This window comes from Equus asinus, chromosome 3, assembly GCF_041296235.1.
Source record: "Equus asinus isolate D_3611 breed Donkey chromosome 3, EquAss-T2T_v2, whole genome shotgun sequence".
Classification (NCBI taxonomy): Eukaryota; Metazoa; Chordata; class Mammalia; order Perissodactyla; family Equidae; genus Equus; species Equus asinus.
The window spans coordinates 107,415,319-107,487,407 of record NC_091792.1 but is presented as its reverse complement, the minus strand read 5'-3'; the positions used below and the strand labels follow the sequence as shown (position 1 = coordinate 107,487,407).

Below are 72,089 nucleotides of genomic sequence, written 5' to 3'. Positions count from 1 at the left end.
AAATAGGACAATTTTGGGTCTTTTTATGGCTGAGTAGTATTCCATTGTATATATATATATACCACAAATTCTTCTGTGTGTGTGTGTGTGTGAGGAAGATTGGTCCTGAGCTAACATCTGTTGCCAATCTTCCTCTTTTTGCTTGAGGAAGATTGTCACCAAGCTAACATCTATGCCAATCCTCCTCCATTGTGTGTGGGATGCCACCATAGTGTGGCCTGACAAGCCGTGACAAGTCCGTACCCAGGATCCAAACCCGCAAACCCCAGGCTACCAAAGCAGAGCACGTGAACCTAACCACTACAACACCAGGCCAGCCCATACCAGATCTTCTTTATCCATTCATCAGTCAGCGGGCTCTTGGGTTGCTTCCATGTCTTGGCTATTGTGATTAATGTTACAATGAACATAGGAGTACACAAATCTTTTTGAATTATTGATTTCAAGTTCCCTGGATAAATATCCAGTAGTGAAATAGCTGGGTCGTATGGTATTTTGATTTTTAATTTTTTGAGAAATCTCCATACTGTTTTCCATAGTGAATGCACCAGTTTGCATTCCCACCAGCAATGTATGAGGATTTCCCTTTCTCCACATCCTTCCAACATTTGTTGTTTTTTGTCTTGGTAATTATAGTCATTCTAACAGGTTTAATGTGGTATTCCATTGATGTTTTGATTTTCGTTTCCTTCATGATTAGTGATGTTGCAGATCCTTGTCCCTGTTGGACATGGTATATCTTCTTTGAAAAAATGTCTGTTCATATCCTCTGCCCATTTTTTGATTGGATTTTTTGATTTTTGGTGTTCAGTTGTATGAGTTCTTTATATATTTTGGAGATTAACCCCTCATCAGATATATGATTTGCAAATATTTTCTCCAAGTCAGTGGGTTGTCTTTTCATTTTGTTCCTGGTTTCCTTTGACTTGCAGAAGCTCTTTAGTCTGATAAAGTCCCATTTGTTTATTTTTTCTTTTTTTCCCCTTGCCCAAGTAGATATGGTATTTGAAAAGATCATTCTATGACCAATGTCAAAGAGTGTACTGTGTATATTTTCTTCTAGGAGTTTTATGGTTTCACGTGTTAAATTTAAGTCTTTAACCCATTTTGAGTTAATTTTTGTGTATAGTGAAAGATAATGGTCTATCTTCATTATTTTGCATGTGCTTGTGCAGTTTTCCCAAAACCATTTATTGAAGAGACCTTCCCTTCTCCATTGTATGTTCTTAGCTCCTTTGTTGAAGATGGGATAACATCCATGCCCATCTTCCTCTACTTTACATGTGGGACGCCTGCCACAGCATGGCTTGACAAGCAGTGCTATGTCTGCGCCCGGGATCCAAACTGGCGAACCCCAGGCCTCCGAAGCAGAATGTGTGAACTTAACCACTGTGCCACTGGGCTGGCCCCATAAGTACTGTTAATTTTATTATATGTGTGCATATAATGGAATTATTTTTAGAAATGTTAATAGCTGATAATAAATAATAATTGACATATTTTACTGTTTTAAATTAAACAACATGTCAATGGGTCCTATATGTTGCTAATTAAATCTGGTCAAACTTGTAATATATTTATATTACTATTTTGATTTATAAATAGCAGTGGCCCTAACCTGAAAACTGCTTTCTTGCTAGATATCAAGGAAACTAATGACTGAAGAATAGTCATGAAATTTCCTGTTAAATATGTTGTGTGTGTTCATATTGGTTTTGTATATCTGTGTGTACATGTACACACATATAATTTGTTTTACATCATATATTTGCCTTATATTATATATAATCTATGCTTATGTTACATATTTATATAAATCAACAAGATATCTAGTATACACAAGTGCAGGTGGGTGAACTTTATTTTTACTCCATCACCAAAATTATGAAAATTCTAATAATTTGGACTCATCATACCTAGTCAGCATGATCAGCTACCTTCACGTGGGTGCAGAACATCCTAAAGCGAGACAAACTCCTTGAAGGAAAAGTAGTCATGAGTAAGTTCTGGGTTTAACCTAAGGCCTAATATTTACAGCCGTCCAATGATACACATTTGTGTATTAGAGTTTCAAAAACTCTTTACAAATAGTTTCTTGTTGAACCTTCACAAATTTCTGTGATCTTTATTTTATAGATGAAGAAATCAAAGTCAGAGAAGTTGAGAATTTCCTAACAAATGGGAGCTTTGGAATTATATTTCATTTACATCAATTACATATTTCTCATTTTATTTCATTTTGGCTACAAAACGTTAGTGACAAAATCATGGGCGGAAACTTCTTTAGATTTTTCTCTATGTCACTAATTAGAGACGCCAGTTATACAGAAAGCAGTTTCCAGGGGAAAACGAAATTTAGAAACCACTATTAAAAAAAAAATCCTTGGTGGAGAAATCCCAAGGAGTCATTAGCTTTTGAATTTTGTTTTAACTGACATCTACAATCTCAGCTAAATGGAGGAATTTGTAGCTTGCACTAATCCATTCTTTATCCCTCTTAATAAACTGTTTCATGTCCCAGTTAATGGATAAAAAGGTAAGTTTTCTGGCTTCATTTCTCTCCTATTTTCATTGGCATGGACACATCAGTGGTTTTCCAGGAAATGTTAAGCTGAAGTATCAAACTCTTGAGTCCCTTCCGGTCCTGAGAATTTTCATCAACTATTGGCTAAAAATAATACCATTTAAGTAAATGGTCTTTCTATTCAAGGTTTCCATTGTACTGAAGTATGTATTTTGAGGTTATGTAAAAATCAAGATAATGGTTATTGTCATCAGTTCTAATGAAAGAAGACAAAATATTCAAATTAATTTTTCTCTTTAGGAATCACCTCTATAGGAATAATTTTCTTAGGGAACTCCAGATTTGGAATGGAATTTGCAGGTCATTTAAGAGAAAATAAGAAACTTCTTTCCATAACTTATATACATATTAGGTCTTATTTCCTGTGTAACAATGAAATAAATCTTACTTCATATTTCCTATGCATATAATCATAGCTATATACTCACCAACTCTTGAACCTGGTTTCTTGTATGATCCAGAAAAAAAATATTCTACCTGGGCATAAGATCTGGGGGTGATATTTATGAAAGAGAATGACATTTTAAAGCTAATACTTTGAGATTTGCTCATCTTAAAAGGAGTCATTTATTTGTTAAATTTCAAGGTGACAGGGATTTTGTTTTCACTTTTAATAATAAATTTCTAGTGTTGCACTTGATCATAAAATAGACTCAGTATCATTTCTTAATTTGGCTTATATTTACATCTTATTTATTTTGGGGTCATTGGGTAATCAACTTGGTAAATCCTCTATGGATGAATGAAAGGACTGTGCATTCTCTATAAGAAAGTTTAATATCAGTCAATCATGTCAAACACATTAATGATATTATTAATATCCTCAATATCCTTGTTTTCATCTGGTTGTATATTTCACATTATAATTTTAGACTCAAAATTTCCTGTCTATTCCTGACGTGTATCATCTGTTATTAAAAATGCATATTTTATCTGTTTTTATTAATCTCTTTCCTTTTCTTTCTTCCTTTTCATTCTTTCTTTCTCACTTTTCTTATTTTTTAGATTGTTCAAGATTTTTAATATTTTTATTTAGTTTTTAAAACTACTATTTACTGTTTTAATTTGTTTTGCTTCCCCAGGTTATTTGTACGTTCTAATATCTTTTCTATTTCTAGATTTATATAATGAAAAAGTTTTTCAAATTTATCAAAGGTATATAATTTCACCCATCAAATGAAATATTATCCTCTAGAATAGAAAATATTTGGTAGAATTTTACTTCTTCATCCATAGCTTTCTCTTTAACACAGCATGTATAATGAGAACTTTAAGATGATTTTTCCTTCCCATCCTCCTCCTATTCCAACTCCTGGGTTTTACTATAAAACTTGGGGATTCCTGGTCCTAGGTTATAATTAAATTGTTCCTTAGGCCCATAATTTTGTTTTCTTTTGTCTTGAGATTTTGTTATGAGATTTACAGCTATTACACATATACGATCGTGGCAACCAGCAGAGGACTTCATAGTTATTTAATAAAACTTTGATAATGTTTCCTTCTCCTCTTTTCGAACTTATCCTACTCCCTTTTACCCCTGGCTAATGTTAATCATTTGTCGTGTATTTTTCCTGATTATTTCCACACTCCTACACATATATACCCATATACACTCTAATACGTATGTGCGTATGGGCATGTGTATGTGCCTATATACACACAGATATATAGAATATATTTATGATTTTCTGATGTTGTCTATGATATGCTATCACAATTTGCACATTAATCTTGAGAAATAAAAAAAGTAGCCTTGATGGTAGCCAGCTGTCTGCTAGTAGCTGGCCTGGCATTATCATGTTGGCCATGTTTCCTATTCAACATAAAAGATTTCACAGAACATCAATATCAGATGAGGTCACTCTGTGACCGGATAAGTGAGGGAAAAACAAGATAATTCTGTCTAAGCCCAAATAGAAACAAGAAGACTGCAGAACTACAAAAATAATTAAGCACCTGCTACTTACTATTCTGCATGCTGAGCATATAGTAGTATACAAGCAGATAAGGCCTTGCCCTCATGGAGCTTACATTGTTTGGGAAAAGACAGACTGTAAGCAAATAAGGAAATTAGTATATAATACATTAGATGGTGATAAGTGATGTGAAGCAAAATAAAAGATGGTCAAGGTGGAAAGGACTGGGGAGTGGGCGAGTAGGTTTTACAGGGTGGTCAGAGAAGTCTTCCAATAAAATAAGCTTTGAAACAACAGAGAGAGTGAGTCATCTGTATCTCTAAGGAAAGAGTGTTATAAATACATGGAAGACCTCTAGCCCTGAGGCAGGATCATGTTTAAAATAGTTTAAGAATATTAAGGGATCAGGCAAGGCTGGAGATAAGAACCAAAGAGGTCAGAGAGATGAAATAAAAGAAGATTACATATATATATATTGGGCTGGCCCCGTGGCCGAGTGGTTAAGTTCTCACGCTCCGCTGCAGGCGGCCCAGTGTTTCAGTAGTTCGAATCCTGGGCGCGGACATGGCACTGCTCATCGGACCACGCTGAGGCAGCGTCCCACATGCCACAACTAGAAGAACCCACAACGAAGAATACACAACTATGTACTGGGGGGCTTTGGGGAGAAAAAGGAAAAAATAAAATCTTTAAAAAAAAAAAAAGAAGATTATATAGAGTGGTGAAGGGCATTGCAAGAATATTGGTTTAAACTTTGAGTGAAACGGTATGTTGCAGAAGGGTTTTAAGCAGAGGAGATGACGTTATCTGATTTATGCCTTTATAGGAGCTTTCTGGCTACTGGGATGAGAGTTGACTGTAGAGAGCAAGGGCTGAAGCATGGAGAGAAGTTAGGACTGTTTCAATAATCAAAGCCATTGGTACAGAGTTTGGGAAAAGGTATTAGTGGAAGATGTGGTGAGAAGAGGTTGGATTTTATATATATTTTGAAGGTGGTGCTGCAAATCTCAGAGAAAAAGGAATTGGGAATGATTCTAAGGTTCTTTTACTTCAACAACTGTAATGATAGAGTTGATATTTACTGAAGTGAAGAAAAGATGAGGTGGGGGCAGGTTTGAAGGTCAAAATTGAGAGTTCAGTTTGGGGTACCTTATATCTGAGATGCTTATTAGACATCCAGGTGGACATCGAGTACAGTTTTGGAGAGAGAAGTTTATAGTTCAGAGGAGAAGTTTAGAATGGAAACATAAACTTGGGAGTCACCAGCTTGCAGATGATTTTCAAAGCAGTGAGACTAGATGAGTTCATCCATGGAGTAAGTGTAGATGGAGAAGAAATTCTAGAACTGAGTCCTGAAAGACTCCAGTATTCAGAAGTTATCAAGATGAGGGGAAAGCAACAAAGGAAACTGGGAAGGAGCAGCCAGTGCAGTAAGGGGAGAACGAATTGGGAATAATGTTCCAAAAGTCAAATGGCAGTTTCCAAGAAGAAAATAATAATTAACTGTGTCTAATGCTGATAATAAACCAATTAAGATTTGCCATACAATTTAGCAGTGTGAGGGCTTTTGGTGAACTTGGCAAAAGCAATCTAATGAGGTAATGGACGTGAAAGCCTCACTGGAGTGAATTGAAGGAGGAGAGAATCCGGAGGTTGTGAACATAGTTTACACTTTCTAGAGTTGCTGTAAAGGGAGAAGAGATGAAGTGATGGAGGCTAATGTAGGGTAAAGAGATTTTTGTGTTTTGTTTTTGACATGGAAGAAGTAACATTTATGAGATGAGGGAATGATTGTGCAAGAAATAGGGAAATATTGGTCGAATGATATTCTTGAAGAGTCAAGAGAGTAAGTGGGCATGGAATTTAGTGCAGTTCTGGAAGGGTTGACATTGTATGACAACATGGATAGTGCATCTACAGAAAAAGATAGGAATAGCGTAAAATATCAGATGCACGTAGGCTGGTTGATAGGAGTTTCTGGAAATTCTCTTCTGATTGCCTTTGTCATGAAACAGAAGGGGTTTTGCGGGTTTGAGAGCAGCAAAGAAAGTATGAAATTGTCTTCTAGAAGAGTGAAAAAGTGAATGAAACCAGAATGCTCTATAGTCATGATTATGAATGTAAATGTTGTTATTCAGCATGATTGTGTGGATTTCTCCAGCCACCCTTCACTGCCTAGACTGGGCTTTGCCAGACCAATATGAAGATGGGGTAGAGAAACTAATAATAAGTGTATAATCAATACAACAGTGATTAATATAATGTATCATAAAATCTCTGCTGGGTAAGGAGATAAATATCGATATGAGAGGAAATGAGAGACAGTGACAAGTGGCAAAATCAATGGATTGTTTATCTCTGTGTGTTGAAAGATTGCTGGAATTGTAATACTAGAAAAGACGAGTTTAATGGCCATTTGGATATATACTTCTGTAAATTTTCTAATCATCTTCACACATTTTTAAGAAGATTGCTGTTTTGTCAAATTTTATATTTTGAGTAACAGTATCTTATCATTCATATGCATTACAAATATTTTTGTTAATACATTATATTTACCTTCCCTATCTTAAGAATCATTTTCAAGCAATTTCCAAGCACATTAACTCAAGTGTATATTTTGCTGCTCATTTTATTAGTTTCAATTCAGCACTATTTAAGGCTCATTTCATCTTCTCCTATTTTTAGATCTTTATACTGTTTGAGTTATTTTTGGTATAAATACTTCTAATAGTTTTCTCAAAAATGTAAATGAGTGAATACAGTTTGAACCATTAAATGTCCAAAAATATTTCACTTTGGTCTTACTATACAAATAATATTTTGGCAGGAGACAAGATTCTTAGGGCACAAACATTCATTTTTCTATAAAGCTGTACGTTACAGTTTCCAGTGTTACAGACTAGGAATTCAATAGTGGTCTGATTTTCCTCTCTTTGAAATAAAATCAACCAACTTATTCTACCCGATAGAACATAAACCTTTTTCTCTTCAAATTCTGAAATCTTTCCATTGTGAGACTCCGTTTCTTAAAAGTTGCCTTGAATTTATTGGGCACATTTCATTTGAAATTTCAATTCATTCCTCAGCAGAGTAAAACATTTTTTAAGAAGCCATTTTTTAATTATTGATTTTGTTTTCTCACTTCCTGTCTGTCTGAATCCCATGCTGCTCCTCTTTAAAGAGTGCTCTTGGTCTTTCCTCCATTTCTCTAATACCTAATGTTGTCACTTATGTTTTTCATTTTTTGATAATTTTATTTATAGGATAGTTCTTTCATTTAACTTTTAAGAGAACTCAGTTTTCATATCTATTTCTGCTCCACTATTGAATTTTTTAATTTGGAAAGAATGATTTTTTACTTGCTCTTTGTCACATTTCCAAGAATTATTTTTATCCATTTAAAAATTTTGTGTTATTTTTGTTTGTTTGCTTGTTTAAATAGTCTTTTCCTATTTTGTGGATTCTTTCAGTATTGCTTAAATCAGACCTTCCTGGTGGTATGTTTCCATGTGGCCTTCTTGCCTGAAGAGACTAAATCTCCAACAGTGTTCTTTCATGGCAATTTACTCATGCTGGTTTTTATGATTATGTTACACTTGATACCTAACTGAATGAGCTATGTGATTTAAAGTATTTAATTGCTCAGTCACTCCATTTATAAAATGAAGCTAGGAACAGTACCTATGTAAAAGAAAATTTTTAAGATTAAATGAAACGATACAAGGTCAGCCCAGCGCTTGGCATTTAGAAAGTAACCTATGCTGGTTATTGTCATTATGTTTATGATTTGTAATACCATATGCTAGAGACTTTGTTCAATAAATACTTTATGATAGCTCATTCTAATCACCCCCTTGCTTACTTACTCAGATTTGTTGCGTCTCTCACTCGTCATCTCACTTCTTTTGAAAAATCCCAATCCTGATTAAATTCAACATTCCACCTACTTTGTGCCCAAACAAGGCTAAAAAACTCCCACTCCCATGGTAACTGTTGTCACTTTAATTTTTTTTCTGCTTTATCTCTCCAAACTCCGCCCCCCCCCCCCCACAGTTGTATATCTTAGTTGCAGGTCCTTCTAGTTGTGGGATGTGGGACGCCCCCTCAACGTGGCCTGACGAACGGTGCCATGTCCGCGCCGAGGTTCTGAACCCTGGGCTGCCGCAGCAGAGCGCGCGAACTTAACCACTCGGCCACGGAGCCGGCCCCAGGTCTCACTTTAAATTCAAGGCCATGACCAAGCTCAGTTGTCTTTGTGTATTTCCCTATGTGTTGCTTTCCTACTCTTCTAGAAAACCAGTTTACATCTCCTTTGCTGTTTTCCTTCACTCTACCCTTTATTTTATTTTTTAGCCCCTGACTCCTGATCTTCCTTTTTGTTAAAATGTTTTAACCATGCTATTCAGAGTATGGTGGGGTAGGTGTACTAAACCGTATATTTAATCAGCTCATACATGTGGCAAAATATTTATGTGGCTTTTATGGCAAGCCTACTCAGGTTCGATTTTGTGAAGGTTTCATGATAATGTAAAATGACTGTACACATTGGGGCTGTTTCTCACCACTTTGAGTAGGACTTCTTATTCATCAAGGGACCAAAAAGAAAAATAGCTTTTAACACACCAAACACATACATTAGCTAAGGTGCTCACTCATCCTGGTAGCAGGTAAAGATGTCCAAGTTAACTCCTGATTCTCAGGGGACTGTTGAGGCTAACTTACTGTTGACACGCTCAGACATTAAGCTCTATCCTATTGAATAAGCTCCAGAGTACTACAGAGAATTAGTTAAAATGAAATCTTTATAAAAGGGAAAAGTTATATCGTATGCCCTGTAACAACAGTGGAAGTATATATTTCTCCTCACTGCTTTCAATGTAGATAAGGAGAAAGCACTTTCCTTTTCAAGTTAACATTGTCCTGAAAAGTAACTAGCCCAACAGATCAGCAAACTTCCCAAGTATAAGTATATCATCCTTCTTCCTTCATTTTTTATCAAGGGGGCTCTGTATTTTATCAATAAACTTTCTATTTCCCAAACTTAGCTCTACCGTTTTGCAGGAAGTATGTGATTTAGGATGACACAAAGATAAGTCTGTCAACAATTTCATAAAAACAAGAAGAAAGCAGTGACAATAAAAGTTTTGGAAGCCTCAAATATTCAGCCCTTAAGATTCTGACTGCTGTAGAGGACCGCTGAAGGGCTCAGAGGATTGTGGAACCAGACTTAAACTGGCTGGCTTAACCTGAATATCACGTTTTCTTTCACCATTTCTGTACGCTAGCCTTCTGATAAGTTTCTATAGATAGATGAATTCAAGTTAAATTGTACTGTTTTAATCAGGAGAATTTTAAGGGTAAACTTGTTTTGCTGTTGATTTCAGTGTAACTGACCATTTATAAATCAAGTACAGTTAAGAAATTCATTTGTAAATCACATATTTTGGAGCACATTTTCCAGTTTTACCTTTTCTGTAGTTCTCAACCAGCCTAAACAAAATACTTTTCCTAGGAACGGTTAACTTCATGAAGTATTATACATAAATTACTATATATGTTTTAATCATCGTGCAACAATAACCCTCTGGAATGTGTGCCCAGAGTTCCAGCTTGGACTGCCAGGAGTGGTAAATGCCCTATTGAGGGCTGTACACCCAGTACCTTTAATTCAAACAAATAATGACACACATAAGCTGAAATGCATTAGCAGTTCCATCTCTACTGACTTGTATGTCAGGAAAACAAACTAATATGTGAGTGAGAAGAGAGAATAGGAAGGAATAAGGATTTTATAATTTACTGTTTTTTATTTTTACCAAATAAAAAACAGCCTGGAACTGACCTTCTCCTAACATTTGTGAGGTCAGGACAAGAGTACAAATGGAAGCCCTGGCCCACAGCCCACCTCACTCCATTTACCACTGCGAAAGGCCTTATATAAATGTATCTGCACAAACTAAGCCACATGTTCAAGCTCTGTCAACACCCCACCTTCTGAGAAAAAAGTCACCACTTGAGCATCCTTCAAGTCTGGAGGTGTACATGGCTGCAACAAAGGTCTGCCCTGGGGAGGACTGACCTGGGAAGAAAGCTTCATAGAGCTGGGAGGGTGCTAGGGCTCTATGGAAGGGGGATTCCAGGATTTGGGACTCCTAATACATGGTCTAGAAGGAGGGACAGAACCCCTGGCTGCCCAGACTCCTTGCCCCATAGACAGAGGTGCAGCCAGAGAAAGGCTAGAGTATGGCCCTCTAAAGCTTATGCGCAGGTAATAACCAGGAGTGTATTTCTTCTAACTAAGTAAGACTAAAACCAACAGGAAAAAGACTCTAGAGGACTAAACATATTAGGAGATAAAAGGTAAAGAACTGTAGCAGCATGAAAGCCCAGTCTGGGAGGGGCATGGTGAGGGTGAGGCTGAGCAGTGAAGGGTAGTTTTCACTTTGTGGCATCCTCTGGCTGTTTAACTTTTTTTCTTAGTTGGGTTACAAAATATTGCCCTTTTGCTCCTATTTCTACACTGAGCATCTAATGCTTTTAACTAAAACTTTGCTCTTTCTTTACCCACAGCAAAACATTAGCAATCTTACAGCTTACCTACAAATTTCTCTAAGGAGAGCTCACAGCATAACTCTGTGTGACCTCAATACTGGATAGAAAACACAGGGGGAGTAATCGATACTCCTCCCTAGAGATCACACTTTCTTCTTTTAGTTAGAATCAATAGGAAAAAGCAATAATAGCTAAAATCTAATGGTAATTTTTCATTCCAATGAATAAAACGAAGGACAATCAAGATTTCAGCTGTAACAGGAAATTTTGTTTCAATATTTATCAATGACACTGTTGTGGAAGTTTAAAAAAAACATGACTGTAAAATTTTTAATACTCTTCTCAATGAGGGGGTCTTTGTTACTTCTCTTTGAGTATAGATAGGGTTGTGACTGCTTTAGTACATCAGAAAAGACACTGTTTAACTTTTGATGCTAGGTCATAAAATGCTATGTTAAATACCACCCTGTTTGCCAGCACATTTGCTCTTGGAGCTCTAACTTGCCATGTAAGAAGTCAAACTACACTGAGGTCACCATGCTGTGAGGAAGCTCAAGCCACAAGGAAGGACATGCAGCCCCCTGGTCTCCCTTGTTGATTGAGTGCAGTTTTCAAGTCAACACAGCCCAGACTTCCAACCTGTGATTGAAAACTCCTCTAAGATATTTCAATACTCAGTCATCTGAGATTGAATCTTCCCAGTTGAGTCTCTCAACATCATGAAGTGGAAACAAGCCATACTCTTTTCATCTTGCCTGGTTCCCTGACTCTCAGTATCTTTGAGGATAATAACATATTTTTGTTTTACACCACTACATTTTGGGGTAGTTTGTTACATAAATGTAGATAACCTGAAAGACTAACAATTGTCTGTGTGTGTGTGTGTTTATTCTGCATATGTATGAATATATGTCAAATGAGAAATACCAGATATTACAATAAGTAATAAAGCTATTTATCATTTGATTATGTAGTCAATTGTATGTTCACTCTTAATTGAATCACTGATGACTCTGCTGCAATGGGTCAGGTGTCATGAACCTTTCCTAACGTTCCCAGTCTTTAAATTCTATAGTGGTTGGGTCACTTGTTAAAATTATTTTATTGCTGTTTGAAAAAAATGTTTGTGGCACCTTTAATAGCATTTATTATATACCCTACACATTTGGGGGAAGAAGAAACTGAGATTCTTCAAACCCAAGCAGTTTGAAATGAACTGGTATAGAGAACCTTCACAACAAAACTTCCTTTTGAAATTCTAATAAAAAAATTATTATTCTGTACTGAAATTACTTAGTAACTTTAATCTTGGGAGGCTTTCCAAGACTTTAAATTTTCTACCCAGTAGTTCTGATTTAGATCTTTGCACATTGAAGTGCTCCTTATTATACTTTTTCTTAACTTCTTTTTATCTCTTTTATCTCCATTTTCTGTTTATTCCTCACTTTCTATTTGCTACTGGCCACTAACAATAAATCTTCTTAGAGGAAAAGAATCTAAGTAAAGCGCACACATTCCCACAGCTTGGTTCATTTTTTCTCTTCTTTTAGAGTTAGAATTTTTTCACCACCAAATTCTGCATGAGATTTAGTCATGCCAAGCCTCATAAACTCCTCTTTCATCACATGCAAATGATCTGCTTAAACATCTGCAATATCTCCTTCATCTGGAGATGTTTTGGCTCTTTCCCAGCAGGGATGCTTACTTATAGGAGAATCAGATTTGGCAATTTTGAACACTTCTCTTGATGAGAGAGGTAATTTGGTGATTGTGGGGAGCCACACTCAGACAAGGCGTGATCATTCCCATTCTAAGGAAGAAGAAACCAGGCTCAGAAAAATGAAGTGAGATTTCCATGATCGCATAGCTATTTAGGCAGAATTAGAAATCAGGTTCCAATTCTGAAAGCCTCTGCTCCGTTCATGCTGCTCATTTTTGTCACTTAGGTTTTCTAATTTGACTGTGTACTCAAGAATGTATTTGTTTTTTTTTTTCCATTTCCACAAAAAGGAAGCCCCAGTAATATTTTATCTCATGCTATTACATTCTGATTAAAGTTCCAAAAGTTAGCTCATTAAAAATGCATTTTTTAAATTTGAAGAAGCATTTTTTTAAGGAAAGAAGCTGTCCAGCTTATTGCCTGTATGATTTTCATACATTGATTCTAAATTCAAAATTATCTAGAAATGTGGTAAAGTTATTGGGATTATTTTTAAGTTATGTATAGTGAGATGGAAGTGATAAGAATACACTAATATATGTTGTGGGAAAAAGGAAATTTGAGAGGAAAAGAAGAAAGAAAAACTTTTTTTTCGTTTTATAACTTTTACAACAAACCCTTGTTGAGCTGTATTATGACTTTGTAAAACATTTTGCACAGTCTTTGAATATTAGGACAAAAGGAGAAAATGTGCATGAATTCAGTTTGAAAATCATTCATATCTCTTTAGTGACAATGTATTTAGCAAGATTATTTTCACTTCAGAAAAAGATTAACGAACTTGTCTTAGCCTTTGGGATCCAAGAGTTCTTTTGTCTTTAATAAACAAGCCATAAAGTGTAAAATTAGACTCTTGTTCATTTCTTTGGGTTTCTCTTACCCCTTGAGGATTAAAGCTGGCTTGTACAGCATGATTTTTTGGCAACAACATCACATAGTATTTCATTATTACTGGCGTCAGAATGTTCTCACCATCTGAGAAGTTAAACTGATAAACGTGCCGAACCTAAACACACCTGTGATAGCTGAATGGGGCAGACTCAAGACAGCTACAAAACAAGGTGTTGCGTAAGGCAGTTCAGAACTGCTTCCCAATTCTAGACGTGTCTGTGTTTGTCTTCTTTTTCTTTCTTTCTTTTTTTTTGAGTGTGTTTTTAAGTGTAGCTTTATACCAGATTAGTCGTATTTAATTTCATATTCCATACTATACATGTGACAGGATGAATTTGATAAAACAATTGAGGCAATATTCTCTGTATGTTCCTTCCAATAAGATTCATTTTTTTCACAAAGTTTTTTTCAAAATGAATCATCTGAACACAATTTTATGTTAAGGATTTTTGAATTTGCACTTATATATTGAATTAAAATGTTGAAAACACAATTCTGACTGTTAAAATCCAGTAAGAATTTATTGATGAAGACACTGTACAACAACTTCGATAACACATTGTTTTCAAATGAGGTTCTTCCTTCATAGTACAGAGTAGCAGCTTGGAGTTTAATCTGCCTAGTCTCTCTCCATGCAAATCCAATGTGTGTGAGAGTGTGTGTGTGTGTGTGTGTGTTTCCTGTTCTGCCATGCTTGTTTTTTAGACACATTGCCTCATGTTTGCTCTTAGACAAAATTATGTTGCTTTCAGAGTTAAAAGTGTTTTGATCAGGCCAGTGTCTAGAGATAACAATATATTCATTCTCTGAAATGAAATTCCCTCTGAGAATGAATTCACTAATGAGAAGAGTATTTAACATTTATTGAGCCCTACTATATGTGAATCACAGTTCTACGAGCTTGACATAAGTTTAATTATTTCACTGTCATTACAATTCCATGAGTAGGAGCTATAGCTGTGCTCATTTTTACAAAGGAGGAAACTGAGGCAGAGAGATTAAGTTACCTGACCAATATCACCCTGCCGCTAAGTGGCATGGCCATGATTTGGACACAGGCACTCTTAACTCCAAAGCTTACAATCTTAACTCTAATATACAATGTCATTGAATAGTTTCATTAATAATAGTATTAATATTAACAATTGCCATTTCTTTCATACTGTTCGTGTACTGCACACGAGATTGTATGTACTGCCTATGAGATTTTGCATATGTCATGTTTTTAACATTTTATTTTATTCTCAAAATAATGCTATGGAATGTTTTTTAGCAGGGTGAAAGAGAATCAGACATGCTAGCTAACCGGCCAAGGTCATGCAGCTAGTAATTGGAAGCATCCAGATACTAATATAAGTTTTCTATCTAAAGACTAAATGCATATTACTTTTGTACCTTGCGTTTTGCAATTTTTTACTTGTTTTACATTTGTGGCTGTGTGTGTTTTTAATGATAACAGGAAAGAGTTTGAATGGTTTAAAAAGAATGTAGATTTCAGGTTCAAATAAAAGATTGAATATGATAACAAATTGTGGAAACAGAAAATATTTCTTTGAGAGGAACCATGTATCTTAGGGAAGAATCTGGATAAGACTTTTTCAGACAAAGAAAAAACTAAAGTGCTTTTTGGGGATTAGACAAGTCATGTAAATGCGTAAACCAACAGAAGGCAGCAGTGGGAACTAGGTTGAACTGGAGCCTATGTGTCCTAATTAAAGATATTCAGGGGCTGGCCCGTGGTAGAGAGGTTAATTTTGCTCTCTAGTTTGGCAGCCTGGGGTTTGCAGGCCTGGATCACGGGCACAGAATTACATACTGCTCATCAAGCCATTCTGTGGTGGCATCCCACATACAAAGTAGACGAAGACTAGTATAGATCTTAGCTCTGAGCCAATCTTCCTCACAAAAAAAATTTTAGAAATAAAGACATTCAAATTCTTAAAAAAGTAAAGATGAAACAAACAAAAACCCCAGCACCAATAACAACACTGAAAATTCTGTTGGCCACCAAAACTGTTTCAAAATCAAAGTTCCAGTCATGAAATTCTACTTTTCCACTTCATTGCAGACAATAATCAACATTTCATTTTTGAAAGTTACTTACTGTATTAGGAATTCAAAAACAAATAGAGGAATGACTTTATACATTTTATACATAAAGTCTTCAATCTAGTAAGAGGAACACCAATTCGTTTAAAACAACTTTCATATATCCTATGAACTAGGGAGGGCATGCCACTTTGCATGGCATTGAAACCCAGTATCCATTCTTATTCAAGTGAAAAATAATACCATGAAACCTCTAAGTGTAGATTATGCCCATTTTAGGCCACAATAACATAGGGATAAAGACAGTCATACACACCTTATGAAAACACTATTGTTCTGTTTCCACTTCATCTACTCAACAATAACTTCAGTTGCCCCTAAATTCCTCAAGGATTTTTTTCTGGAAATCATCAGAAGATATCTCAGGTCTAGTCCCAAGCTCCTGTGGTACTCTCTGATGTTCTTTCTTCAATCCCAGCTCATGGAGGCCTATCTCCTCTGTTTCCAGTGCCCACTCAGTAACCATATAATATATCCATCTAAAAACCACAACTCCTGAAATTATCAATATGCCAGTCTCCATATTTAGTAAACTATAACTACATGCAATGTGGAAAAATCTCCGAATTATAATGTTGAGTGAAAAGAAAGACAAACAGTCCACCTGTATCATTCCATTAATACAAATTTCAAAAAAGGCAAACCTAATCTTTGGTGTTTGAAATCAGGACTGTGGTTTTCATTGTGGGGAATATTCACTATAAAGGAGTACAAGATAGAGGCAGGCCCTGGTACGCTGATATTGCTCTGTTTCTTGAGATATGGATCTGGTTACCCAGATATGTTTACTTGGGGAGATTTATCTGGATACTTAAGATTGTGCACTCTTCTGTTTGTATGTTATACTTCAAAAAAAAGTAAAATTGCACTGACAATGGGAAATTCAGATATTGGGATAGAATTTTGTACCACTCAAATGCTATGCCTTCACCAATAGGCTGCTTTGAAAATATTTTACTTTATATTTATTTACTTTATTATATATTCCTGCTTTTTTCCGGTTTACTTTCTCTGTGTTTTGGCTTTATTGAAGAAGCCCAGTGTGCTTCAAGCCTAAGCCCCCAAAATATGTCAATGAGAACAATTCAGGCAAAACAATGGGAGAATATAGTTTTTCTTTGTACCAATCTATTTAGAAATTTAGCTTTTATTCAATGGAGAGAATAATTTCCCAGTAAATAAGCAAAAATGTTCTCAGTGAAATTGAATCTACACCAGTTGTTTAAGCTAATGAATAGTTCACTGAACAGACTGTGCTGGAAAATCACCCATTTCTTTTATTTCAAAACACAGTTCACATTTGGCTAAAGGCCCAGAGTTGAGCTGCGTAATTCACTGAACTTCCTTTCAAATTATGTTAAACCACTAGTTTCAAGTTTTATTTGCTTTTTTTTTTCATTCTCTAACAGGAATTCAATCAGTACAAAAGGAATATCTTGGTAGCTGTTATATCTATCTATCTACCTATCTATCTATCTATCTGGCAGTGACTTAGAAAGTAAGGATAGTTCATCTTCATCACTTGGAAATAGAAGTAGATAATAGAGCCATTGAAACAACTTTGGTGTTTATACAAAATGCGTAATCTGGGGCCCCAGTCCCAGCTATCGTCAGAATCTCCAGCGAAAACAATAAGAATCTTTCTTTACAAATGCTTCCAATAAACTCAGGAATTTTGACGCTCATGCTAATAGGAAAAGAGGAAGGGAGCAGAAGTAGAGGACACAAGTTGTGAGAAAATGATTTGTGCTTTCTCCTCTTTTGTTTCTCATTTTCAAAGTTGCACTTGAAGTTTCTCCATAAGATTTATGACAGCTTGTTCTCTTCCTCCCTGACTAGAAGAGAACAGGACAGAGTACAGTCAGTCCCATCTTAATGAACAGGCTGCATTAAAAAAAATCTATCAATCATTTGTTTAGACTCTATGCATTTTCCCAGAGACATTCCTTTCTAATTAGTAAGTTTTCAGATCAACACTCAAAATGTACATTACCCTAGACGAGCTTGAACTATGCTATTGCCATCGTTATTTAAACAATAAAGTACGAATTATGACCTAGCTTATAGAAGAAAAACATCCACAAATCTAACCTTCACAGATTTTCAGACAGTGTCCCTGCAACAGGAGGCCTCTGAGAGTGGATAGCGTTTGGAATCTTTACGTTGTCAGCTTGGGCATCAAAACTAATTATGTTCATGATAGTACTTTGAAACGTAATCTAATACATAATATCTGAAGGAGATTGGATATTATTTATATACAATTCTATGTAGTGTCATATAGTGGTTAAGAATGATGTTTTAGAGTCAAGCAGGCTTAGATTTGAATCCTATTTCAAAATTTCATTTTCCTCTCTTTAAAATGTGTGTACTAAACTTCTACCAGATTGTCTGACATCCAAGAAATGATCAATAAAAGTGGTAATAAAATATACAATTGATACATATATTATTTTATTACCACATTATGTGTTATTAAGACAGTTATTTCTTCCTATAAACTAATGAGAGTAGGCTGTGGTCAACAAGAGATATGACCACCACTCTTAGGTAAGATGATAAAGAATGAGGTCCCATTTGCTTTAAGCATTTCCCAAATCCTGACGAATAAACTCATGATAACCATGGAGCCAAGAAATTTTGCAGTTGAAACTTTCAAACACATGTAGAAGTTACTTTCTATGCATTCACTAACGTTTTCTGAAAAATGCTGTCATGACATTTCCTAATTGCTACCTACATGATTAGAAAGCATTATTACCAGAATATGTGTGCAAGTATACATAACATCCTAAATGCTAAATTTAACAATACAGACTTTCTCAAGTAATAAAATTCTCACTGAGAAATTTCAATCCACCTACAAGACTGCATCTAAATTTCCATCATATTTTTTTAAAGTCTGGGATTTTTATAACTTATACTGTCATTTGCAGAGGTATTTCAATCTATATAGCCTTCCTATTCTTTTCCATGAATGGTAATCATTATCTCCTGTTGAAAATGTTGAGGACTGGACTATAATGTCTTAAATAGGAACAGTTAACACATATGGAAAATTCGACTTGGTAGCAAACAACAAAAGAGCAATGGTAACAGTAATGAAGTCAGGAACCTCTTCGCTGCTCAGTAACTTGCAAAACATATGTACATTTCCCATAAAATGTGGAAATATATATCCACAAAAAGAAGTATGAGATGTCAAAATACAAACCAGCTAAAACTCTTAATGGCGGATACAGTTACCAAATAGTCACCAATAAATTTACTATAGCAAAATAAAATAAATTATATTGTAGTTATTAAGTGGCAGCTAAAAAGGATTACCTTGCTGCTGAAAGTAGTATCTCAATAATATGGAAATTTTACTTATATGTAACATTTCCCATGATCATAAATGCACATGTAACTTGCTTTAAAAAGCCTGTATGTGAGTCCATTGATGTCCATCAGCACTTCTCTTTCTGGACATTTCCAGTTATTAAAAGATCTCTGAGCAAAATAATTGTATTCCTATAGCTCTCTAATATTAAACATTTTGAATAGACTGCATTACTTTCTTTTCTGCTTATGAAAATGTTTAAAAGATACAAAGGAGAGTGTTATGCTGATTAATAGTAAAATGAAACAGCACTCAACCCTGAAAACCTTCAAAAGATTTCATCATACAGAACAAAGGACCAGTGGGAAAGGGAGTAAAGGGCATAGATAGAGACAAATTAGGCACACAATACATCAAAATGGGGTGGAGTATAAGGGAATAAACGACATTTCCTATCATGGAATTATCTTCTGGAACTGCCTTACATAAAAGGGAGAAACACAAAATATAATTTGAAATGATTCCTATAAATTTATGAACCTAAATATGGAAAAGTTTAAATCAATACACACATCCTCTTCAAAGCTTTAAAAATTGTTTTGGACTTTGTATTTATAGTGATAAGTATTGCACAGGTTAAACTGGTAGAATGAGCCAGTGGACACAGGGATAACAAACAATGCTGGTTTTGGTTTTGGCTGACAACATGGAGAGCACTGACCGTGCCTGAGTCCTTGAGAGTTTACAAACTATGGAAACCTTTAGAATGTTTGCCTTTTTTCTTACATCCATGCTTACATTTGAGAAAATATAATAGAAGTTAACCATTGTTACCCCCCGAGACAGCAACAGATTTAGTGTATTTTCACTGGACAAAATTCCAGTCCAAAAATCTCATGCAAAGTTCTGAGTGTGTTATCTAGATTAAAAACTGAAGACTAACTCTTTTTCAATAAAAACTAGAAATTACAAGGATAAGAATTACAGCAATTTCCCATCAGAAACCATGGAAACAAGAAGAGTGTGAAGTGAAATATTTAGACTTGAAAGAAAAAAAATGAACCTGGAATTCTATACCTAGAAAAATTAGCTTTCAAAAGTGAAGGAAAAGTACTTTCCAAGACAAAGAAAAACTGAGAGAATTCATTTTGAACAGACCTTCTCTGTAAAAAATGTTAGATGATTATCTTCAGACATAAAAAAAATGATATACGTCAGAAAGTTGGGTCTATATAGAGGCAGGGAGAGCATCAGAGAAGGAATCAATGAAGGTAAAATAAAATCTTATATTTTTCTTTTTGTTAATTTATCTAAAAGATGACTGTTTGTTATAATCATAGTAACATTGTATTGGGTGATTAGAGCATGCAGATAAGTGAAATGAACAACAGCAATGTTACAAGGGATGGGAGAGAAGAATTGGGAATATTCTCTTATAAACTACATGAACTACATGTGAATTGGAATAGTATTGTTTGAAAGTAGACTTCGGTTAGTTAAAAATCTATATTGCAAACTTTGGGGTGACTGCAAAATATTTTTATAAGCATAATCAATATGCTAAGAAAGGAGATAAAATGGAGTCATGTAAAATGCTTAGTTAAAATCAGAGAAAGGTGGAAAAACAACCTCTGGCAACACTTCATATAAGCATGGTATAAACATACCAATTAAATGGCAGAGATTTTCAAAGTGTGTGTGTGTGTTTGTGCACGTGTGTGTATATAGAATATATAAAAAATATGTATATTTTCTACAAAACATACACACACATTTAAACATAAAGACCCTGAAAAGTTAAAAGAAAATGCATGGAGAAGGATATACCATTTTAACACTAATAAAAAGAAAACTAGAGTAACTGTATTAATTTCAGACAAAACATTTTTAAGAACAAGAAAAATTATCAGGGTAAGGGGGATCATTTCATAATGATAAAAGGATCAATTTCCCAAGAAGATATAACAATCCTAAACAGATATACATCTAACAATAGAACATCAAAATTCTTGATGCAAAAATCTACAGAATTTCAAAGAGATGTAGGCAAATTTATTAGACTCACAGACTTTAATACCCTCTTATCAGTAACTGATAGATCAAGTAGGCAGAAAATTAATAAGAATATAGTTGACATGAAGAGCATTGTCAATCAACTTGATGTAATCCACAGTTACAGACTACTTCATCCAGGAAGAACAGAATAAATATTCTTCTCAAATTCACATGGAGTATTCCCCAAAATAGATTTCACTCTGAGGCAGGAAACAGATCTGAATACTTTTTAAAGACCAGAAGTTAAACAAAGTGTGTTTTTAGATGACAGTGAAGCTAAACTAGAAATCCACAAGCAAGCTGCAAAATCTTCAAATATTTGGAATTTTAACAACACTAATTTTTATTATTTCTTTTCTTCTGCTTATTTTCTCTTTAATTTTCCCTTTATTTCTTTTCCTAAGTTGGAAGCTTCAATTATTGATTTCAGATCTTGCTTCTATGCATATATACATTTATTGCTATAGATTTCCCTCTAAGCACTGCTTTCACTGCATCTCACAAATTTTGATAAGTTGTATTTTCATTTTCATTTAGTGTGAAATGAATTTTTCTTGAGACTTCTTTGACTCCTGTGTTATTTAGAAGTGGGTTGTTACAATTCCAAATATTTATTTATTTATATTTGAAGTGTGATTATTGAGGTGCCATGGATGAGGGAGTAATCACGTCAGTGCCAAATACTTGCTGACACTTTCTTTATATCACATGCTTTGGTTAGAGAAAAATAGAATGAGATTACTCTAACTTTTTTTTTTGAAAATTATACTGATGATTGTTGAATAGGAGAAATAATGATAAAATCATTGTTTTAGGAAAAATTTTGTGGCAGTTTTCTGACTGATTTCAAAGGATATCAGGTACTTCTGAATCTGGAATTCTAGTAGGACTGCTACAGTGTGGTATGAAATGTGAGCTGATGAGAGAGTGAACCACAGTGAATCAGAGAATAAAGAATGGATACGAGGTAGCAACTTGTAAGAAAGGTAAAGGAAAATCTAAATTCTACTTTTTTTTTCTCAAGTACCTAGAAAAATATTTGGGGCATAGTTAAAACTTACTCAAATTTTTTGAATAAAGTCCAGTTACAGAGATTTATTCCCACAAAGGAAAACTAGGGAAAGTGAAATTATTTCGTGCAGCTAGTGAAGGCAGTTAGTGGAACCAATCTATTACACAGATTAAAGACTAACTCAGAGATATTTAATTTCTTTAAAAAATAGACCATAGTATCAGAAGTCCATACCACATTAATTTATTATTAATAAAGATAATAAAGCAAATAGATATATGATTGGCTTTACTTCCTTGTTGCCAAGAATATTCTAGAAAGCTGGAACTAGTTCACAATACCCCTAGGTGCTCAAGATTATCTATTACTGAACATTTTCTAAGGAACATAGACACAAGTTTCATGCGCTCAAATAATGTATAATACATTTTATAATAAACCTCTGAAAATAACTATCTCCAGGATCATGGATATACCACTGCTAGGAGATTTGCTGTTGGCATTAGATCAATCCCCCGCTGGTGTTGGGGAAGAGAGATGTTACAGGCTTGAGGAGCTATTGCAGCTGCAGAGGCTGATAGATATTCATCTGAGAAGGCAAAATATTGTAATCAAATTATCGTAGCTATCTCAGTTATGGCTGAAGGGGTCTATAATATGGCAGATCTCCTTTCCAGAACAAGTATGGGCCCAGGACATGCTAACAAACCTTGAGTTTGTGAGCTTGGGCTTGGTATGTAATTTGGCACATGCCAATATGATCTGCAAGCAAAAGACTGCACATGGAGATATAAACAATTACATCTAAGGCAAAGCTGGAGTTGAGAAATAAATGTTCCAAGGAAACATTTTGCAAAGAGCCTGTTGATAAGCATACGTGTGGAACAGTAGATAGAAGGGACCTTGGGTCTAGAGGGCATAGTGGAGATTGAGCCTAGAGAGTCCCCCTTAGGCACCAGATTGGGAAATTTTAGCAGCAGCTATGATCTTATCTGGGGTATTCTAGGTGCTGTTAGGGGATCCAAATCTGTTCAGACACAGGATGAAGTAATTGAAATTCCCAAATGGTGACCAGAGCATGGCAATAGGTGATTCTCTGAAGTTCAGAAGAGGCTGTTGAGATCTGGAAGGACTCTTCACAGGAAACAGGTTCCAGCCTTTAGTCCAGGCTCTCAGAGCAGAGTTCCCATTCCCAGGGAAGAGCTGGAGGGAGACTAATGTAGACCTTTCACCTTTGGAGACTCAGAAACTATATTTTCAGCAATAAGAAATTTGGATACTTTCAAAATTAGGCATAGAAACAGCGTTTCTAAAAACTGAACCAAATGATCTGGAACATGAACAATGCTATCCAAGTAGAAACACTTCAAGAAGATGGGCTATGACTCAGGGAACAACATAAAACCCAGGAGACAGCAGTGGAACAGAGTGTCCTGGGTCAAGTTTTCAGAAAATGGAAACTGGGGCAGAGTTAGGAAATATATTGTCAGTGTGAGAACAGTATTTTTTAGGCCATGTTAATAGGGAGGGGAATTCAATCTTAAATCATAATATATGGAGATTGAGTAGAATAAATACTTTCTCTCTCATCAGCATTAGTCTAGGAAAAGGCAGAAATAATCTACAAAAAAGGTAGCAATTGGCCCTAACTTTAGAGAATTTAGAAGCTTTGTCTGGAGCAAAACTGAGAACTAAGTTAATGACATTGAAAAATCAAAGCTTTAAAAGCAGATTCTCTCCTTTATAAATCCATTTGATTGCCCAAGTCATATCTGTCCCTGTTTCAAAAAATTACAGGTGAGCTCTTCTTTCTTCAGATTTGCAGCTTCGGTCCTTTAAATCTCCATGCGGAACTGAAGTGCAATTCCAGACATTTCCTTCTTATAAATGGCATCAAATTTCTCATTTTGGGCCACTGTGAAGTAATTCTTCCAGTCACCTGCAATCCCTAAAAATAGCAAATAAGAAAACAGCTGAAAGAATAAAACATTTCCATTATGAAGGAAACGCTAATGTATACAAATAGAAAGGTTTAGAAGAGTTAAAGAGTTAGCTTTGTATTTGAATAATTTAAAATATCAATTGTCTTATTGGTAATTCTTCCCATTTAGGCAGGTGGCTTATAACTGAACACAGTCTCACTTTTAAAGATAGATTCTGAGAAGGGCTAATTTTCTTATCTAAGTTTATGGGCTGGTACAATAGTTTCCTGAAGGAGATTCCTTTAGTGTTACTAATTGTCCTGGCTTGTGGGGTTACTACTGGACACTGGATCAGTGGACAGGGAATATTTTGTCTCATGAGTTAGTTCTGGAAACTGTACAGGGCTGGTTATCAGCACAACCAAACCAGAAATAGAAAGCTGATTTCCCAGATTTTATAAATAAGGATAGTGTGATATTTGGAGGATAATTGTTTTTTCCTGAGTTTACTAGACTTATACTTTATTTGCATTTCAGAGAAGAAGAATAGCATTAAAATCAAACATATAACATGACTGAATCATCTTTACCAAAGTAAAACTTTTGGGTTATAAATTTACATTTAACCTCTTATACTTGGATGTTTATAAATACTTATTAGAAAAATAAATTCTTAATGGACTGCCAATGTGCTTGGAGAAAACCACATACTTTTTCTGTTTATGAAATTTTAAATATATGCTATTGAACTGCAAGCTATATTAGCCCATGATGTGTTGATGAATATTTCCAGTCCTTTTAATGAAAACCTCCCCATAGACAAGGTTGCTTCCCTGGTTATTATACTTTGTTCTGTGTTCACCAGATGGCAAAAGCTCTTTGGAATGTATGTGGGGGTAGGGTATATTTGAGATAATATATCTGTAAAGATGTCATTTAAAACAGAGGACACAGATATTAACAATAAAGAGTTATATATAAACTATTCAAATGATCTTCTATTTTGAGTATAAATTATATAATATACACAAACACATTCGCTTCACAAAAGTAAGGGAAGTATAAAAGTTTTTTGATAAATTCAATGTTGTCCAATGCCCAGATTTTTCTGTTTTGTTGCAATTGAAAATTGGTACAAACATTGAACGTCATCTGTCCTTTCTCTACTACCTTTACTATTGTATTACTAAATTATGACGTTGATTTATCCAACATAGCATCCTTCAAGACTGACTGTGCCTGGACCTTTGTCCACACTTCATTGTGAGTCCTCTTCAGCATCCATTCACATGCATGCCTATTGCATTACATACTAAGCTTCTTAAGGCAGGCGCATGTGTCATTCATCCCTGCCTGTTCCAGAGAATATGTGCCACATATACGTGTTCATGAAGAGCTTTCCTATGTGTGGATAAATGAATGAATGGGTATTCTTTAAATGTTTATTGGATGCACAAATGAAGAAATGGATAGATAAATCTTGAACTGTTTAGACTAATAGGACTTGCTGTTTTTGTATGTATTATTTATGGTCAGAAAAATATTCCAAACACTTACATATCAGTTTCCATAATCTTCCCCAATAGCTTGGGTCATAGGTGTTATTACTTTCTTCATATTGTCAGTGATGTAACCAAAACTTTGGCAGATTAATTAATGTGTTCAAAATCATGGATTCAGGGAGTGGCATAGCCTGGAAAAACCCTAGTTCAATCTGACCATAAAGAATCTGTTCTTTATGACTTCCAGAGGGGATGCAAGACTGTTCTTCTTATTAGACCAGCATACAGTCTTTTCTGTTGTAGTTGGTGAAACCATAGAATCCAGATAGTGAGCTTATCTTCTCTATCTCTATGCCCTAATGAGATATCATGGGATGGTATCAATTTTCATATGACTGGGGATAAAAGATTACATCCAATGATCTGGCATAAGGAGAATTTGCCTTGTTTAATGCAGGAGATATTTTCCCCCTGATTCTTCCACCAGGAGAGTGTGTGTGTGTGTGTGTGTGTGCATTCATCTTTGTTCAATCTTACAATGCACCATTTACAATAAAAAATTTGTTTTGCCCTCTTGTAATGGAGGTTGTTTCTGAAAATTTAAAAAAAACATAATTTGAAAACACTGAGACCATTTGCTATTTTAATAAGTTATGGAGAAACATGTTTTAGAAAAAAATATAACTGCCAAAATCGAGAATTTTCATCCACGTGTTCATATGTACAATACATTCCTAAGATTATGTTTACTTCCTAGCATACCAATTGAAATTCTACCTCTTTCTCTCCAATTCAATAAAGAACATTAAAAATAGGGGGTGGCATTATTACATGGATAGCTTTGTAAATTTGTTTAATTTGTTAAATGTATTATTTTTATCATTAACAAAACGTTTTGACACAAAACACACAGGATTTACTTCAGTGGAATAAAGTTGTATTTCACCAGTGAATGTCATATTCCTCTATTATCATCTTTCTAATTTAAATTTAGATTCCACACTGCCTATAATTCAGACAGTATTTTTAGGAAGCAAAAACTTCCCATAGGGTGAAAATAATGCCCTTTTTCTTGGTGAATGCTTCTTAACAAAGTGACCATTGTTTTCTAAAGGATACAGGGTCTTTAAAGAAGATAGTACTATATTGAGTGACATTAATTTATCACTGACGAGGAGAAAGAGGTCTATGCCAATTTAGATAAAGAGTTAAGATTTAGGAACAACAAATTTGGAATAACTCACACCAGAATCAAGAAAACCACTCCCATTTATCAGAGTAGTAAATAGCAGAAGAAATATGTATCAAATTCTCAAAGTATTCTGATGACAGGTTTACATGCATTATTTCCTTTAATAATTTCTAATCTAATACAGTAACTTTTTGCCACAGGCATTTTTAGTGTCCTTATTTTACAGATGAAAAACTTGATGCCAAAACTGGCTAAGTAACTTGGTAGAGATCACAAAACTAATCATCATTTCAGAGTAATTTATAAAAAATGAAAAAGAGAAATTAAACTCAGCAAAATATTCACCTTTGCGCATAAAAGAGGATTTGCTGTGATCCATCACTGCACTTGGTAGATGTGTATAATTCACCAGAGGATTGTCCTTCATCCTTTCAAATGAGGTGTGGTGGACAATCTTATCCAAAATGTCATCATTCAGGTTCTTCTCTAGAAATCTAACAATCTTCTTGATTTCCTGCTTTGGATTCTATCAGTGGGTAAAGAGATATATCCAAGAAAATGGCAAACAAGTAAATTATTAACATAATGAGAAAAACTATAATATTTATAATTTGTTTTCTTAAATGTTGATTCTGAATATTGAATTCATATTTGGTTGGGTCTGTTAATTTTTTTCAAAATTTAATCATAAAAAATCAATAATTTATGTTGAGCAAAAGTACAATGGAAATATTTTGTTTATTCTAAATCTTGCATTTTTAGTTTATATTCAAAGTACAATAAGAACAAGCTTCGAGCTAAATAGTAACAATATTTAGAGAAAAAAATCACAACAGCTATTTTAAGCTCAATTTGTAATCAGATTTGAACTGTGAATGTTTTAGGCACCTAGTATCTTTGTATTCTTCCTGACTTTATTTTCCTGTTCTTAATCAAAATTTCTTTCTTGTGTTTAATAATATTTAAAAAAGTAAAAGTAATAATAAACAACTTCAAGTATATTTGCCTCTATAAATACTGATTAGACCTTGGTTGCACATAAATAATTAAAAATAAACTCCAATGAAGTTGCAAAGATATCAAGACCTAAATTATTCATTAACCATGGAGGATAAAAAAAAATCTGAGGAATGGATCATTTTAAAGATTCCAATGACATAAACTTAATATTGGAAATTTTTAAGAAGCTAAACTAAAATCTGCATGGATATGTCTACAGAGATTTGAGGAGGTAATATCTAAGTGATTTGAAAAAGATAAGTCAGAATTTGATAAGTCAGAAAGATGCGGGGTGATGAGATGTTGAGAAGTGAATTTCAAGTAGAGAAAATAGTTAAAATTCTTGGAGGTATAAGGTGTCATGGTGTGTTCAAGGGAGAGAAAAAGCAAAGTGGTTGGAGTAGGTTTGAGTTGTTCATAGGAGTGAGAGAGACTATAAAAGTAGGAAGATGAATTGAGATAAAATTGAGAACATCCTTGGATGTCCTGGTGAAGGGTTAGGACTGTTATCTGTTATGCAGTAGAGAAGAAACAGCATTTAAGAATGTGTCTTATTAGCTGTATGTGTGTACATGTACACATGTGTGTATGTTTTGGCAAAGAATTCCCTATAAGGGAAGGCCTCCGTGAGAAGACATCTGTGAGAGAAGAATGACAATGCTACCTAAGGGGTGTTAGTGGTTAGAATGAGTAAAAGGTCAGAAATGATGATAGTGGAGAAAAGGCCAAAAGAAAAGTTAGTAGTGGTACTAGGAAAAAGCATAGATGGACAGGCAAATAGTAATTTCTGTTAGGGATTCAAAGTGTTTAGAGAATAATATGGCCACTGCCAAAGTATCAATGATGATTTTAGTTTACAGACCAGCAGAAGTTAAAGCAGAGAGTGCTGGCTCCTATTGACTCTTCTTGTGCTATATTTCTCTTTCACCTCACTGACAGAGAATTTATGGAGATACTCATAAACCTGATGTAAATTAAACTTCTCTCTGAATTTTTTTCTTGATATATAGTTATAATTTTGTTCTATAGTTGTTATATTAAACCTCATTGTAAAACATTGTCTAAAAATGACTGTATGACAGGAGAAAAACATTATCTACTAAATATGATGTATGTAGAGTGTTTGAGTGGGATTCAAAATATCTAGATATGCTTATAAAGCTGATTAGGCCAGACTGTAAATCAATATGAATGAGTTGATTTGAATAAAACAGTTTAGATGCATGCGGAGAGAAATGGTTGACACGAGAGTGTCACATGGGGGACAGCATGGTGTGTGACTCAGAATTTGGATACTAGTCTAGCCAAGGAGATGTATTTTCCCATCCTATGGGGAGAAGAGACTATATTCAGAAGCTAAAATTGCTCTTTTGATAACACTAATGAATGCTATCCTGGTGTCCATGAAGTAAAGAGAGATACTTGGTACAGAAGGACAACTTTTTCTCTTATGAAGAATTCTTAATTTAACTCTAGCTAATTAAACGCTCAAGGAATATGACCACTTTTTAAAAGCGCTTTTATAAAATTCAGTTTTGCAACCATGTATTGCCAGCAACTTGACGTTAACTGCCTCAAGTCCTGCATAAAGGTGCAATGGTAGGGTTTAGACAGCAGATTCTTATAGGCTGCAAACAAGTGTGATGGAAGGTGGGAGCCTGGGCAGAGCAGGAAAACTCTCTTTTTGATAAGATGTGAGAAATGCTCTGGGGCGGGGGGGTCTCAGCAATGCTTGGAGCAAGGGAGAGTTTACATGGGGCATGATTTCTGTTATGCAAAGTGGGATTGATTTCTGTCACGCAAAACTAAAGTGTTTGTTATTACTGCTCACTCATTCATTCAAGCAATGAATTATTCATACAACAGGTAATCATTGAGGCCCTATTTACTTGGTGGGTACTATACTAGGTACTGCAGATGCAATTACAACAACAATAGATATTGTACCTTCTATTATGAATCTGAAAGTCTAAAATTATCTTCATTTGCATGCTCAGGCTTTTACAACTAGAGGAACATGGTTTCCACATAGTTCCCTGTGTGTGTGTGTGTGCGTGTGTGTGCATGTGTGTGAGTGAATTTGGTTAATTTAAGTAGAATAGCCCCAGAATAGGCCTGGAACTTTGCAGTAGTATTTGACCTAATAGTAGTTCATACAAGAGACTAGATGAACACTTATATGAGTCCCTGAACCAAGAGGAAGATAGTAAGAAAGTAAAGTTGGGGGACACATTTGAAAGATATAATAGCTAGAGCATGTGAACCAGTGAAATGTTCAGGATACAGTAGAACCATATCCACTATATGGAGGCCAATGAGAATAATTTGCTTTCAAATGGACAAATAATATCATTAACCGAAAGAGAGAATAAAAGAAGAAAAGGGTTACATGTTGGAGAAAGGAAAGCAAGATGAGTTTAGTTTTGAACATGTTAAATTTGAGGGTCATTTTAATAAAAGCATGGGTTTGAATTCAGGGTAGAAGTTAAAATGCAGTTTTTGGGGAGTCATCAGCACATAAATAGTTTCAGCAACAGTGGGTATGGATGTAATCATCGAAATACAGCAAACAGCTCAAAAAGAAGAATGACTAAAAGATAGATGGAGATCCACAGGAAAATCATGAGAGTGTGATAATCTGTTAAATGTAGGAAAGAATTTCAAAAGGAAAAGGTGCTCAAAATAAACACAATGGTTAAAAATGATAAGAGGAATAAAAATGTGGTTGATTTCACAATTAGAAAGTCATTAATGATCTTAGCAAGATTTGAGTAAGAGGGCATGGAGAATAGGTAAAGCAATCATACCATTTTGGACTCCATAGATTAAGCTGAAAAATATATATTAATATATAAGTATATATTAATCCTTTTACCCCAGAATGTAGTAGAGGAATTATCCAGAATGAATTTCTACCATTTTACCTCTTTCAGATCTTCATAGTGCAAGAAAAGTATTGGATGTTCTTCCTTTTTCTTCCACCAGCTCTTAACATGATTAAACCAGGAACCATAGGCCACTAAAACCAGAGAAAGAGTCTATTTCCATAGCATTCATCAAATTAAAGATTTGCTTTTGAACAATATGTCAAATTGTAAAAACATTTTGGGAAATGTTTTAGTAACCAAGGGAACTGAGAATATAAGGCCAATTAAAAAAATAAAATCAGCCATTATTGATATACAAAAAATCAGATTAAAAAAAAATATAAAGTACAAAGGAAGAATTTCAAATGAAAATACATTGACCTCCAATACGTTATATTTAGCCTCACACAGAAGGAAATTATGCTTTTATGAAGTAATCATATCAATTATTTATCTGAGTACCATAAATATATATATAATAGACGTAACTAATGATTTGAGCAAGTTAATTTCTATTGTGAGCAGGAACCGAGAATGGATTTCTAACAAATGAAATAAACTTGAGAATATTTTTATTAAGCCAGTGTTTAATACCAAGTTTGTATATTGTATGTCATAGTAAAATATTAGATTTATTTGATGCAATTTTTAATAGAATTTTAATGTACTTGTTACTGACTTGGAAAAATAAGTGTTTTGAAAGGAAAAAGTCATACTAGTTACAGTTAATAATATTATTAATAATAAAATAATTACTTATTAATTTTAAGCCAAGGCCTACCTACCCTTTCCAGTCAAGAATCTCTCCAGATATTCTCCCCAGGTGCCAGGAAAAGGTTCCATATTATTCATTAAGTCAAAATGGTAATATGAGACAGCAACATCCTTGGCATTTCGAGCCAGATAAATCATCTGCAGGGGCAGGAGGAAGAAAATTAAATGGATAATATTGTATTTAAGAAAAAAATTAACATACAGGCAAGTAAAACAACATATTTGAAATCTATGAAATTAAAAAATAGGAAAACATTAGAGAAAATTAATGAAACAAAAAACATCTCTTTTTAAAAAATCAATAAGATTGATAATCACCTAGCAAGTGACAAAATAAAAGAGAGAAGACACAAAAAACTAATATCAAGAAAAAAACAGGTGGTATCATGAGAAATCTTGCAATTATTACACGAATAATAGGAGTATGAAAAGATGCTCCATATCATATGTCATCAGGGAAATGCAAATTAAAACAATTTATTAGAATGATTAAAATTCAGAACACTGACAATATCAAATCCTCGTGAGGATGTGGAGCAACAGAAATCCTCATTCATTGTTGGAGGGAATGCAAAATGGTACAGCTCTTTGGAAGAAACTTTGACAATTTCTTAAAAAAACTAAACATACTCTTACCATACGATCTAGCAATTACACTACTTGGTATTTACACAAAGAAGCTGAAAAATAAAGTTTACCCAAAAACTTGCAAATGGATGTTTATAGCAGCTTTATTCGTGATTGTCAAAACTTGGAAGCAAGCAAGATGTCCTTCAGTAGATGAATGGATGAATAAACTGTGGTACTTCTAGACAACAGAATATTATTCAGCACTAAAAAGAAATGAGCTATCCAGCTATGAAGAGACATGGAAGAACCTTAAATGCATATTACTAAGTGAAAGAATACAGTTTGAAAAGGCTGTATGATTCTACTATATGATATTCTGGGAAACACAAACCTTTGGAGGCAAGAAAAAGATCAGTTGTTACCAGTGTTGGGGGGAAAGAGGGATGAATAAGTAGAGTATAGAGGATTTTTAGGGTAGTGAAACTACACTACATGATACTATAATTGTATGTATATGTCATCATACATTTGTCCAAATCCATAGAATACACAACACAAAGAATGAACTCATAAAAATTATGGACTTTGGATGACGATGTGTTAGTGTAGGTTCATCGGTTGTAACAAATGTACCACTCTGGTGGGAAATGTTAATAATGGGGGTTCTATGCACGTGTAGAGGCAAGGATATACGGGAAATCTCTTCACTCTCCTCTCTATTTTGCTGTGAACCTAAAATTGCCCTAAAAATAAATAAAATTTCTGTAAAAAAAAGTTTGTTAAAAGAAAAAATAAGAAGGGAATATTATAAAAACCTTTTCATTACAAAATTCGACAACTTGGGATTCCTCACACATCACAAGCTAGTAAAAGTCAGCTAAGATGAAATAGATAATTTGATTATCACCATATTTATTGAACAAATTGAATTTCATATTTAAAAGTTTCCAAAATCAAATATCCAAGCACAAATGTCTCACTGGAGAATTTTACCAAACAATCAAATAAGAACCGACATCCTTATGTTGAGTTTTCAAAGAATGAAAGAATGTTAGGGACACCTGGGAATGAAAGTAACAATATTGTGCTGAGATAAAGAGCCTATTGCTACGTAAATATGGAAAATTTGAGTATGTAGGTTTAGACTAAAATATATATATTTTTAGTTGAAATACTTTCTCATGTAGCTTAGTTCTCATGGTAACAAGTAAATGAAACATTTGAGCAGTTACTTACTATGTGAGTGAATAAAGGGGTCGGGAAACATTAGAAAATTGACTTGCAGCCTAGAATATACCTTGCAGTTGTTCTCCCAGAAAGACTTAGGAAGGAGATCAATTGGTAGATGTGTCTTCACAAGGCGGGGTGATGGATTCTTCTCTAATTGTTCTATACCTGGGAAAATTTAATTTGGTGTTTAGAGATATTAAAGTCTTTACAGAGCCTTCATTTCCTGATTTTCTCAACCAACTTTTCAAAATATTTTTGAGCAGTTTATAAGGCTGCTAAATTTTGAGCCAATCACAGGCATGACTTATTTTGATTCAAAGAGGCAATATTGTGTAATCGTTAAAGGCCTACATTCTGAGGATAGCCTCCTAAGGTTCAGATTCTATGTCTATCACTTCCTCATTTCGAGACATTTGAAAGTATCCCAATCTCTATGCTTTACTTTCTCCACCTCCAAAACAGGAAGGAATAGTACCAACCTTAGCAATTTGGAGTTTCATCATAGCTGTGCATTACTATAAATGATTATAAAAAAGTTTTCTGAGTGTTAAAGAGATAGGGATAATTGGTAATCCTCACATGGGCTATTGTTTTGCATCAGCTATTATAGTATGGATGAGGTTATTTTTGCATAGCATCAGCTATTGCATCTGCATTTTCATTATTTACTTTATGTATCGTATATATGTGTAATATATATATGTATGCAAAATGAAAATGTTGTGCAATCTTTAGGTGTTAGCTGGACTCTCCAAAGTCATACAACTAATACGTGGTAGGACTTGGATAGAAATGAAGTCTTTGAATGAGAGATATATGGCCTGTCCTGAGGCAGAAAGTTTCCATTTATTTTCTACGTTCAGAATTAGGAAGATCTCAGTGGCCTGGATCTCACTAGATAAGTGACTTGGCCAATCTGAAGGCACTTTCGGGGTGAAAGCGTACTCAAAGAATTTTTGACATAGACTAGGGAGAGATGGGCTAGCCCCCTTTATTTTTTTTTTAAGATTTTATTTTTCCTTTTTCTCCCCAAAGCCCCCCTGGTACACAGTTGTGTATTTTTGGTTGTGGGTCCTTCTCATTGTGGCATGTGGGATGCCGCCTCAGCATGGCTTGATGAGCCGTGTCATGTCCATGCCCAGGATCTGAACCCACAAAGCAGAGTGCGTGAACTTATCCACTCAGCCACGGGGCCGGCCCCTGGGCTAAACCTTTTAACTTACTATTCTTTTAATGGACCAGTGGCTTTTATCTCATCCAAGATATATCTTTAATGGTGTCATTTCCTTTAGTCTCCAACCCTTAAAATCTCAATTATTGTTGTCTTCTCCTTCAGGTTTCACATCCAATAAATCTAAAAGTCTCACGCATTTTTTCGCGATATACTTATATCCAGTCTGACTTCCAGATTAAGTGTTAATCCTACATTATCTTCCCACGTTTTGCATATGAAGGCACACCTGCACAAAATTGTAGCTGACTCACTCATTCAAAGAAATTTTATGCTTCAATTGTTTAGAATAATTTATGACATGTGCTAAGAAGCCACTCAGTCTCTCTCTAGTAAAACATCTTTTTAAATGTTCTACATAACAATTATTTTTGTTTACTAGTCTATTTACTTATTTGTTTGTTTATTGTCAGTTCCCATGCCTCTGCCCCAACCCCACCCCCAAACACACACACTAGAATGGGGATTCTATAAGAGCAGGAATGTCATTTATTCAGTTCACCAACGATTATTCTGTGGAGAACAATGCATAGCACATGCTGTATTAAGAAGAACTTAATATCAGTGCAGATAGGGTTGGCAAACTTAGGAAATAAAGATGTAAGTATCCCAGTTAAATTTGAATTTCAGATAAACAACAGAATCCTTTTAGTGTAAATATCTCTCATGCAATATTTGGGAAGTACTTATGCTAAATAAAACAACAACTTATCTGAATTTCAAGTTTAATTGGGTATCCTGAATTTTATCAGAAACATTAATTCTACACATTTAAAATTCCACCAGATATTTCATCATGCTTCTACTGGCCTGGAAGCTACAACAACTTTACCTACTGACAAATAAAAATGGCAAGTAATAGGATGTATTGGAGTATATGAGGAAGCCATTTGGTGTAAACCTAATTCGGCCTGACCTTGTCTTTCCAAAAGGGCCTGACTGAGACCATTGAGCATGCATTGTATATGTGCTTTAGGGATTCCCTATGGCAAGAGCAAAGGCCCTTTTAAGATAAAGGTGCAACTTCCCTCCCCCTCCCAACAGTTGGGGTCTCCTTAAGGATTAAGCATCTTTCCTTAGGCTAGAAACTGATTGCTGCGCTCACCTGTGACTGTCCAGCTTGAGACAATAGACTTGCCTCCTGCTACACCCACCAAGATAGCAGACCCACTACCTGCTGTGTCCATCAAGTGCTGTGCCGACAGGGCAATCTTGTGACAATTGTGGGAGGGACATTCCAATCACATGTGAAACACCCTCTTTGAGGGTATATCACCACCCTGTGTACCCCCACTTCTTTGGAGTGCTCTGTTACTTTGTGGAAAGACTCTCCCGGGTTATAATCCTAAGATTTAAGTTCACCCAAATTTTCATTTATAGATTGGTTATGGATTATTTTCATCGACAGTTTGTAGCGTAGTTGCGCCAGGATTTAAGAGAAACCCACTGGAGGCCACCTGGAATCTACACTGAACCAGCATTCGGTACCAATAAGGGCCCATTGAGCCCCCCAGATCATTGCACTCTTCAGGTGACCCTGGTGAGTTCTCATGAAACCCAGACCTCCTTACTTTAAGTTGACGGTCCAAGAGTTTATATGAGCTGGGGAAGGTCTTAAGACTAGAGATTTTGAGGGGTACCGGTACATTTCCTAGGTGGAGAAAAACCTAGAGAGAATTCCTAAGCTGCAGGAACTTAGAGGAGCTTGGAGTGAGCTGGGTTGGTTGTCCTTTTAATTTGGCTTTAAATTGGAAAGAATTCTGTTTATAAAGTCTGAACAAACTGCTTGATAGAGAAATGAGAGACTGAACGTGTTCAGCTCACCTCCAAAGAAAAGGGTCCTTGCTCCTCCTGGCCTTCAGCAAAAGGCACCCTTAGATGACTAAGGACCTCAGCGGGAGTGTCAGAGGATCAATCCTCGTGATGTGCAGCGTTCCCATAGGGAACTCCACTCTCATTCATGGTAATTAATTACAGGCTTGTCCAGGGACGCACACATAAGGGCTGGTCACCCGAGCTTCTGAGCCACACGGTGGCTTTAGACTGCCAGAGGAAAAACTGAGGCACATAAGAGAGTGTTTACGACCTTTCTATAGGGAGTAACACTCACAAGCAGCACACTTCTGACCCACTACACTGTCCTTAGAAGTTGTTCAGACTTTATTTAAAAAAAAAAAAAAGACAAGCAAAAAGAAAATTAGGAAAACCATGCTTTTAAAGCTGGCCAGCTCCCGGATGGACAACCTCCCAATAGGACTCCAGCTGTTTTCCTGTATGGAAACAATGCTTGCAAGTATCTAACAAAATGGGAAGGATTAACTAAGAATGACGTAAGTGGCCAATGTGGGGAACGTTTGATATCTCAAAGCTACTGTATTTGCATGCACAAGTAGAAAGAGCCAGCTCTAAAACTAAAGAAAAAGAATGGGAAGCTTATTATGATTGGCATTTAGAGACTTCAAAACGTAATAATGATAAAAAGAATTCTTTACAGGAGACTAACCGTAAATTGGCGGAAACTGTATCTGAATTAAAAAGGGATAAGAAGTCAGAAACTGTCCCACTCTACTTATCCCTTCCATCTCTTCTGCAGCTGCCTTTGGAATCTCAGAGCTCATCTCCTTCTTTTCTAAAGAGCTCTATTCCATTGACATAAAGTAAGTGCTTACAAAAGTTTTTCTGAATAGAATTAACCCAAATGTCTTCATCTCTCTTAAAGTTATAATGGCCATTTTCATCTCCTTTTGAGCTTTGCAACAGGGAACAAAGAAATCTTTAAAGAGTCAAAGGCTCCACCCCTGGGAGCCCCAACTTTGGGTTTCTGGGCCTGATCACCCGGTGACCCCAAGTGGGGTGCCCTCTCTTGACAGTTGACTCATTGAGTATTTTAGTCACCTACTGAGTCAGTTATAAGGGTAGGAGACCTGTGATTTATTCTGTGAACTGTCCTGCTGGGGTTGTGTGCACAGCATAGGAACTGATGTGTGACTCTTATCTTGCTAACCCTCTGGAAGAGGCCATGAGGGCGAGGTCTGATCTCTTCTTTTCCTTTCTTTGTCTGTTTTGCTCATCATCTCTTCTGTTGTCACCAAGTCCAGGTTAAGTTCAGGCTGTACCTGACCAGAGCCTGGACCTTCTGAAAAATCGAAAACTTGGGTTTCTCTGTGCCTTTATGATGCAGTTGGACAGGTAGATCAACCTAGAATGTCATTCAAGTTACAGTCCAGTTTCTGGGAAATCAAGAGCAACTGTCCTCAGAAAACCCTTGCAAGACTGGAAATACTGCTCTAGAGGCAGTTCAGATTCCACCCAGTTCCTTTATCACGAAAAGGATTATCATCTCCCCTCTCCAGGAACTATTACCTAGCCCATCACTAATTCCTAAGACTGAAGAAAAAGAAAAAAGAGAGGGGGAGGAAAAAACAGCTTCCAAATTCTTTTTGGTAACAATCTTGAGTTCTGCTAAGTTAAGTGATAAAAATCTGAGTATCTGGGTAGTTTTTGGATTGGATAGAACACAAACATTGCTAAACATCTAAGTTTATCTACTTTTGGCTTTTTAGTGCAGAGATGCTAAAAGTCTTTGGGTCTTTTACTGTAAAGTGATGTGTTCCTAGAAATTATGAAGTGTTTAGAACGCTGATATAAAAGGCAGTTCATAATTGCTTACCTTTTGTCTGTTAATGGTTAAAAGGTCTAATTAACATATATAATTAAAGCTATTGGAAATTAATAAGGAAAACAGCTCTGCATTCAAGGAAAGTTAAAATGTAAGTTTTCAGTAAAGAGGGTATAAAGAATGGAAATATTTTTGTTTGTTCCGTTAAGAAAGATAAATTTGTCCTAATGTACTAGAAGGGAAGAAAGAAAGCATGGGACAAATTCGGAAGACAAAAAGAAAGTTGCAGAAGGTTTGTGAAAGAAATTCTGAAAAGAGTTTTGTACCTGGTCAAGTTGGCTAAGATTGAAATGAATATAATTAAGTAAATGGGTTTAATATGAAAAAAGTAAACTGGCACAAAAATTAAAATTTGGCTCTCTCTCTTAAAAGGATAATTTTCTTAAACTCTTAGTCTGCTCTTGATAAAGAGATTATAAAAGGTTTTTCCTTCTGAGTAAGTTTACAAAAGATCTATGTTTTGTTGTATCTATGTTTATGTTTCCTAGGTGTAAAAGACAGAGGTCTCTCTATTAAGGTTTTTTTGCTGTTGATACCTAAGCATTGTTTCACAGTAAGCGCTGTTTAAATAAGTGTTTTAAAAATCTTTTGATATTTTTGACAATCTTCTCTCTCAAAAAAAAAAAATATATATATTCAAGTCCTAAATAAAGGTTTTCTTTTGACCTGAATGAAGGAAGAGAATTTCTCTGGGGATTTTCAGAGGGACCTTGAGACTTCACAGAGAAATTTACTCTCTCTTCCTATAAGGAGGAAGATTCTAAACTAATTAGGCTTATTTGGTCTGTTAAATTACATTGGAAGCACTGTCATATAAGTGATGATAATCTTTCTTAGTTGGTATTATGTGGGTAAATGTTATTGATATAACTGTTTTGAAAATTAGCTAACATTCCTAAAATTCTGATCTGTCCTGGCTATCAACCATAATTGTAAATATTATTTTAAGGTGTTGTATATCACAGAAATAACCAAGTTTCTCTGTCAATTGCCATTTTTAAGTCTTTTGTTGTTTACAGTCAGTTGTTTTACTCTGATGCTTTTTGCTTTTGCAAATGTGTCTCATCTTCAGAGGAATTCATGGAAAGGACTCTGACGCTTACTCTGGAATACAGGTTTCTGACAAACTTTCAGATCATAGAACTGAACTGGGTAAGAAATTACAGAAATCTAATGGAGAAACTCATGACCTCATAAAACTGCTAACAGAAGATTAAGATCAAGAACCGGTTATACAGGACTGAATGAACTGAGGATGATTATAATTATTTTTTATGACTTTTGTTTGAAATATTGTTTTTGATGTGTTGTTTTGTTTTCTCAGATTTAAGGAAATCTTTTCTCTTATGCTAACTATGACTTACAGCAATTAGTGAAATTATACCTTTATGAGCAAAACTGAAACATTTATCTTTTTCTCCCTACCTGATCCCTCCAGAATTTGGAAATTCTTTGTGAGTGAGTATGGTTATTTCGTGGCAATATAGCTATTTGCATAAGTTCAATAAGAATCTGTTCTCCTTATAACAGGACATTTGTTATCTTACCAAAACTTTAACTGGAATGTCATATTTGAGAGAAACATACAGACTCAGATATGACAATACTGCCTTTGGGGAATAAGGAAAATATTTTCTGGAAATATAGCCACTTGGAAATATGGGCCTGGTACCTTGCTTTACAGAGAGAGATTCCAGCAATCTTACCTGGTAAGAAAGGAAGCTTGCTTATCTGGCAGGTGCAATGAACCTCGAAATATTCTGGGGAATCTCAAGAAAGGAGAGAAATTCACCCAAATCTAAGGTATTGCAGGCAAGGCCTGATGGCACAAATGCTTGGCTTGGCTTTTCTGGCCTCGAGAAGTCTTTAAAGTTCAATCTGAGATTCCTCATAAAAAATTCCAGCAAAAGCAGATTTAAGAGCCTATATGATCAATTGCTATTTTTGCTGCACTTATGTAAATAATTGGGCCAAGTTTCTTGAAACTAAACTTATTTTGCAAACTAATTAGCCTTAATTTGACTATCTTTGGTAAAAATGAGGGTGATTTTAGAGAGAAGAATTATGTTTCAGTGAAAAACTATAATACACATTTGTGGATATTAGATCCTAGTTCTGTTATTTATCTTTGAGGCTTTTTCTACCTGTGAAGTGAACTGGATCCTGAATTCTTCTATTGAAATATCTGGTTACAAACCTCCAAACTAATGTTTTCAATTTTTACCTCATTTTCATTTGGAGTCATTGAGAATTGAACATGCTCTTTTTCCTGAAACCTTGCAAATTGAAGCTGAATAACTTGATAGAAACTTAAGAGAGATTCCTATCTGTTACTGTGTAAGCTGCAAGCCACTCAAAAAGATACCTGAATGCCCAATGACATCATCAGAGACATTTCAAGCTGCAAAAAGATGCTTTGACTCTGACATCTAGAAGTCTTCTTGACTGCCTGCCGCCTGGACTCAGGAACTAATTTATAATTTGCTCTGACCATTAACCTTGTTACCTTGCTTCCAACATCACAAGGGAGAGAAGACCACGACTGCATTCTATTGTTTAATTTGGTTTACAAATGAGTCTTACTTAAATGATAAGTGAGGATGTTGCACTGTCTAGCCTCAAGAATGCCTGCTACTTTCTGTTAATTCTGTTAACCCAGTAAAAGATTTCCTTCTAAAGGCTCAAGAAATTGCCATGGAACAAGAGAAACAGATATGGCAATGAAAAGGGGGAATTTTTGACACCCCCTCGCAGATGTGGTTTGGGCCCAATAAGAAACCCACTCCATGGGTCACAAGGCCACTTTCCCCTTCCTAAGGGACCCTTTGAGGTATGGCAATTGGACTTTGTCCAAATGCCACCATCTCAAGGATATAAATACATCTTGGTAATGATTTGCATGTTTTCACATTGGATTGAGGCCTTTCCTTGCAGAAGAGCAACGGCTTTAACAGTAGGTAAATTACTATTAGAGAGAATAATTCCTGTATGGGGAATTCCTACTGAGTTACATAGTGACTGGGGAACTCAAATCTGTTTGTAATGTTTGGCCAATATTGCAGCATTTCCACTGAGCTTACCATCCTCGATCCTCAGGACTGGTAAAACTAATGGCACAACTAGAACTTAATTGGCAAGCTTTCAGAAGCATTTACTCTCTCACGCCCAAAAGCTCTTGTGCTAATGCTCCTTAATCTTAGATCTATATTTTTTGTAAACATCGACTGTCTCATTTTGAAATAATAATAAAACAGCCTATGCAATTAGATGAAGAAATACATGAACGAGCTTTTCTTAAGGGATATATTACATTGTTGTCGCGGTCTTATTGAGGTACTTAAAGTAAAATGAGACTGGTAGCTGATTCTTTCACAGAGCTCCCAGAACTTAAGGATCTTGGACTGTAACCTGAAGAATTTATTTATTGAAAGGGACATCAAATAAGACTGTTTGCAGCCCAGTTGAAAAAGACCATACCAGGAGGAGTAGAAGATGACATCTGTTGTAGACAGCTGTCCCAAGACTCCAGGCCAGGCCTGCATTCCCAACCTTATATCTCCTCATTTAAACATTTGTTATGCTCAAACTGTATACCTATTTTATAGTTTGTTTGGAATACTATCATACTTAAAGAAAGGGATTAATTTGGAACAGAGTGGTCTTGAACCAGGAATTTATCAAGTGACTCCTAATGGAACTCAATGGTTATGTAGAACAAATCTTTGGCCTTGGCTACTGCCTGGATGGCTAAAACACTGTACCCTGAGTTTCCTTTAAAAGCAGGGAAGGAGTCAGGCTGAGTTAAAACCTGTTGCCAACCTCCCTCTCTTTAAGGCCAGATGGGCTTGTTCAGTGTTACACTGGTATGGCTATATTTTCATCTATATTTACTTCTTCTTTGGGGCTAAAAGATGTCCTTATTACATATGAAAGCTCTGACTAAATTTACTCAGGAAGCCCTTAATGATAGTCAAGCAGGAATACCCTTATTTAAATACGGAAATGTCTTTAATGAGAAGGGCTGTCCTTCAAAACAGAATGGCTTTAGATATTCTTACTGCATCCCAAAGTGGTACATATACAATCATTCAGACTGGATCCTGTGCTTTTATACGTGATGAATCTTCCAATGTGTCGTCTCTGCTAAAGCACACGAAGAAGCAAGTGGATGCCTTACGCGATCCAACACCCAGTCTTGAATTGTTTGGTTAGCTCCCTTCCGGTATCAGTTCCCTTTTCCGATCCAGACTGGAATTCCTATTTCTACTACTTCTTGGAATTCTTGTACTAGTCATAATATTCAAACTAATTGCTGTTTTCTTTACTCAGTGTTGTAAGAGTAGCATACAACCTAGAGTAATGATTGCTCAACGGCTTGAGATGGTTGATCTGTCTTATAACCCTGGACAAATTTCCTTTTCTGATAGGGACTATGACTAAGAATTCATTTCAGACCAATCCTTTTAAAAATGCTGAGCTATTATTGTTACTGTACTTGTTCTATAATCATATACAATGTAAATGTGAAGTGTCATAGAAAAGCACATATGCAATGTTTGTGCAACAATCTAAAATTAATTGAAAATTAAATGACATATGAAATGCTTCCTCTGTTAATATATACTTCCATGCTTGTCCACTATTTCCGCCCAACGTGGACGACTAGACCAATAAATGAGATAAAACCCTAGCACTGAGGGACATGATGGACCCAGGGCAGGCAGCAACCACCCTGGCGCCGAGGGACAATATTTTGATCATCAATGCTTTCTATCAAAAGATTAGAGATCAAAAGGGGAAAATGACAAATAAAAATGGCAAGTAATAGGATATATTGGAGTATATGAGGAAGCCATTTGGTGTAAACCTATTTCGGCCTGACCTTGTCTTTCCAAAAGGGCCTGACTGAGGCCATTGAGCATGCATTGTATATGTGCTTTAGAGATTCCCTATGGCAAGAGCAAAGGCCCTTGAGATAAAGGTGCAACTTCCCTCCCCCTCTCAACAGTTGGCGTCTCCTTAAAGATTAAGCATCTTTCCTTAGGCTAGAAAACTGATTGCTGCGCTCACCTGTGACTGTCCAGCTTGAGACAATAGACTTGCCTCCTGCTACACCCACCAAGATAGCAGACCCACTACCTGCTGTGTCCATCAAGTGCTGTGCCGACAGGGCAATCTTGTGACAATTGTGGGAGGGACATTCCAATCACATGTGAAACACCCTCTTTGAGGGTATATCACCACCCTGTGTACCCCCACTTCTTTGGAGTGCTCTGTTACTTTGTGGAAAGACTCTCCCGGGTTATAATCCTAAGATTTAAGTTCACCCAAATTTTCATTTATAGATTGGTTATGGATTATTTTCGTCGACACTAGCATGTGGGAATGAGAAACATAATCTTCCACAGCTCACTATTCTTCAATGCTCATGACATGAACTTTTATATCTGGCTCTCTTATAAAGTTTTTCCCAGATCTGTTGTTCCTCTTTTCTCCCTCAACTTCATTGAAAGCTTTCTCAATGTCTTCTGTCTTGTAATTGTTTTGCCATGTGAGTTCCTTTAAATGAACCATTCTCATGCAAAAGTATGAATATGGGGAGTATGTAATAACATTGCAAGTATCCACATTCAGGCTCAGAGTAAATCTGAATGCTGGTTTACCCTCCTTTACCTGCTGAACCTCACCTACACACTCTGGTGATGCTACGCAGCCTCAATCCCCACCCTCAACCTTTGTCTCCCATCAGTAATCCCTGACTCCTTGACCCTGATTACTTTAATTCTATCACTTTTTCGTTTTATACTTTTCTATGGTTCTGCAACCTTAATTCACTCTTGCACTCATTTTGGTTGATTGTCCCAGAATAGTCCTTTAGTTCCAAGCTTTAGCATTTGCTCTCTGACTTCAGGTAACCACACAGAAGGAATGACATCCTCCCAGTTGGTCCTTCTCTGCCTGTGGAAGCAACTAGCTTCAGTAAGAGACAGAATTTGGATTCTACTCTTTAAATCGATATACACATTCACCACAACACTTCTGTCATCTTTTCTCAGGTTTCCAGCAGCATTTGAGGCCAGACTTCACTTCTTGAACCCTTCTCACCTGCCTACAGAACATCATACTCTTCAGATTCTCTTGTAGCTCACTGAGTATTTCTTAAGAATTGCAAGCCCTACATGATCTGTCACTGTCTAGACTCCAATTGATCTGCACTTCACTTTTCCCTTTTTTATTGCTGTTGTTCTTGGTGGTGGTAGTTGTTGTTGTTTTTTAGTCCCTGGACTACATCAGGTTCTTTTCAGCATCTAGGTCTTCATACCAAATACTTTACCTTCCGGAAATACACTTTCCCAACTGTGTGCACAATTTTAGATCTCAATTCATAGTAGATATTGTAGGGGAGGAAGACATTTCCTCTTCCCAAATGTGGGTTCGTCTGGCTGGAGAACAAATTAAATTCACATGAGAAAGAATAGCAAGAAAAAATTAAATAAAACTTTATGAGGAACCATGGCCCGGGGCATTTCTTCCCAAAGGAAGAAAGGGCACCAAAGAAGTGGGGTGCACAGAGTGGTTATATACCCCCAAACAGGGTGTTTCACATATGATTGAAATATCCCTCCCACAATAGTCACAAGATTGCCCTGTCAGCACAGTGCTTGATGGACACAGCAGGTAGTGGTCTGCTGTCTCAGTGGGCGTAGCAGGAGGCAAGTCTATTGTCTTGAACTGAGTGGTCACAGGTGAGCGCAGCAATCAGTTCCTAGCCTAAGGAAAGCTGCTTAATCCTTAAAGAAATGCCAACATTGGGAGGGAGAGGGAAGTCAGTTATAGGAGGTTACCAGACAAGTACAATAAAATGCAGATTTAAGTCCTTGCCTTTGGCACAGATCAAGAGTTTCTAGAGAGAAGGTCATTGCCTTTCTTCTCCCTGGTACAGAGAGGGAGGCACCTTTTACAGATAGAGATTTACTTTACAAATGTAAGTGTCCTAACAAAGGGCAGGTTCCATTCCTCAGAGCCTCCTTCCCTGTCCCAGTTTATCAAAAGCAATCAGCCTCAAATAATCCTGATGCCAGCCAAAGAGACATATCTTGGGGTGGCCATTTCCAGGTCCCTACAATATCCTTAAATATCCAATCTAAAGCCAACTTTCTTGTTTTTCTCTTTCATAGAGCCCCATTCTTTGCATATGTAAGACTAATAACATCCACTTATTGTTAGTTTATTTACTTTTTTTTTTTAAGATTGGCCCTGTGCTAACATCTGTTGCCAATCTTCCTCCTTTTTTTTCTTTTTCTCTTTCTCCCCAGTGCCCCAGTACATAGTGGTATATACTAGTTGTAGGCCATCCTAGTTCTTCTACATGGGATGTTACCACAGCATGGCCTGATGAACAGTGTTCAGGTCTGCACCCACGATGCAGACTGGTGGTCTTAACCTCTCAGCCATGGGGCCGCCCCCCTTATTTACTTATTTAATGTCACAATATTACTTCGAGCTCCTTGGGGATAGGACATATAATTTACTAATTACTTTCTATCTCGGCCATAGCACAGTACATAATTCTTTAGAAGCACTCAGTAAATATTTTTGGAGTAAAAAATGAATTGTATTAATAATAAATTTTATGTTTTAAGAGGTATTGGTATTTCTTTACTTATTTAACTACAGAAATGTCCTAAATTAGGAGCTTATTGCTCCAATCTGCCAAATTCTACACAATAAAAGTCAATAAAAGATAAGGAGCACTTTTTGTGTGGTCAGCCAAATTTTTAGTTATTTTCTACAACAAAACTCTTTCATCTTTGGTTACCATACTCAGATATTCAGTGAACTAAACCACAGTTTCTCTATGGTCCTGAGTTATGGTACTGCTTGCAAATTTTCATTTTATATCACCAAATCTACTCCATTTTCTTTGAATGGAAATCACGAATACCATAATTAGTAAGCTACATAAATAATATAACAAAATTATAATTCCTAGGTGGTTTAAGATTACCTGAGGTTCTTAGTTCAGGGAGAGCCATTTCCAACATTGGAACTTTAACAGTTATAAAATCTCGCTCACACTTTTCAACATCTCCATCATTTAGAACCATGTCCACAATTTCACTAACCCAAGTGGTACCTGTGGCAAAAAGAAACATTTTTTATAACCATCACCTACATCTGAGGGAAAAAAGTACTTGGTGTAAGCCTATCATCTTAATAAATTCCATTAGAAATTTAATTCTGCAGTTTCCCTTTCTATGCCCCAAATACCTATCTTAATAAACTCAAAGTAGATGGCTAGGTTCACTGATAGGAATACTAATTTTATTTTGGATGATAATTTTATAGAGAAGTTGATTTTCAGGAAATGAAAGTTGAAGTCAGACCTGCATTTGTCAGGCCACAAAACTCACCTGATTTGGGGTAAGTGGCTATCACGATGTCATCTGGTCTGCTGTGGAATTGTTCAACCTTTTCCCAGCTGTTTGCAAAAGCGTAGACCATGGGATAACCATGGACCATCTTCAGGTTTTTTCTCAGGATGTCTTTTAGGGAAGTCATTTTTGTACCAGGTTGTGCAAATACTTAGAATATCTACTGACAATCAAATCATAGAGAAATAGAGAGGATAAAAATCAGAAGCTGAGTAACTAATGTTATTCTTAAAATACTGCAACTTGACACAAAGTAAAATTGACCTTTAATACACTGATCTAAATACAAAGGGCATTTTTGTGGATATAAAGCTGTAGACTGCAACAGCAGCAACTGGCTCAGTGACAAGCAGAACAAAGGTCTTTAGTGGAAGCGTTGGGAAGAAATGGAACTGCACACCTTAGTTTGAATTAAAAATTACTTTTCACAGAGATATGCTAAAAAATTTCTAGACCCAAGGCAAAATAAATCTATCACTCATCTTTACATTTCAGTTGTATCTCATTTTTCCTTATAAGAAATCTGTTGTCTTTCTTACATGTGTTCTTTTGTACATAATGCCTCCATTTTCTCTGCCTGCTTCTGAGATTTATTTTTCTTTATCACTAGTTTGGAGCAATTGAATTATCATGTACCTTGATGTGGTTATTTCTATGGGTTAGTGCACGTGTCTGTGTGTGTGTGGCAAGTTTATTGAGCTTCTTGGAATTGTGGGTTTATAGTCATTATTTCTTTAAATATTTTTTCTGTTTCTTCTTCTTCCTTCTGGGACTCCAGGACACAGGAAGTTGTCCACAGCTTACTGACACTCTATTCATTTTTTTAAATCTTTGTGTGTTTTATTTTGGATAACATCTATTGCTATGTATTCATGTTCACTAATGTTTTCTTCCGCAATATGTAATCTTATGTTAATCCCATCCAATGTATTTTTATCTCAGACATTGTAGTTTTCAACTCTAGAAGATCATTTTGGGAATTATTGCCAAAATGATCTTCTAGAGATTAAAACTCTCAACTTTTCAAGCATATTGAATACAGTAATAATGACTCTTTTAATGTCTTTACTTGCTAATTCTAACATTTATGTCAGTTCTAGGTTGTTTCAATTGAACAATTTTTCTTTTCATTATGGATTTCTTCTTTTGCTTGTTTGCATGCCTGATGTTTTTTATTGGATGTCTGGTCTTGTGCCTGGGTTTTTCCTCCCTGAGCCATGGCCTGGGAATTTTCTCAAGGAAATGAGTTGGGAAAATCATAGGGCTCAATTTGTTTGTTTCCTATCCAATGTCATTCATTTTGGTTGTTTCATGCAAAAGGGTAAATCTAGTTTCTGTTACTCTGTCTTGCTTAGAAGCTATGATAGTTAATTTTATGTGTCAACTGTCCTAGAGCAAGAAGTGCCTAGATATTTGGTCAAACATTATTCTGAGTGTTTCTGTGACAGTGTTTTTAGATGAGATTAACATGTAAATTGATGTACTAAGTAAAGCAGATTGCCCTCCCTGCTGTGGGTGGGCCCCATCTGATTGGTTGAAGGCCTCCATAGACCAGAAATCTGCCCATCTCCTGAGTAAAAGAGAATGCTTCCTGTCTGATGGTCTTCGAGCTGTGACATCAGCTTCTTCCTGCCTTCAGACTGGAACTAAAACATCAACTTTTCCTGGATTTGGAGCCTGGAAGCTTTTGAACTGGAGCTATACCATCAGCTCTCCTGGTTCTTAGGCCTTCAAACTCTTAGTGGAACTCACTTTAGTGGAACTAAATCATCAGCTATCCTGGGTCACCAGCTTGTCAACTCATCCTGCAGATCATGGGACTTGCTTGCCTTTAAAATCACATGAGACAGTTATATATGATAAATCTCTTCATGTGTATATATACCATAGAAATTACTTTGTATACTATTTGATTAATAACTATTCTAATTATAATAATACCAACTCTGAATTGGAATTCCATTAGTCTTCTAAGCTATTCAAAATATTTTTGTTCTGAGAGACTACATTAGGATTCTCCAGAGAAACAGAACCTATATAGAGAGAGAGAGAACGAGAGAGAGAATTTATTATAAGGAATTGGCTCACACGATTATAGAGGCAAACCAAGTCACAAGATCTGTAGTTGGCAGGCGGCAGACGTAGGAAAGCCAATGATGTGGTCCTAATCTCAAGGCCAGTAGTCCTCAGACCCAGGAAGAACCAATATTTCAGTTCAATTGCAAAGGCAGGAAAAAAATCAATATCTGAGTTCAAAGACAGTCAGGCAGGAGGGTTTTCCTCTTACTCCCAAGAGAGTCAGCCTTGTTGTTCTTTTTGTTCTATTCAGGCCTTCAACTGATTGGATGAGGTCCATCCACATTAGGGAAGGCAATCCGCTTTACTCAGTCTATTGATTCAAAAATTAATCTTATCCAGAAATACACTCACACCCACACTTAGAATAATGTTTGACCAAGTATCTGGGCTCTCCGTAGCTCAATCAAGTTGGCCTAGAAAGTTGACCATCAAAGAGAGCTATTCATTATTTATTTTTTCCACTTAATCTCCACTGAACTTTGTAAGTGAAACTCTAGCCTTGCTCTTACTAATGTGTTTCTAATTTTACAACATTCCCACCTCCCACACACAGAGAATGCAAACATCCCAGAAATAGATGAAAACATAGAATGTAGAAGTAATAGGTTCCTTTATGATATATTGTTCCATTTATTTCTGGGAATCTGTCATTCAATAATAATAGATAATGTATACCACCATATGAATAGAATTTGAATTAATAACAACCTAAATCACATAATATCTTGGATGAAATTGTATTACCTCTAGCAAAATAATTGTAATTAGATCTCAAAGATTGTCAAACTCTGATTGGCAAATTGATTGTTAAATGCAGATTTCATCAGCCAAAAATTTAGTAAGTAGGGGCTGGCCCCGTGGCCAAGTGGTTGGGTTTGTGCGCTCTGCTGCAGGCGGCCCAGTGTTGTGTTGGTTCGAATCCTGGGCATGGACATGGCACTGCTCATTGAGTCCCACATGCCACAACTAGAAGGACCCACAACGAAGAATATACAACTATGTACCGGGGGGCTTTGGGAAGAAAAAGGAAAAAAAATAAAATCTTTTAAAAAAAAATTTAGTAAGTAATTTGGTGACTGAAAAATCCCTTGAGGGTGCTTTAAGCAGTGATTGCACTTAGTAAGCTTTCAACAGTAACTTGCGTTATTAATCCCTAATTTAAAAGCCAGCTTCTGCTTAAACTGGTAACCTAAAATTGATTTGTATAGAACCATGCATGCTTTTGATTAGGAAAAACATGTTGGTGTAATAGTCTGATATTTTAGAGATAATTCCTCCACTCACCCACCCCTAAAAATGTCTAGAAGAGAGAAATATGAACAAACATTTCTTCCTTTTATATTGTAAGACAAGAATTATATGTCATGTTTTTGTATCTTGTAATTAATGGGTATGCACACAAAAATAGAGTATATTTTGGTTTCTCCAAATGTTGTTATTAAACCTGGGATTTGTCTTAAAATATATGGCATCTTATTTTAGAAATACAGGGAAAATAATTTGAATTTTGCATCTTCATTACTGCTAATAGAGTAAATGAGCTGAGGGCCTCAGGAGCCTAGAGAAGAGTATACTGATGGAAGAGCAGGATCAGCATGGAGCAGACACGAACAAGTTTATAGTGGGCAAGATCCTACGGCAAGGATGCCAGTGAGAGCTGAGTCGCCATGGCATTTTAGGAAATTTATATTAAATATTCCATATTAAATTATTGCCATCTATGTGTTTCTCAGTTATTCTCTATTTTTGGTAAAATATCTTGTTGCCTTAGAATTCCCTTGTTGGTGGAGGGGCAGGGTCTAGTAGAAGAAATTCTTCATCACGAAATACTATGGAATACATCAGCAACCTCAAGACCTGAACAAATAAAGTGATTGGTCAAGAACTCAGCAGATGCAGGAAGTGAAAAGAAGTGAAATCGCGTCTATAAGCATTGTGCGTGGAATGAAGTTGGTATTGAAGGAACTGAATGGAAGAATGAATGATGAGACCTATATTTCCCACCCACAATCTTAGAAGATCTTGGGGTTAGAGTTATTTCCCAGTTTGTATATAAAGGAATGAGTGACAGCAGAAGTCACATAGTATATTCAGATATTAGACTTGAGGTTCCCATAATAAATGAAATACTTTTCCTTAAAACATTTTATTCTATTAATTTCCTAGCAAATTATTTCTTCCTAGATTATGTAAAGGTAAATATCAATCCCAAATTCATTTGAACACTTGTATATTCTGAATTAATTGAGGAAAATAAATGAGAATCTCTTTTTGTTCTTTGGCTCCAGAATGTAAAATTTTGTAGCAATACAACTCTACTGACCAACTCTTATTATGGATACAAATTCATATGGGAAAGTAAATGAATATTGAAGATACAGAGTCCCTTTTTGTATATAGACAAATTTATTCCCCACATAATAGGTGGTTAACATTATGTTGTATATTTATAACATCATTCACGGTCACCCTTCACGTCTTAACTCATCCTTTTCCACTTTTTTATTTATTCATTTTAATTTAATTTGTACTATTGTTTTATGTTTATGTAATTGATTCATAATTGCTATTCAAATACAGTCCATATACAAGCACCATGTACTACTGGCATCACCAGAGTGTTGGAAATGCTGAATCTCAGGCCTCAATCCAGAATCAGAATCTATAGTTTAATAAAATCCGCAAGTAACATGCATGCATAGGAAAACTTGGAAAGCATGACTTATAACCATTTTTAATCTATTCTCTAGAATATAGAATGTAGAAAAACGATTTATCAAAATGAATTGTCTTCTAGAAAATAAATTGTATTGATTGTGCTTAATATATATTATCTCTAATCAATACCTACCCTGACGATGAATCTTACTTTCATTTTGTAGGTAAGATTAGGAAACTGAGCTTCAGAGAGTCTGCTCAAAGGCACACGAGACGTGAGCAGCAACTCAGAAATAGTATTCAATTTTCTCAGCTCTCCTCACCTGGTCATACTGCAAATCTACTGTGAGTGGGCCCAAACCAGAGACAAAAAATGTCTATCACTGATCTCATTCAAATAAGGGTGTTCACAGTTCGTGAGGAAATTTTCTTTTGACAAAGCAAACTTCCCTCTGACAAAAAACTCAAGCTCCTCATGCTGCAAAAATGTTGTCAGAGAAGGATGGATATGAGCAACAAGATGAAAATAAGGTAGCTGATTCTCGATGTATACTAGTCACGTCTAAGAAAGCGGGTGTAACCAATTCAGGAACCTAGGAATATTACTTCTGAATTAGCACTGCCTCATCATAACCAGCAGAAGGTGATGAGTTCAGAATTATATGTGGACATGAGTGCAGGGGAGCAGCCTGAAAGACATAGACAACAAATCTTGTTGAGTCAGACACTGGAATATGGTTTATGAATGATAGTTACTTTAAAATACAAAAATTACTTCATAAAAATCTTTTAAATCCTACCAGAAAGTAACAAACAATTTTATGTGGTTATATTCTATAATCTACATGACACCACTACTCTTCCTATTTAAGTAAAGCCATAGACTGAAAATTAAACTATCGAAATTGGTTTAAAAAAATTAGTGGGAAAAAAGAGAAAAATGGAAAACAATGTCCTTCATAGGAGAAACTAACTGAGTCATTTGATATTAAAACTGAATGGTTCTATTAGCGAGAAAAGAATGTTTTTTTCCGTTTCTCCCACCCTCACAAAGTCCAGCTCTATTTCGTCCACATCGAACACCAGCTACTGAAATAAATGTCGTAAACCACATATTCTATATTATATAAAGTGTGTCATAATGGTGGGGGTGTGTGTGTAGGGGTGGAGGGAAGACGGGAGCAGAGAAGTGAGGACTTGAAGTGGTTTCCTTTTTCCCTCCTGCCTACAGTTTCATGAGAGATCTTAAATCCTGGCATGCTTCATAAGAGTTCCATTGAACCCAGAAAAATCACTGAAAGCCTGAGACATTCTGCACAGCATAAACAACAACACTGAGTTTCCTGTGGGAAAATTGGAATTAGGCAAACATATTCAAATTACAAATGTATTCAAAACAGAAATCATTTAAGGAGCACAATGCTCTGAAGATACAAGGTAAAAACTTCAAGAAAAGAGAGTCAAAAAAAGCAAATTTTACCTCACAATTTAATCCTCTTTTTCAGTTTTCATTTTCAGTCAGTGGCACTGCTGGGAGCTGGTGGCACTCCTGGAAGGGCAGGGCGGGAAAGGCCAGGGAGACTCACTCCTGTCTCTGGGGAAAAAAAAAAGTTCAAGGGTACGATCTGAATTTAATAATCAGTGACTTTACAGGCAGTAAAGATATAAAAAGTCTAAACTACACACACACAGAGTCAGACCCTGCTGTTTCAACAGCTAGAAGAGCCAGGAAGCACCGAGAAGGAAGTGGATCAGGGTGGAGGCCAGAAAGAAGCAAAGTCAGAGATTCTCTAGATTTGAAGGTTCCCATAAGCCTTCAAAGGGTCTGAGAGAAATGCGCAGAAAAAGAAACTGAAGGGCGAGTGGATGGAAGACCGTTGCTTCTCTACAACTCATAAGAATGTCATCTAACAATTTTGTTCATGATGAAAAGTCATTTGTGTGTGTGTGTGTGTGTGTGTGTGTACATGTGTTTTCATCTGGAAGAAACTTGAGTTCCCAACATCATGGAAAGAGCAAGCATACACTAAAAATTAAATAATAACTTTGGCAGCAGAAAAGAAAGGGTAGAACTAATGGTTTCAGAATGCAGTTGCTTTCTGTCACTCTAATCATTTCTATAACCTCTCAGCTCTTTTTGTTTTTTGTATTCTGAGTCACATATACAAAGAAGAGGAATAAAAAAGAAGCTTGTGCGTGAAGGGGAAGGAATTTTGGCCCAGATATATGCTTCTGACCTCCACCTCCACTACCTCAGCCACCCTGTAAGATTCTCTGACGGTCTAGTTGTGAGCATCAATCTTTTTGCTAAGGGCACTTGTCTCAAACTTAGATGCAGTTACAACTGCCAAGCCTTTGCCCTGGAGATTATACCTATGTAGGCCTGGGGAGGTCATAAAGCCCAGAAACAAACTAGCACATTCTTTTAGACTCTCCATTTTATTTACAGATTTTTAAGGAAATTTTAAAAACAACATATTTGTGTTTTTAAAAGATTTTGCCTACAGATTCCTAATTTTCTCTGCCAGCCAGTGGTTTGTGTATGTGTGTGTGTGTGTGTGTGTGTGTGTGTGTGGTGGGTAGAAATATTGAGAGAGAGAACACAGAGAAAAGGCATTTATGTGCACCTGGTATAGTTGTATTTTGTTGCCGTTCTTGGGAATCATAATCCTTCTCAGTGCATCAGGTACACAAATCTGGAGAGCACTGAGATCTGTCATATTAATGCCCATCTGGCTCTCTTTGACAGAGAATGTGGAACATCTGATTTTTCTAAGGTGTTCTCAAAGCTAGTTTGTTCATTTTTTTGTATGGTTTGATGACTCTGTAAACTAAAGGTTTTTTTTTTTTTTTTTTCCATTTTGATAACACATAAAGCCATTGGCTCTCACAAATCACTTCCCCTTCCTGCCAAACTTCATGCTAGCAAGTGACATGTTCCAAAGACACAGGGTCAGGACAATTCTCCCACCCACAGTGGAGGACCATCAAAAGCAAAAGCTGGGGAAATTATATTTTCAATTGGGAATACAGACCTGTGATTGTAAATTAACAGTTGCAGTGCTAGTTAAAAACCAATTAAGGAGGCAAGACAATGATGAACATCTAGGCAGCCTGAAATCAGGTAAAGTTTGAAGACCTGTGGAATTATACCTCAGGCTCTCTTCAATAAATGTGTCAGTGAACTGGATGATTGTGTTATCCCAGCCACAACTAGTGAAGCTATGCAAAACAGCAGCAGGCTCGCTGACAGCATTCAGTCATCAAATCCATCCTGTCCTAAATACTACACTAGGCCTGGCTCATTTATAAATAATTATTCAATAAGGTCATTCTCAACAGCTCAAATTTGTCTCAGGAGATTGAGAGATTGTAAATGATTTGGCTAAAATCTTACAAGTATTAGGTAACAAATCAGGCCCAGAAAACCACTTGTGACTCCAAAGCTATGTGGCCTTAACAAATAAAATAATAGAGATGAGAGAGAGATTAGGAGATTACAGAAAAGATTCACGGTACATGTACTCATTTTTCCCTGAAATGTGTCCTTTATGCGCATCCACCAGTCTAAACACAAGTTTGGATTCTTTCAGTGTCCCTAATGTCTAGTCAAATGAAAAAATAAATAAATTCTATGAGAAGTTAAATAAAAATTAGAGAAATTATTTTATGGTAGGTGAGAAAGGTAAAACGAGAGGTATGCAAAATTTTTAAATATTGTTTTTTCTCTTTATAAAAATTTTATGTACGTTTCAAAATAACTCTAAAGATGTAGAAAATATGGAATTAAATTTGTTCTAAATTTCACTCACAGAAACAACCACTATTAATATTTGAGTATTTTCAGGATATACTTCTAAAAATTTTTACACAATTTTTTCCAAAATAGATATTATATTATACATACCAGTTTTAAGCTGAATTTTTCTATTGAGAAAAATTTTTTCTTACTACTAACAAATTTTTTGGAAGCAAAATTGCTAAATCAAAGGTAGGTACTTTGTAAAGTTTACATCAATTTAAATTTTCTTTAGCAGAATATCATTGCACCTTTCATCCATCCTAGAGAATAACATTTGATATGGCTTTGTGTCTTTGTGGTGGTGTATAATGTTATAGGCGAGAATAGTCACCTCATTGTTTTAATTGACATTTCTTTAGCTACATGAGAGCTTGTTTTTTTATGCTATTCTACTTTTTTTTTTAGAGGGTAGGTAAATTATTATTAGTCTTTTCTTATTTTTCTATTGAAATCTTTATGTGATAATTTTAAGAGCTCTTTATATATTAAGGATTGTAATCATTTTTCTTTCATAAATGGAACAAATATGTGCCCGGTTGCCATTTTAATTTTACTTATTTTCTTCACAGGATTTGTGGCATGCAATTTACCTTTGCATAATAGCCACATATTTATAGATACATTGTAGTTTTTTGTTATTTCTCCTTATCTCCTATAAGAAGATACATTATTTGAAGACAGGGACTGTGTCTGATGTTTTAAAAAATTACATACTCAAAGAAAATACAAAGAAATGCTAAATACATACTTGCTTTTTGTATGTCAATTAGTGAAGAAAAGGGCCTCTAGATTTTAGCCACACATGCTTATAATGACCACAGTGCATTTTCATTTTCACGCATGTTTATAAAAATAATATCCTCAAATTGTGAACCTAGTACTACTGAATAAATGTTCTAAAGGTTTTAAAGAGCAAGTTCAAAAATGGAAAGTGAGAAGAAACGTTGGAACTGGAAATTCAATTTTTGTGATATTTAACTTAAGGCAAAAGTGATGACGGTTTTTCCTAGATCATGTTTTCCTAGTTCCCTTTTACATTTTTAGATGTTTGTCTTTATTTTCTTTATCTAGGATTATGCATTTTAATGTCCTAATATCGATCTATGTTCTGCATTTTTTTTGGTTCTTATACCAGTGACTTCTGCATACGTAATATTTTTCTCAGTTACCCTTCTTATGAATGTGTGAGTCCAAGGAAAAGCCAATCTTTTTTGAAGCTATTTTGTTCCCTGTAAATTCCAGAGCACAAGGCCATTTTTGTTTCACTGTGATAGAAATAATGGTAAGAGTCACTTCCTTGAAATTCCTTGTTTCGTCATAGCTCACTTACCTGAGAAGGCTGGGATTAGGATGGAGATGAATCTCCTTCCCTCTCTGAAGGTGAGTTATACTGATGTGTCACCAGGATGCTTTTTCCTCACTTCTCACTTCAGAATTGGAAAGTCCCTCATCTGAATATTGACATCCTTGCACACATCAGTCATCTTTAATGACAAAGAAGGATGGTAACAGTAAAGATACATTATTGGATAAAGAAATATGCACAAGAAATAAAAAAATTATTAGCATTGGGGAATAATTTTCAAAAGTAAGTTTACAGAATCTGGTTCTTCTTTGTTTAAGTGTCTTGGAAAGTAAAGGAATCTGCTTGTTCAACACTAGTTCAAAGTTCTTTTATGGCAAAACTTGAGCTTATTCCCCTTCATAAACTAATTGTCTTTCAAGCTCCCACTTAGAGGACATTAGGTTGTGTTGCGCAATATGAATGGTACCACCTGGAATTGTAGTGTGCACAATGTGCACAACTGTACTCACTGGCTCTATAGATTAGCAATAATCTTGACCATAATAGTGCACCTGGTAAACATTTGGATGAAAGGCTTTTATATATGTTAATAATCATAGGGTTATGTGATAGATTAATACGACTTTTTAATTCTAGATATAGAAAACAGATTTAGTCAATTGTGCTTGGTAAATACCAGCATGCAATTAATCTCACATTGCTTTATCTCTAATTATCAATTTGACCCAAAGTCCAAGTAGTCAGCCTTCAATGAGAACATAGCACAAGGATGAGATCATGAACTTCAGTATCTGGAAGATAAATTTGAGTTCAAACCTAGATTCTCCCACTTGTTCCTTGTTGGGTAAACACTATTGAAACCAAAATGAATGCAAAAGTAAATTCTCATACACAACTACCACCAGCCAAATATATTCTCTTCTTCCTCAAGGAAGGGACGTCTGTTTGGTTAGGCAAGACAACGTTCTTAGGACTATGGGTATGTATATTTTTTTTCTTTCTTTGTCATTGTTAATCAATGAGAGTTTACAGAACAATGGCCAGTGAATGTCTCATCACCAAAGTGGTAATCCTAGGTACTGTAGGAGTGCTTACTTTCTTAGCTGCCAAACAGAAAATTCCTTTTTGGCAGCTGTAGTTTTTGTATATACTTCTGACTTTATCTTACCCCTGGAGAAGGAAGTAACAAAGTCTGCTACCTGATGTCCAGTCTCCTTCCCATTTGTACACACCCTACTCCACTCCTAACACACACACACGCACGCACGCACGCACGCACGCATATTGTTTCCAGGAAGAAAAAGAGGACAAAGAGAATTGCTTTCCTGAGAACCAGACCAACACACACCCTCTGACTCACAAAAGTACAAGAGAGTAACCTAACTCGTGTTCACCACAGAGTTAGAGGGCTTGAGTTTAAGACCTTCCGTCTCTTTTACAAAGTGAAGGAAGAAGCAAGTAGAGGCACAGTTTGGCTCTGTCTTTTCTTTAACCGTCTTGGGAAAGGTGAGCAGCTGCCTTTACTGCCCATACTTCTACTTAGAATTCCATTTCCTGAAAAAACAAAAAAATCAACAACAACAAAAGCTCTCTGAAGGAAGTGTGCGTTTGGCCTGAGACCTCATAGGCTGCTTCAGCGAAACGTAAAAATGATATTTTGCAATAACATGGAATTTGCACTTTAATATCCCAAGCTTTACACCCGTCATTTCTCCCTCCCTGACCTCTACAGCTTTAGAGGTAGTCTCCCAGGATCTGAACCTCGTCCACTCTCAGCCTGATGAAATGTACCGTTGGGCAAGAGAGTTTATTGACTACGTTGCTTGGCATAAGCTTTTAAAAATGAATGTTTAATGGTTTGCATTTCAGATTTAGCAGTGGTTCTTTACATATGTCAACAACTGAGTCAAAATACTATATAAGCCACTTAAAAATGTCTTTAGAAATTATGATTTCATAGGTGAACAAGTTCTTAGGAGAGTTTTCTGCTATCTTTTAACCCCCTACCGTCTAGGTTTTTACACTAATGCTTTGGCAGATAATTGCCATCATTTACTTATTTACTTAGAAGAGTTATATTCTTAATGATTTTGAGAATTTTGACTTTAATAAGTGGGTGAGGTAAATACATATCAAAGAGTGACTAGTCTAAATGGTTCTTTTATGACTATTTGAAATACAAAACAAATGATTGCATTTATTTTACTTGTATGAATAAAATGGATATTTTTTCTTTTAAAAGGCATAATGATAATGTTTTAAATTTGATTTTAGTAAAATTAAAGTGATATTACACATTATAGCTATTGAACTTTCTAAAGTTTTGTTAACTTTAGATCTGTGAGACCTTTTAAGGTTTTGTGTATTTTTAAAGAAATAAAGAGCTGAGTCCAGGGTTAATTTCATGCCACCTGACTGTACAGCATTTTATTTGACATATCTGGCTGAATACACCCTCTGTAAACATCCCAATGTACTCATAAGATAAGAAAGAACTTTAACCAGAAATAAACAAGACTTCTGTAAATATAAGTGGCTCACACATTTGCTGTTCTTGGAATCATTTTTAACTTTTCCTGAAGAACTGTGACTTTCTGAGACAGGGCGAATACATTGAAAATCCATTAGGAGTAAAAGTATAGAAAGTATAGAGTTGTACTATAACTCACACCCCTAGCCCATGCGCACTGTTGGTGTGTCCTTTGCCCCAGGTGTAATTAACTCTGCTTTGTTTTGTCATTACTTCATTTTTAAATTCCTTTCAATTTCTAGTCTGTACCATTTTAGCCAATTATGTTAGAAATTTAGGAAGGTAAGAACTGAAGATACTTTCTAAGCTGGTCTCTGGAGCTTTGCAATCAATACATCCCGGGAAATATTCCTTCATTTCTCCAGCGTCAATTTTCTAATTTGTGAAGCACTGACTTTGGTCAGGATGAGGTAGGATTTTACAACAAAGCAGAATTGCCTAGATTCAAGCTCCAGTTCCAGTGGACATTGACAAAGCTACATACTGTCTCTGTATTTCAGTTTTATCCTCCATGAAATGGGGCTAATACTGTACCAAAGTCATAAAGACAGTATGCAGATGTAAAAAGATGTTTGGGAAACACTTAGTAAAATGCTCCGCTGGTAGCCAGCACTATGCAAGTGTGAGCTTTCAACGTTACTATTCCTGCATCCACTTTCTAATTCAATAGCGTGATAGGCTAGAGCAATGGATACGGCTTATGAGCAGTGAGTAGGCAGACATGAGCTATTTAATTGAATTCTTAATGAGCCAGATGCAGTTATGCTCACAAACAGTTTGCCCACAACAGTAGTGCCTTTATCCCTATGGAACTGCCGTCCATAGCTGGCTTTGCCCTCAACTATGCGAAATCTACTTTCCCTTGGAGAGCAGTCTCCAGAAAGTAGTAGAAGCCCACTACTTCTACTATATATACCGCTGTGTGCATATAACATTCCAATGTATGTCTGAATTCTTCCTCTTCTCTAGTTTTCATACTATCCTCTTTTCTTAAAGCACCCCAACCCCTCAAACTCACACAGCATAAGCATCCACAGGCTACACTTCTCCCTAAATATTTACATTTGCTCTTACCAAACTGGCTCTCAGGAATCTTGAAGCCATCATAGTGCCTTGGACACAGAAGCTCTTACTCAGACACAGCTGAAGGAACTGGACTTTCTAATTTATTGAGAGTTTATTTACTTTCCAAAGAATAGTATAGCATGGATTGCTGAGTGAAGGTATGGTCTAATTTATCAGGCCTCCTGTTATAGTCTTCAGCAGATATCTTACAGGGGGTGTAAGTAGGGCACACATATCAGTGCAAATTGTTTGACTGTCACAACAGTATAGGCACAGATATTATTCGCTTCTGACATTGTCTTAAATGAGGAGTGTTGTGATCTGAGAGTGAAGCAGAACATATGGCTTCATAATTATTAGAGAGGATTCATAATTATTAGAGCTTGCATAATACAAAACTGTGCCTTTTCTTTTTCCGGTTTTGCTTCAGCTGAATATGAATGGAGTCTGGTTTCATGGTACATTTTTGAGAGTGTTGCTGGCAGTAAAATCCACCACCATTCATCAGTGAGCTCAATAATGCTGAAGCCAGCGTTGTTTCAAATTTTGTTTCTAAATATAATATTTATGTCATCCCTGGTTTTAAATTTTTTGATAAAATACACATAAAATCTTTTATTTTGTGTCATTATGTAGTAACTCTAGTCACCAGCAGTTCTTTGAAATCAGAAGAAAAAAATGAAAATGCAAAAACAGGACTTTTAAGAGTGGCAAACAAAATGTTCAGAAAATCTTTCCACGATAAAATACAATTTATTACTACAAATATTAAAGAGCTAATGAAATCAGGGAAACCCCACAGGGAGAACTGCCTCTGCCTGACAGGGCTCTGAACTGATAATACGGCTAATAATGTTGCATTAGAATTTGCAATCAGAAGCCTGCTGGCATATGGGTCTGTGATTAAAAATGTGTACCACTTATACAGGCCTGAGAATTGGAGCCCAGATATCAAAGCTGTAATAAAATTATTCCAGGCTGGTAGTGCCCACTGATGACTGAGACATAGAAATACAAATATTCTCTGAGGAAAGTTGTCTTCAATCTGGGTGTCTCAGGATTCCAGAATATAAAGTTCACAGAATTATTACCTCACAATAAAATTACATAGCACAGGAGGAAATAATCCACTGGAAAATGGAGATTGTAGAGATAAACATAATGGATATAAATCCTCCAATATGTCAGGTGTTGGATTTATCAGATAGAGAATTTAAATTAATTATGTATAAAATATTTAAGAAATAAAATAATAAACAGTGAACTATCAAAATAACCATGCTGTAAGAAAATACTAAAACAAAACTTTAAAGATTAAAATCATTGAAATGAAAAATTCAATAGATGGGAGCCAGCAAAACAATAAAATTGAATAGCATAGCACTAAAAAAATTAGAAAGGACTACAGCAAGAGAGAGTATGAAAGAGAAGAGTAACATGTAGAAAATAAGATAAAACGAGAAATTCTAACATATTTGTAATTGAAGTTTTGGAAAAGAAGAGCAAAAAGAAATAGGCAGATAATTATTTGAAGAAACCATGGATGTGAATTTTCCAGAAATGCTCAAATACGTGATTTCCCAGGATCAAGATATACAATACATTGCAAACAGGATACACGTTAAAAAAAAATTCCAAAGGCAGACGTATGGCTGTGAAACTGCAAACAACAAAAATGAAGGAAATATTTTTAAAGTAAGAAAGATTTTATCTGTAAAGGAATAACAATTAAGCTGCTGCTAACAGATTTCACAAGCAACGGTGGAAACCAGGAAGCCATGGAATAACAAACTAGAGGACTGTGAGAAAATATCTGTGAAATTTGAACTGTGTGTAGCAAAACTGTTTTTTAAGAGCAAGGACAAATTAAAGACACTTTATTCTTTAAACGAAAGCTAACAGTTTACTACCAGTAGAGCTTCACCGTAAGAAAATTTAAAGAAGAAACTTCCAGAAGCAAAATATCAGGGACCAGGCTGGTGGCTTAGCAGTTAAGTTTGGCTCTCTCATCCATGTCCCGAGGTTCGCCAGTTCAGATCCCAGGTTCAGACCTCTGCATCACTTGTTAAGCCACGCTGTGGCAGGTGTCCCACATATAAAGTAGAGAAATATGGGCATGCATGTTAGCTCACAGTCAATCTTCCTCAGCCAAAAGGGAAGGATTGGCAGCAGATATTAGCTCAGGGGCTAATCTTCCTCAAAAAAAAAAAAAGAAGCTAAATGTCAATCTTAGTAGGAAGTTCTGAGGTTCAAGAAGGAACATTGAGAAAGCATGATGGTACATTTAAAAAAATTCTGATTATATATAACTAAAAATAATCTGTGAATTATGGGATTAATAACATATGACAAAATTTAAATGCAAGGTAAAATTAACGTTTTACTTGAAGAGATGTGTGGACTGTTATAAAGGATTGTAAATTCCTTATATTACTCAGAGGAGAAAGTCAAAGATTTGGATTTTTTTTTTTTAAAGACTGGCTCCTAAGCTAACAACTCTTTCCAATCTCTGTTTTTCTTTTTTCTGGTTTTTCTCCCCAAATTCCCCCAGTACCTAGTTGTATATTTTAGCTGTGGGTCCTTCTAGTTGTGGCATGTGGGTGCCACCTCAGTGTGACCTGGCCAGTGGTGCCATGTCCATGCCCAGGATCCGAACCAGCAAAACCCTGGGCCGCCCAAGTGGAGCACGCGAACTTAAACACTCAGCCACGCGGCCGGCCCCCAAAGATTTTTATTTTTAAACCTTGTTAATTATATATGGAAAATTTGGGGAGGAATTGCTAAAAAATAATAATAATAAAGCTTATAACTTCCATAAAATCAGAAGTAGTGAGGCAGACCTGGTGGTGCAGGGGTCAACTTTCCGCACTCAGCTTAGGCAGCCCGGGGTTCACCGGTTTGGATCCTAGATGCAGACCTATCCACCACTTATCAAGCCATGCTGTGGCGGGCATCTCACGTATAGAGTAGAGGAAGATGGGCCCAGATGTTAGCTCACGGCCAATCTTCCTCAGCAAAAAGAGGATTGGCAGCAGATGTTAGCTCAGGGTTAATCTTCCTCAAAAAAAAAAAAAAGCAGAAGTAGAAATATTAATAGGGAAAAATCATCCAAAAGAAGGCAAGAAATGAGAAAAAGGAGAAAGAGGAGGAGGAGGAGAAAGAGTATAATCAAACCAGGACAAATATAAAGTAAGAAATAAAATGGCAGAAATAAATCCAAATGTATGTGTAATTGTAATAAAAAAGGATTAAATTTACCATCTAAAATACAGAATTCTAGATCAGAAAAAAATGCAGTGAAAATCTTTTACCAGAAAACATCTAAAACATGACAGAGTAAGAGTAAAAGTAAAAGGATGTTAAAAATATACCTTCAAAGTACTAATCAGAGAGAATTATTAGGCACATTAAGATCAGATATAACAGACATCTACCATTTCTCAGGAAAAGCGGATCATTGAATAGTGATATAAATTTCAACTTACCAGAAGTTTGTGATCATTCTAAAATTGTAAGGTAGTGGGCGCAGACCTTAAAACCCTTCACAAAAATTAACTCAATATAGATCATAAACCTAAATGTAAATATAAAACTCCTAAAAGATAACATAGAAGAAAATCTAGATGACCTCAGATGTGGTGACGATTTTTTGATATGACACCAAAGGTACAATCCATGAGAGCAAGAATTCATATGCTAGATTTCTCTAAAACTGGGAACTTTTGCTCTTTGAAACACACTGTCAAAAGAATGAAAAGACAAGGCACAGACTGGGAGAAAATATTTGCAAAAGACATATCTGATAAAGGACTGTTTTGTAAAATAGGCAAGGCTCTAAACACTCAACAATAAGTAAACAAACAACCTAAATAAAAAATGGGCAAAAGTTCTTAACATACACCTCATCAAAGAAGATATTCAGATGGCAAACAAGCATATGAAAAGATGTTCCATATCATGTATCATGCAAATTAAAACATCAGAAGGATGCTACTACACACCTGTTAGAATGACTAAAATCTGGAACACTGACAACCTAAATGCTGATGAGCTGTGGAGCAACAGAAGCTCTAATTTATTGCTGATGGATGGGAATGCAAAATGGTACAGCTACTTTGGAAAACAGTCTAGCAGTTAATTACAAAACTAAACATACTCTTATCAGACAATCCAACAATAGCACTCCTTGGTATTTACCCAAAGAAGTTGAAAATTTATGTCCATACAAAAAAGTGCACAAGGATGTTTATAGCAGCTTTATTCATAATTGACAAAAGTTGGAAATGACCAAGATGTCCTTTGGTAGGTGAATGGATAAATGAAATCCAGACAATGGAATATTATTCAGTGCTAAAAAGAAAAGAGCTACCAAGCCGTGAGAAGACATGGAGGAAACTTAAATGCTTATCACTAAGTGAAAGGAGACCATCTGGGAAGGTTGCATACTGTAGGATTCCAACTATATGACATTCTGCAAAAGGCAAAACTATAGAGACAGTAAAAAGATGAATGGTTGCTAGAGGTTAGGGAGGAAGAAGTGATGAAGAGGTGGAACACAGAAAATGTGTAGGGCAAATGACACTACTCTGTGTGATACTACAAAGGGGGATACATTATACATACACACATATATATGTACATTATATACATGATATGCACATTTCATATATGTTATATATATTATATACACAAATGTCATTATAACAAGTTTATATATAAGATGCAATCATTGTTTCTTAAATTACCTTAAAGGAAATAAATCTGGACGTGACTATACTGCTTAAATTTTTTTAGTGATTTCCCTATAACTTTTTGTTGAAGCAATAAGCCCTTATATTTATATAAATAAGTCTTTCTTAAAGTCCTCCTTTGAGGTAAAAAATGTTAAATATTTTTTTCATTTTCTTCAGTGTAGTAGTCTTATGTTTTTTCCAGTTTGAAAAAATAGCCCCACAGGCTATACTAATGGATAGGATTCTTAAAGTTAGCTTATTTTTGGTTTAAACTGTTCAAGGAATCACGTATAATTCTATACTTGTTAAAAAGATTTAGACAGAAAAATGCTGATTTCTAGTATTAATAAATTTTATCTCCCTAAGGAAGATAAAGAATTGGAAGCAATGGAAAATAAGTTTCTCCTTCTCATTTCTGATGCAGTAGTCTTGTGAGAGAGAGACCCTCATATATAAAATGGAATTCTCTCACTCTTTGCTCTCTCTCTCATCCTCTTTCCCTCCCTCCCTCTCTCTCTCTCACTAATTCTTTAAAATTATTTTTAACTATTTCTTCCAGTTTTGTTATTTAATATCTAATAAGAAATTCTGATCTATATCTAGTTATTGTTTTGATTCTAATAATTCTCCCCATATCTTCCCATTCCCCATTTTTTGAAGCATAGAACAATGAAAGTTTGATTATTTAGGTTCTAATTTACAAACTCCTAAAGAAAAATGCCCCTCTCTTTCTTTCTAGAGACAAAAGGCAATGTCAAGAGGCAATATGTACTCTGTATCTTCCAGCTGAAATAAATACCATATCACAATTTCAGCAGTATTTAATGTCTGAACACGACAATTTAACACTCAATATGCAGTTCCACATTTCTCTTTGATCTATTCATTTGTAAGCTCCCCAAAGACAGACAGGAGCCACATGCTCTGCATTTTTTTTCTTCCAAACATTGGCTAGTATAGTGACAGAAACATAAATCCATATGTTCATTAATTGGTTGATGGAAACAAGTGAAAATCAAGTATAGCAAAGTATGGTTTAGAGGAAGTCTCTTTTAATGATTCCTTAAGAATTCTATTTGTTTATACGCCTTTAATTTTTCTTAATGTTGCCATCTGAATAGAATATGTATGAATTTATGTCATATATATTTTTATTCTTATTCTTCTTCCCTAGGAACAGCATCAATTTTTGCTTTTCTTTCTTTGAGTTCTGTATAGGCAATAAACATCCTATGATATTACTTAGGGTTGGTTTACTTGTGTGTGTATGTGTGTATATACAGATATACATATAATATTTGTATGGTTACTGAATTTATGAAACATTTTACACACTTTATAAAGTTATTTAGTGAACTACAATGGGTCGATTTAAAATCATGTATTAGTAGGCTGTTTGCTAAATTAATTAATATCACAAGGAAAGTGACTACATATCATTCACTGCAACATAACAGGACTGTTGCTTTGAGCAACCACCTACAGTCTTAATCTTGAATATCTATTCCTTATGTCTTCATCTAGTTTTAAAAGTGTCATGTGGCTTATTTAGAATGATATCTGAGCAACTGTCCTAGCATTTGTCTTAGGTGAATGCGAGATACTCAAAGTAAAGCTACCACATTTCCTAGTAGAGAGTAGGAACATGCCAAACTCCATTACTCAAGTGTCAATTTCAATAAACTGAGATTTTCTCTTCTCAAATTAGAGCTCTTGATGGTTATTACAAAATTAAAATAGTTGAGAGTTGAAAAGGACGTCGTTGTTGAAATCACATGAGATTACAGTATTTATCAATAAAAAGGCCCTTCCTCCAATTTGTACATCAAATGTTTTACATCAAATGTATCTTTTAGATAAGTCCATTTGAATTCTTCCATTTCAACCAAGTGCTCTTAATAGACAATATTTAATATTTTTAATGTATAAGGTGCTATTTTGATACTGATTAAGTCAAGAATTACGAATCCAATGCCAATGTTTTCTACATCAAAATACTGGCTACATCATCTGAAAATTACCTGCTTAAATATGGAAAAGAAGGCAAAATATCTGGAATGAGACCTGTTGTGGAAAATCCAGGGGATGTGATTACCATAGTTCATGGTCTTGGTTTCCTTGTTGGAGCATGCTGTGTTTATAGCTATAACACTAATACTGAATGGGAGTAATATTTTGTCCATAGTTGCATGCTGTTGGCTATATTTTCTATAAATCTTAAGTTGATTCTCCATTGTCATTGTATAAAAACAAAACAAAACAAAAAATCCTGAAAGACAGTATATTTTGAGCCAAAAATATTATCTTAATATATTCAAAATACTATGTTAAATCTTCATTGAATAAAGGAAGGGGCAGGGCATGGAGGACACTGGTAGAAAACGTGGGATGATCACTGGTTTATTTCCATGGCTTACAGTGGAAAAGTAGGTGTCAGTTATTTGTATTATAGAACAAATGTCAGTACTTTCTAAATGTATGATTCGAGAAAAATTGTTTAAATTCTTTCTTATGCATTGTCTCTATTTGTAAAATACTTGCAATTTTAAGAATATCTATAGGGCCGGCCCCATGGCCGAGTGAGTGGTTAAGTTTTCGCACTCCGCTACAGCGGCCCAGGGTTTCCCTGGTTCGGATCCTGGGCGTGGACATAGCACCACTCGTCAGGCCACTCTGGGGCGGCATCCCACGTGCCACAACTAGAAGGACCCACAACTAAAATATGCAACTATGTACTGGGGGGATTTGGGGAGAAAAAGCAGAAAGAAAGAAAAAAAAGAAGATTGGCAACAGTTGTTAGCTCAGGTGCCAATCTTAAAAAAAATGTAAAAAATAAAGAATACGATATGAAGAAAAGTGAGGGATACTTCAAGATCTAAGGTAAGTCAAAATAAGAATAAATATAGTTTAAAAGAAGTTTGAAAATTCACCTTATAGCAGCTAATGTAGATTCCTTCATTATTAAATCTCTACTATGTTTATCTATCACAGTAAAAAACAAAAAAAAAAACCCCCAAATCCAAGAATAGTTTTATTTATTTTGACTGGAAGGTTTTTAAAACAAAGTAGTTTTTCTTAATGTTTTAAAACGCATGTGTTCTACAAGAAATCCATTTTCTTAGTAAGAAAACAGCAGTATAAATAATCCTTCTCACCTGGGAGCCGGAGCAAATACAGGATTTAGTGCTGGCTCATTGCCAATGTTGTCTTAAGAACAAAAGCACAACTTATGGCCCAATATCAAAGAAAGGTCTTTCAGCCAAATGATACGCTGGCATTTTCACATGTTTAAATGTGGACTTTCATTTAACCATTAAGTGAACCCTAGAATTTCTTAAATCAATGTACAATAAAGCACATTAATTTGCTCACTAATCAGTTGTGAAATTTCCTTACTGCCAAAAAAGCACAAGGATAGCTTTCTCATTTCAAAATACTGGTTTTATTCCTATCTCGGAAGAATAAATTTCCTATATGTATATTTCAGTTGAGTAGATGAACACAGTTAAACAAATCGAAGACAATGAAAAAATACAGTGGATGTAATTATATTATTAAGGTAGATGAGGCAGATAAGGAACGAGTCTAAATTATTTTTGGAACTTCATGCTTAAAATATGGCATTCTAAAGATTTAGAATTTGATGCAAAAACAGCACTTTTGAAATAGGTAGGGTATTTGATTCTATATTGGAGAATGCCTTAGGAACCCGAGAAGCATTTTTCTACTGCATGGAAAAGATGTAGGTAACTGAGAAGAATAAATAAAGAACCTTGCCCCAGGGAAAAAGATAAAGATTTACCTCCTCTGACTTAAAAGACTCAGCTCAATTCCACTGCATGGTATATTCTTTTTCCTTTTGGAACAATACAAAAGTATAGATTTTATTTTTCTTCCTAGACACTCAATCTCTTTAATCGGCTTACATTAAACTGCCTTCCTGAAAAGATATTAATAGATAAATCATTCAATCACTAGTTTACCTATAATGGAATAACGTGAGGCCATTAGTGAAAGACTACCAGAATGCTAATGGGTATTATTTTCCTGCATTTGCTATTCTACAAACTATAACTGAAAAGTCAAACTATTGAGAAAAATATTTGATTGAACCTTCTTTCTATCAAGGTCATCATAGCAGTTTCAGCAAATTTCTGTGTTGCTTTTTAATACTTGTCTGTTGATACCACAAGACTATTAACCTATTAAGACGAGGGCATATTCATCTCTATCCCCAGGGCTCAGAGCTAAGTGATCCCTATGAACAGGTAGAGAGGATGCTCAGTAACTAGCAGGTGCCTTCCACTTTGGAGCTTCCCTCCCCTCTCATCTCCCTTTTTACAAGTATTACAACCCTCCCAAATTGCAATATAATTTATTTTCTTTGACTAGGTTTTATTTCAGGTTGTAGTTACCATCACTTTCTTAGAACTTTCCTTTTTTTTAATTGTTTTAAATTTTAAGATAATTGTAGATTCGCATGAAGTTATAGGAAATAATATAAAATTCCTAAATGCCCTTTACCTAATTTTCTCCAATAGTAACATCTTGTAAAACTGTACTAGATTATCAAAACAAGGATATTGATAGAGTTAAGATACAGAATATTTCTATTAACACAGGATTTTTCAGGTTCCCCTTTGATAGTCATCTACTTCACTTCAGTCCCTTCCTTAATCCTGGCAACCACTCAGCAGTTCATTTCAGTAATTTTGTCATTTCAAGAATTGTATATAAATAGAAGCATACAGTATTCGATTTTTTGAGATTAACTTTTTTTTACTTTGAACAAATCCATGGAGATTCTTTCAAGTTCTCTCATATATCAGTAGCTTGTTTCTTTTTATTGCTCAGTAGTGAATCTTGGATAAGAGGTTCTGTCCCACAACAAAGCATGGTTAATGTCAGAGGGAGTAATGCTGTAGTAAGAGTATTCTGATGTGGGCCAGAAGCCAGGAGAAGAAGGGAGAGTCTGACTGAAAGGTGACTTATTGCACATGGAGATCCTGACAGAAGTGATCCAAATCTGACATGATATTGTGGAAAAAAGATGGCCATTGCTGGGAGTATTTTGAGCAAATGTCACCAGCTGCAGCAGTAGAATTTCACAGTAGCTTCAATATGTGACACAAAGAATAAAAATGATTGGATCACCCTAACTTTCGTTGCTTTAGATGCTACAGAATTAGTAGTGTTGGCCCATTCTTTTGAAATGTAATGTATCAGAAGTAGCCATAAAGGGGAAATGAAGTCTGACACCATGACTTGATTAAATTGCCTATATCTAAGTCTTGATGTCTTAAGGTATAAAATAACTTCAGACTAAGTCAATGAGGTAATTGTAATCATTGTCTAGGTGGTGACCTAAATGCTGGAGTGAAATGACATCGTTCAGAAACTTGAGTTTTAAGAGCATGAGAGACTAAGTATAGAGTTATGGGAAACTCTTAGAGAAAGATAGTTTAATGTAGAGCCTCAGAAAATAATATAAGGTTGATGGTAAAGAAGTGAGAAGACTAGTTCCAATTTGTCTTGGAAGACAGAGAACAAGAAAAAGATTATCATTTATGATTTATGAAATTGGTCTACAAAATGGCATGCATATACTCCACAGAGCACTAAAGTCAAAATGCGATTCAAGAGGAAATATTAACTTATTTTTCTATAAATATATATGTGTATGTATGACACATTTTATTCACATATATAATATATATACATAGTTATATATAGATAGTGATTATGTATAATTATATGTAAGGAGAAAAATAAAAAGAGAAATTGAGCTTTACTTCAATACAATTTGTAGATTCACACTGGCATCCTCACTTTGTCAGATGACCATGAGTCATGTATGGTAGTACCGCAATGCTCTGAGGAAACAGAGGAATTCTAGGAAGACTGAAGAGTTGACAGTGGCACTTTCAATTTTTTTTAAATTGAGATGTAATTAACATATAATATAATATTAGTTTAGGTGTGCAACATAATGATACAAGATTTATATATATTGCTAAATGATCACCACAGTAAGTCTAGTTAAGATCCATCACCGTACATAGTTACAATATTTTTCTTGTGATCAGAACTTTTAAGATCTATTCTTTTAGCAGCTTTCAAATATACAATACAGCATTACTAACTATAGTTAACGATTGTGCTGTTTTGTTCTATTTTCTGTGCATTACAATAGATTACAGTTTGTGGACTATAGGATGTTATTTACATAATTAATTTTTTAAAGATAAGACCTTTAAATAGGAACGAATGTTACTTCTTAAGGAAATGAAGATCAATGATAGAAATCCTTTAAAGACACAGAGGTTTTCCCACTATCTCATGGAAATGTACTTAAATTATTTGTTATACTTTTATTTGTCTTTAGAGATATTCTTTCAAATTGCTGACTTTCTATGACAAAAAAATGACTACCAGTTGTATGATTTCAGAGAAATTTAATGTTAAAAATGAGTGAGAAAATAAGGGCTTTCTGAACTGTAAATCAAAAGTGAGCTAAGGAGAGGGCAATTTTAAAATTCATGGTTATAAAATTTTATTGGTAAGAATAATGTAAATGAATCACTTAGGGAAATTCACATCAGCACACTTAAGAAACTGGGAAACTGAAGTTTTTAACTTGTTTAAAATAATTCCAAAAACCTTTAATAGATTTTGAATTTCTTTGTTAGAAACATAAAAAAGCAACAAAAATGACACCTCATGTTGCATGAAGATACAAATCGATCACCAAATTTCAGCAGAACTGTTTTCCTAAATGGATAAGATTGAAAACTGAGTACCTGATTTAGTAAGCACAGGAAAACTTACGTTTTTTCCAGTTAGAACTATTGCTTTCGAAACTTATTTTTACCTTTATAATCGCTGCAATAAAGTACTGAAATAATCTGAATTTAGGACCATCTTTCCAAATCAAAGTATTAAACCAAGATTTTAAAAATTATAAAGCCATTTCGATCACATTTTTATCATTGTAAAGTGTCACTATAAAAATATTTTTGTGACAACAAATGTACTTTGTATAATTAATAAATAAAATAATGTATTCTAGGTTATTCCATGTTTATCTCCTTTTAATTTATTTTTATGTTTATTTCACAATGTGCATAACATATTTGTACAACACATATGTATAATTTACAAAGAAATAGATGTGTATATATTATTGGAGTGTACTCAAAACTTTTTATTGCAGTGTTGAATGTTTAGAAAGATTTGAAGACTGCTGGATTAGAACATAAACTGTTCACAAAGAAAAAAATTTGAGAACATATGCTATTTTCCACATCACAGAAGATTTTTAGCGATCTTTGTAAATGTAACCACATCTAGA

General features: G+C 35.3%; 2 protein-coding genes across 5 annotated transcripts in view; both read right to left on the bottom strand.

Annotated features, from left to right (window-relative positions):
• Positions 1 to 20,941: 20,941 nt before the first annotated feature.
• Positions 20,942 to 53,204, bottom strand: SULT1B1 (sulfotransferase family 1B member 1). Of its 4 annotated transcripts, none has more exons than XM_070505718.1 (9): positions 52,993 to 53,204; positions 52,783 to 52,896; positions 46,545 to 46,728; positions 46,139 to 46,267; positions 33,288 to 33,385; positions 31,432 to 31,558; positions 30,704 to 30,798; positions 27,126 to 27,306; positions 20,942 to 24,112 (listed from the first exon to the last, which is right to left on the bottom strand). In XM_070505718.1, the coding sequence occupies exons 3-9, from the start codon at positions 46,690 to 46,692 to the stop codon at positions 24,000 to 24,002; spliced, it is 891 nt and encodes a 296-aa protein (XP_070361819.1). In that variant the 5' UTR covers positions 46,693 to 46,728; positions 52,783 to 52,896; positions 52,993 to 53,204; the 3' UTR covers positions 20,942 to 23,999. The 4 variants fall into 4 exon arrangements, with proteins under 4 accessions (XP_070361819.1, XP_070361818.1, XP_014708597.1 ...); XM_070505717.1 differs by having other exon boundaries at positions 46,545 to 46,725; positions 52,991 to 53,105; XM_014853111.3 differs by lacking the exon at positions 52,993 to 53,204 and having other exon boundaries at positions 46,545 to 46,725; positions 52,783 to 52,920.
• An 18,376-nt stretch (positions 53,205 to 71,580) lies between these two features.
• Positions 71,581 to 72,089, bottom strand: part of LOC106838838 (sulfotransferase 1 family member D1-like) — a 13,098-nt gene continuing 12,589 nt past the window's right edge. The window contains exon 5 of the mRNA XM_044766708.2: positions 71,581 to 72,089. This exon is cut by the window's right edge and continues 1,280 nt beyond it. The gene's annotated coding sequence lies outside the window, so the exon portion shown is untranslated.

Bases quoted from the DNA above. Each gene is read 5' to 3' on its own strand.
- SULT1B1 (XM_070505718.1), bottom strand. From the start codon at position 46,692: ATGACTTCCCTAAAAGACATCCTGAGAAAAAACCTGAAGATGGTCCAT. The intron at 33,386-46,138 runs GTAATCTTAAAC...AAATTTTCCCAG, and splicing joins CCCTGAACTAAGAACCTCAG to GTATAGAACAATTAGAGAAG. The intron at 31,559-33,287 runs GTATATTCTAGG...CTGCCCCTGCAG, and splicing joins TCTGGGAGAACAACTGCAAG to ATGATTTATCTGGCTCGAAA.